The 69445-nt window shown below is 50.2% G+C and overlaps 1 protein-coding gene across 6 annotated transcripts; it reads left to right on the forward strand.

The window, feature by feature from the left end:
- Window positions 1-9132: 9132 nt before the first annotated feature.
- CNPY1 (canopy FGF signaling regulator 1) lies at window positions 9133-50760 on the forward strand. 6 transcript variants are annotated; one of them, XM_032244911.1, is made up of 4 exons: window positions 9133-9267; window positions 44461-44664; window positions 46429-46525; window positions 50398-50760. In XM_032244911.1, the coding sequence occupies exons 1-4, from the start codon at window positions 9169-9171 to the stop codon at window positions 50466-50468; spliced, it is 471 nt and encodes a 156-aa protein (XP_032100802.1). In that variant the 5' UTR covers window positions 9133-9168; the 3' UTR covers window positions 50469-50760. The 6 variants fall into 6 exon arrangements, with proteins under 6 accessions (XP_032100802.1, XP_032100804.1, XP_032100803.1 ...); XM_032244913.1 differs by lacking the exon at window positions 9133-9267 and adding an exon at window positions 20762-21113; XM_032244912.1 differs by lacking the exon at window positions 9133-9267 and adding an exon at window positions 43329-43521.
- The last annotated feature ends 18685 nt before the right edge of the window (window positions 50761-69445 follow it).

The following is a 69445-nucleotide window of genomic DNA, read 5'->3' on the forward strand; positions in this document are numbered from 1 at the left end:
CGTGTCCTGAGATCTCTGGGCCAGGAGCAGCTTTGCTGAGAGACCCCTGATTTTGTTTAGCTCTGCCAAGGGCTGCAGAGGACAGGCTGGCCCTTCCCAGCCCCTGAGGGTACGAGTCCATTGGCCTCAGCAAACATCATCATTGCATCTCCATTCCAGGCCCGGCACTGGGCCAGGCTGCGGGACAGCTCTGACCAATGGGAGAGGGAAGGGGCTTTCGGGGGCATCTGGCAATGTTTTCCTTACAAACGGAAGTTGACAGGTGAGGAGTGACCCTCCGCACCTCCGGATGTAGGGCTCTGAGTGTTTGAAGCTTATAACCGCAGACAACATCTTACATCTCTGAGGGGAGACCAAGAGCATTGCAGAGACGTGGAGCCAGAGTCAGGTGGTCACAGGGGCTGAGGCCACCAACCTCTGGACGTCTTGCTATGTGAACATGAGCTTTCCTTTTATTGCTGGCTATGGCTTAATTGTGTCCCCCAAATTCATGTGGACACCCTAACCCCTAGTGTGGCTGCATGTGGAGATGGGCTCAATGACCTTTAAAGAGGTCATTAAGGGAACATGAGACTTGGGGTGAGCCCTTTGGATGAGGCCCACATTAGACTGATGGCTGGTGTCCTTGTAAGAGAAGACCAGGACACAGACGCACGCGGAGGGACGGTCATGTGAGAACACGGGGGAAGACAGCCATCTGCAAGCCAAGGAAAGGCCTCAGAAGGAACCAACCCTGCCGACACCTTCGTCCTGGACTTCCAGCTGCAGAACGGTGAGTAATAAGTCTCTGTGGTTTAAGCTGCCCAGCTCTGGTACTTCGTTATGGTGACCTGAGCAGGCCAGTATCATGCTGAAGCCAACATAGGCTTAAGGAGTGAGTAACAGTCCCTAACTCAAAATGGCTTCGACAGCAAGGAGAAAACAGATGAAAGCAGACATATGAGGCCAGGAGGTAAAGCAGCTCGTGGAGGCTCAGCAGTGCCAGCAGAGCCAAGTGTCATCTGCATTTCCACCTGCCCCACTCAGCCCATTGCTGTGAACCTCCCTCCTGGTGCCGGAATGGCGGCCACATTTCTAGCGACCTCCTGCAGATGATGTCCAGAGGCAGGAACGAGGTCTCTGATTTGCAAAAGAGAAGAAAGATGCCCGTCGAGAAGCCTGCTAACCACCCCTTCTCACATCCCACATCCACGACCACGACACACGCCCATCCCAAACCAGCAGTTGGCAAGACGCATGGAATTGCTGTGGTTGGATTGAACTTGGAATGAACCTGTTTCTCTGACACGAATGGATGACAATGGCTGGGTGGGGGCGGGTACTTTATTAACTGAGAAGAGAGTGGGAAGGCGATGTTGTTTATAAAGCAACCAGCAGTGTCTGCCAAACCTGCACATCCAGACCATCACCAGTCTTACTGCGTTTACCTCCCCATGAGCTTTGATTCGTTGACTTCTCTGCATCTCCTCCACCAGTGCAGCCATCTCTTGCCTGGATTGGTGCCGTAGCTCATTGACTGGCTTACCAGCGCACGCCATGGGCCTGTCTCGTCTGTTGTCCCAGCTTGCAGCCTAAATGATCTTTGAAAAATGCACATCTTGGGGCTGGGTGAGGTGGCTTATGCTTATAATTCAAGCACTTTGGGAGGCTGAGGGGGGCAAATCGCTTGAACCTGGCAGTTGAGACCAGCCTGGGCAATATGGCAAAACCCTGTCTCTACAAAAAATACAAAAAGTAGCTAAGCTTTGTGGTGCATGCTAGGAGTCCCAGCTACTTGGGAGGCTGAGGTAGGAGGATTGCTTGAGCCCAGGAATTCGAGGCTGCAGTAAGCTGACATCACACCACTGTACTCCAGCCTGGGTAACAGAGCAAGACTGTGTCTCAAAAAAAGAAAGAAAAGAAAGAAAAGAAAAGAAAAAGAAAGAGAAAGAAAGAAAGAAAAGAGAAAAATGCAATCCCATCAAATATTACCTTACTGAGAATACTGCAGGAGCTCCATTTGGCTAAGAATAGATACGTAATTCCCCACCTGCACCTGCAGGGCTCTGCCTGGCCTGGCCCCAGCCTCTGTAGCCTCAGCACAGAATACACTTCTCCCTCTCCTTTCTCCTCAGGTATCTGGGCTACTGTTTTTTTTTTTTTTTGAGATGGAGTCACTCTGTTGCCCAGGCTGGAGCACAGTGACACGATCTGGACTCAGTGCAACCTCCACCTCTCAGGTTCAAGAGATTCTCCTGCCTTAGCCTGCCAAGTAGCTGGGATTACAGGCATGTGCCGCCATGCCCAGGCAATTTTTGTATTTTTAGTAGAAACAGGGTTTCACTATGTTGCCTAGGCTAGTCTCGAACTCCTGACCTCAGGTGATCCACCGGCTTCAGCCTCCCAAAGTGCTGGGATTATAGGCGTGAGTTGCTGGGGGATACTATTTTTTCTTGTGCATCAAACTCACTTTGCACTTTTCCACTAGGGTGTTTTTGCAAATACAGCCCCGCCTGCCCTTCACCTGCTAAGCGCATCATTGTCTCTCAGCTCTTACTTGTCTTGCTCTTAGGGAAGCCTCCCATGTTCTTTGACAAGGCCCAGCTCACCTGTGCTGGGTACCTCACCCCAGGCCAGAGGCTGAAGACAGCTGACTGTGTCTCCCAGGCTGAGAGGGGACTGGGAGGTTTGCGGGCTGGCGATGCCTCAGAAGGTTGGCACGTCACTTCTGCCACAGGTACTGGCCAAAGCAGGTCTCAGGCCCAGCCCAGACTTGGGTAGGGCAATAGACAGCAGCTCTTCATGGAAAATGGCAACATGCTGCAGTCTTCTTCCAGTCTTCTTTTCTAGCCTGCCACCCCATCCATGTAGCTTCTCTTAGCACCTTGCGTTTCTCCTTTCTGGAACTTGTAGATGCTACTCTTTCTTTCTCTCTCTCTTTTTTTTTTTTAATTCGAGACAGAGTCCCACTCTATCACCAGGCTGGAGTGCAATGGCGCAATCCTGGCTCACTGCAACTTCCATTTTCCAGTTTCAAGCAATTCTCCTGCCTCAGCGTCCCGAGTAGCTGGGACTACAGGCGCGCACCGCCATGCCTGGCTAATCTTTTGTAGATGCTACTCTTTCATCTGCAAACTCCGTGAGTGATGACGGCGCCTCCCACTCAGGGTTGCACCTCCAGCACCCTGGGACGGTACTTAGAAGATAAGTGCTTAAAGTGTGTTGAATGATCAGATGAAATGCAACCACACCCCGTGTTAACTTGAAAAGACAGCTATGTCTCAAATGAGGATAGCTTAGAAGCCAGTTTACAAGCCTAAATTATCCATCTTTTAAGCCCTTGAAACAACCTAACACGCATGGATAGAAAAGTTACGGCAATGATGGTGCATGGCTTGACGGGATATTATATAACCATTTAAAAAATGGCAACAACGACGCACAAGCTGGGAAAACCCTTATGATAGAAAAGTGAGTAAGAAGCAACGAGGAAGATGGAGCGCGGCGCCGTTCTTCCCATGGGTCAGACACTCTGCGTTCTGGCTGGGCCCTTCCAGGGGTGCACACTCCTTGCCCCGGGGCTGGGGGGCACTCTCTGGTTTTCTTCCTGGCAACTCCTGCTTGTCCTTGGAGGCCTTCCCCAGGACCCGAGCGACCGTACATTCCTGTAACTTTCTTTTCTCTGCAGCAGCACTCAGCTCTCCGAGCTCGTTCATGGGGTCTTTGTGGCTGGGTTGGGACCCTCGAGGGTGGGGCTGTGGCCTCCCTCACTGCTGCTCCTCCCACACCTGGTCTGGAGCAGCACAAGGTTCAGAGAGTGTGTGAGTGTCCTGAGCCTTCTGTGTGATCCCCACACACAACCCCCTTCAATTGGCTTCAACAGCGGAAGTGGAACCTCCCGTTCTATCATCAAGGCATGGGCAGGGCCGCACCGTCTGAAACCTGGGGGGTGGATCTGTACCCGACTCTTCCAGCTCTAGCGTTGCTGGTGGCCCTGCACCTTCCTTGGCTTGCAGACACCAATGCAGTTTCTGCCTCTGTCATCACCTGGCCTTCCCCCGTGTTGTGAGGTCACCTGGTCACCTCCCTGGGTCTCTCCTCTTCTAGAAGGCTCCATCCTTGGATTCAGGCCCTCCCCACTCCAGTATGACTTCATCTGAACTCAGTCCTAGCCGCAAAGACACTATTTCCAAGTAAGGCCACATTCCCAGGTGCTTGGGGTGGGATGTCTGAGTATCTTTTTGAGGGACAGAAGCAGCCAACAGGGAAAGGAAGGCGAGGAGGAAGGAAGGAAGGAAAGAAGCTACTTTTGGGTGTGGTGAAGCTCAGCCCCATCTCATGTGCCTCCTTATAGCCCAGAGTGGGGCCCGCCGCTCTTCTGGATGTCCAGAGACCAGGCTTGAAGGAAGACTGTGGCATCAGCCATTTCCACTTTGGGGAGCAGGAGTGTTGGTTGGGGGAGCCACCCCTCTGGTGTCGTGCAGTGCGCGTTTGCCTTGCTGGCCTCCTGCAGTGGTGGGGGGCAGGGCTTTGTCTCCCTCAAAGGGGCGTGGGTACGGCCTCACAGGAGACGCACTATGTCTGGGGGGAGTCGCATGGGCACTTTGAATCGCCACCAACATAATACCAGGGCTCCTGCCTTGCTCATAGAAACTGCTAGAAAATGGTTTGTTCTGGAAATGAGCCATGCTCTCTGAGGTAGTCCCTGCACCCTTCTTTGCGGGTCAGCAGCACCTGCTCTGGACGGGAGCGGGGTGCAGGAGAGCTGGCGCTGGCCAGTCACCTCGGGGCAAGGAGGGCCCCCGGTGCAGAGCACAGTGACCTCTTGTATGTCAAAGACGGGTGCAGATCCCAGGCCCAACCCAGACCCAACTCAGTTTCCAAGGCTGAGACCTAGGTCTGCACTTCCAGCAACTCCCCAGATGGTTTTGACATCACCTCTGCTTATGGCCTAAAGGCCACTGGAGGAAAATCCACATTGCCCACAGCCACTCCCGCTGGTGGGGAGAGTGGCCCAGACACTCCTGGAGGAATGGAGGCAGGGCATCCGCCACAGGCAAGCACCCTGGGGCACGGGCTGAGCCGCAGACCTCGGTGGCTTCCTTGCACTTTGCTTATAACCTTGAAAATGGCAAATGCTCAGACATTCATTGATTCCTTCACCTCTAGGGAGATGCAGCCCCCTGTGGGCATGGGCAGAGTGTGGGCAGGAGGGTCGTGGTGGTGGAGCCCTGATTCGTAGCATCTGCCTATTCCTGATGTGTAAATACTCCCTCCCCTGTTGATCTGGGCTGCCTGTGTGATGTCCCCATCTGTGGAGTTGAGGAGCGGCGGGCACACCATCTGCTCTTGCAAGTCCCTTAAGATGGCTCTGGCACCCGAGCCACTGGAGGCTCATCTGACTCTGCTGTGACATCTACCGCCATCTCTTCCCCATTTCCACATCTTCCACCAAGAGAGAAAGGGAGGGTGAAGGAAGGAGGCAGCCAGAATGGCAGGGGCTGGTGGGCCCAGCGGGAGGGAGCTTGCCCTCTGGCAGGCAACGTGACCCGCCAATCCCCCCATGAGGCCCCACTCCCGCCGCCTGCTCTAATAAACTCTAAACTCCTGTGATTTAAGTGAAGGTTTCAGATTAACATTTAAATTAATGCCGGACTAGAAATCTGGAGCCCAGGTCGCTGATGTGACTCTGTTAACTTGTTCTGTGACCTGGGGCGGAAATTTAAAATGATCTTTTCTTGTGGAGCAGCCCCTCTGAGGGGAGGTCAGGGATGGCAGGCCTGGGGGCCCTTGTGTCCTGTTGGAAGCCTGGTACCTTCCCCTGCTGACAGAGCCACCCTGACCCCAAGAAGCCCTGCGTGGCCTGGGCAGGGGTGGGGTGTGCTCTGGCCCTGCCACTGCCATCCCCATGCTCAGGGCACTTGGGGACACTCAATGACAGCCGTGCACTCCAAGGGGCTCTGTCTTTACACGGCCTGTCTTGGTGCTCGTGAACATGGGCCTGAAATGAAGGGAGCAGAACATTAACATATGGACCCGGAGAGCCCCTGAGCCAAGCCCACTCGCTGCCCCTTTCTGCTTTGGCTGGCAGGTCCAGCCTTGAGGGGCTCCAGGGAGCCAAGGACAGCCACAGCGACCACAGCACAGGGAGCAGCCGGGCTCAGGGTGGGGCAGCTGGGCAGGAGCCTGGGCACGGGTCTGCAGACACAGAAAGCAGAGAAACGCTGGGGAGATGGGTCCCAAGTTTGTCCCCGGGCCCAAGCTGGGGATTCCAAACAGTCCAGGGGGCTGGGAAGGGACAGCAGGCATAGAGTGGCCTCGCATGGCAGGCACGTACAGACGTGCACAACCTCCTCCTTATGATGGGAGAGCCTGGGGTAAAGCTGGGTGATGCTCACCCAGGGCCCAACAGGGTTTGAAGCCAGGCACTTGATGGCAAGGCCACATTCTTTCATCTGGCCAGCCCTGTCCTCTGTCAGCCAGGAGGTGAGGATGCAGCATCGCCTGCTCCTGGGTCCACCAGGAAGGGTTGGAGGAGGCTGTCAGGGCAGAGGCCAGGTGGGCTCCTGGAGATGCCAGGCTCTGCCCACCCTGGGTCTGGGGGAAGCTTCACACCCAGCTGGTGGCCACCCTCTCGGGCTGTGCGTGGCTACTTTGCAGTTGGCCTGGAGGCCAGAGGCCACCCCTCCTTTGTGCTGACCACTTTGGCCTCTGCTTCCAAGATGCCATTTCCCCCCGTCTTCCCTCTCCCCGGAGCCAGGGTAAAGGACGCTGGACAGCCCCATCCCTCCTCCTCTCACTCCCATCTGTGAGCTGGGCTCCAGTTGTCTTCCATCCCACGCGGCCTGGCTCTCAGCATTAACGTGGTCACCACTGGCTCTTCCTAGAGGACTCCTCGTCTGAGCCTGCTGGGCTGTCCACCACCTGCAGGCCCAGGACTCTGGGCCCAGGGTCCCCTGGTGGCCCTGGCCCTGTGCTGGCCAGGATTTCCCACTGGGGAGTGCTGGCCGTGGAGGGTCCTTTTCTGTTCCATCCCAGGGGCAGAAGGTGACGCTCTTCTGTGAGTGAGCATGGTAAACTCAAAATAGCAGTGGCTTAGATAACCTGAATGCTTGTCTCCCTCTCATAAGGGCAGAGGGTGCCATCCCGGTGGGCACAGAGGTCTTCCCTTGCAGGACCCAGGACCACCTTAGTGTTCCTCACCCTCACATCTCCCAGGGCACCCTTGTCCTGGGGCCTGAGCTCCAACCTATAGTGGGTCAGAGAGGGGATAGAGTGAGTGCTGGCTGTTCAGGAAGATTCTAGAACGCACGGTTGTGGAACCAAGTTACAGGCCCTGGCCTAGCTGCAAGGGAGCCGGAAAGGAAGTGTTTGTTCTTGGAGCTGTGAGTCCTGCTCCAGCGGGGCTTGACTGTGGCCAGCAGCTTTGAGTCCCCATACACTGTGTCAAGTACAAAGGGTACATGCTGATGGGGACACCTGGGACACAGGTTTTCATGCTTCTGCCATGAAAACTTCCTTCTCCTCCTGGAAGCCTTAGAGATACAGGCGCCTCTGCCGGAGACCTCAGGGCCCCAGAGGAGCCCAGTGGCACTCATTAGATGTACTGCTCAATAGCAAATAATTACAGTAATCAATGACTTCTCACACTGATTGAAGGTCAGTGACCCCTAAGAGCAGGGTCGGGAGGGAGCGTGGGCTGCCTGCCTCTGAGGGCTGAGTGCCATCTGTGTGCTCAAACAGTGGCTCTGCTGCTGATTTCTGTAGCGCATTGGGTTAGGGAGACACCCAGGACAGTCTCTCCGTCTCTCCAAGCCGAGTCCGTGAAATGGGGACAGCGCTGGGATCACCACTACAGGGTCCTGGAGTCTACAAGGTCACAGCACTTGGGAAGAAACATGTGGCGACACCGAAAGGCAGTGAGCACACCGGTGTTCCAGCTTCGCCCCACAACTGGCCCTTGTCCTGGTCCACGCAGCCTGTGCCCTCAGAGGTCACATTTGGACCCAAGATCAGAAGGGAGCACTAAACACAGTGTCACCTGTGTCAAAGTCACGTCCTGGGCAGAGAATGGCTATGCTGTTCTAACAGGGACCGAAATACAGACGGAGGGAGGGTGGCTGAGACGGAAGCTTTGGGTTTCATTTCACAGCCAGGGGCGCGGGTGGTCCACACTTGCAGGCAGCCTGTGCTCTGCAGCGGATCAGGACATTGACATGGTGGTCTCTCTTCTCCCACGTGCACTTGGGCTGCCCCTGACATGCTGACTTCCGTCCATAGACAGAAACTCAGAATCAGTTTTCAGCTCAGCAAATGAGGCTGATGTTGGAGGCATCACCTCATTTATCTTTTATTGTGAGAGTTCAGACCCCAGGGCACAGCTCAGCTGCCTCTACTTGGCAGCCATGTGCCTGGGGAGAAGGGATTTTAGGGGACAAAACCAGCTACATTTTCCATAAAAATAAATTTCTGAGAGTCCCTTTTGACTTTAAATCCAGCAAAAGTGTATCTTTGGGAGGAGGGGCCAGTTTTGATCCACTTTTCCCACAGTGAAGCTACTTGGGTGTAATTATTGCAACCCAGGGGGGCTTCCAGGGTCCAGTGGACTCAGAGGATGAGCATCTGCCATCTCTGAGGCTGGGCATGCTGGCTCATATCTATAATCTCAGCCTTTGGGAGGCCGAGGTCGGATGATGGCTTGAGTTCAAGACCCACCTGGGCAACATAGCGAGACCCCATCTCTAAAAAAAAAAAAATTAGCTAGGTGTGGTGATGTGTGCCTGTAGTCCAAGCTACTTGGAAGCGGAAATGGGAGTATGGCTTGAGTGTGTGAGGCTGAGCTGAGATAGTGCCATTGCACTCCAGCCTGGGCAACACAGTGAGACCCTGTCTCACGAAAAAGAAAAAAAGCACATTTTAAATGTAAAGGTAAATTGTATATGGTTTTGAAAACACAGAGTACAAGAGGGAACACAAAAAACTAGTCTCTGTGTCACTGTCTTTGAAAACTCTGCAGAGGACGAGAGTCCTTCCCAGGTCCTAGGCACATCAGCACGGTCCCTGTTCTAGCTGGAGGGCAGAGGAAGCCACTCTGCCCCTCCCAGAGAGGCCACCCGCAAAGGCCGGGCTCCGGCCCTCCTCCTCCCCTGACCATGGCTGTTTTGTGTCTTGCTAGCCTGCAGGGCCCTGATGGACGAGGTAGAACACGACATCGCCAAGGCTCGGCAGAAGAACACCAAGGTGGGCTCCTTCCGAATCGATCCTGATGGGACGCAGAAGAAGAGAAAGGTAGTGGAAAAGATATTATGTGCCAGTGTATAATTGCGGATATGGGCAATTACCAACCATTTATCCAAACAGCAGTTGGTCTTAATCTCCTAACCTTTCTCTTGTTCAGGGTATCAGCTCTAAATTGCTTCTGAGTCCTGGGGGACTCAAAGTAATCTTTAAGCTTGAAATTGAAGTATCTCTCTCAGCACCTAAATTTTGCGTCTCGTCAAGTCGGAAGACATTTTGGCACTGTTCTTCATCAGAATAAAAATAGCGCGTCCATGGTTCTTGGTGAGGCCAGCAGGGGGCCCCGAAGAGGCTAAAGGGGCAGCCAAGAGACACCCAAAGCAGAGCAGTCCCCTCCTGGTACCACGCCCCCTCCCCCCTCCAAGATCTGCAGATTTCTAGTGGGGGGTGCAGGTTGTCAGACCCACTCTCCGGAACAGAACAGACACTTGCCTATGGAGAAAGAAGAAATGTTCTTGCACAACCCAGAGAGGGGCTCCTGCGGACGATCAGATGTGGTGAGTGGGGCGCCGGAAGGGTGGAGTCTGAGACGCCAGGAGGGACCCAGGAGAGGACACTTCCCCCTCTGAGCACTCAGGTGCTAAGTGCCCGGAACGCATAAGCCAATTTCAGCATCATGCTAAGAGAACTACCGTTAGAAAGATGCTCCCCAGTATCATCCAGCTCACTGAAAGCTGAGCAGAAGTGGGTCTGGATTTCTCGCAGTTTCCTGTTGCCCTGGTGCACTGCACGCACCTTAGATCACGCAAGCTAGGCTCTGCGCGGTGTCCCTGTCTTCCGGGAGCTGTGTGCCCATCTAAGAGGACAGGGAGGGAAAGGAGAGTCACAGGCAGATGCCACGGTTGAACTGTGACAGGTAGCCCTTACAGAAAGCCTTTCAGGTTTCTAATGCTCTCCGTTATGAATGAGGGAGGAACTTCCATTCATAGGTCAGTACCTCCCACGGGAGAGTACTGGGCTCTCCGAGGACCCTCTTGGGTTCGTTGCCTTGCCAAAGGCACACGCAAAGACGGATCATTCAAGAGACATGTCTGGCAAGTCCACTGGAGGGACCCTGTGCAGGCCCACTGGCTGCTCTGCTGTAGGACTGATGCCCACACCAGGAACCTCAAGGTCCCATGTGGTCACCTCCCATGTGGAGGACACGTGCCTCCACAACCCCCAGAACAGTCCTGGTCCCTGACACCCGGCCGGGAGCAGACTCCCACCATCAATCAGGGTCAGGGAAGACGTGAGTCCGTGTCTGTCTGTGTGCTCATTGTGTCTGCATGTGTGCCTGTGGGGGCATGTGGCAGCCAGCACAGCTTTGAAGATGAGCTGAGTCTTAATATTTCAGTGACTTAAATCTGGGCTGTCAGAGCCATCATTAGTGCTCCTGGGCCAGCAGAAAGGAGCAAGTCTTTCTCTACAGACCGACACAGGAGCGCCAAGGAAATAACCACAGAGGCCTGAGGAAGGGGCAGGAAGGAGAGGAGCTGGGTGGCCCTTCTTTATTGGCAGCTGCTGGACGGCAGCCTTTAAGTGATATTCTAGTCCTGACAGTGACCCTGCAAAAAGAATAGCATCTCTGCATTATTGATGAGAGCAGCGGAGTTAGGCCGAGTGGCCGCAGCTCCCACCGCAGATAGAGGGCCGTGCGGGGATTGGGATGGTACCAACGGTGCCTGTGCCTTCCACCCTCCTTGAATTCACACTGCATCCTTGAGTGATACGACCCAGGAGTCCGTGTTTGGGAGTCCTGAACCTTTCCAGTGTGTCTAATCCCAGATGGATTTAATTGTGCCTGGAGGAAACGGGCCACACCCTCCCCTGCTTTCTGGCGTCTTGGAGGGCGTTCCACTTCAAAGTGATCGAGTCAAAATAACTTCCGATTTCGCCAGGAACACTCAGTCTGCAAAGCGATTTGAAAGCAGCTGGACTGCTACACTCACCAGGGTGCTGCCCAGGGCAATCTCGGAGTCGGAGCTACAGGAGCTGGTGCTGATCTCAGGCGATCGTTCTGCCCGAAGCAGCCCAGGCCAGCCTCACACGGAGACTTCTCTCTGCAAAGCTCGGTGCACTCTGCAGGCATGCGGGTGGGCCCCTCGTGTTGTCTGGAGAACTCGTCTTGAAAGCCTTTGTGCTGGGGAGTGGCATGGCCTGGTGGTGGGGGTGTTGCCCAGCAGTTCCTGCCTCTGGCTAACTCACAGCAGCGCGACCCCATCATGGGCCACCACTCCCTTGCTTTAAAGAGCTCCAACGTCTTCCCCAGAAGGCTTCTAGAAGGCCTCTCATCCTTCCCACTTAGAAAACTCTTCCTTGCCGTGATTCACGTTCCAGTGGCATTGTTTCCTTCCACCAGGCAGCTACTTGGCCAAACTCGAAAGCAGGGCAGTGTGAAGTCGGGGCTGTCCACTCTCCCCTCGCCCGGCTTGGACTTGGATGGGGGCCAGGCTGGCGTTACTGCGGGAGCCGAGCTCTTCCTTCCGCCCGGCAGCTCACAGGGTGTGTGCTCAGCTTGGCCTTCCGCAGAGAACAAAAGAAGGTACTCAGCTGCCAGATGAGAAGCGGGGTTCGGCTCCCGCAGTCCTGCCTGGAAAAGCTGGAAACCAGAGGTGTTCCCGCCTGGCCCGGTGGCCGCAGGGCGGCAGGACAGCCTGCCCGAGTTTTCCAGGTTTCTGGACCTCCGTCAGGATGGAATGAAACACAGGCCGTGTCCTCAGAGCTGAGGGCTCCGATGCCACAGGTCCCTGGAGAGGCTGTTCCTCTGTGGGAGGGGTGAGGCGGGTTCCCCCAAGGGGCGGCAGGGGAAGACGCAACGCGGGTGAGTGTCCCCTCGACACTGTGGACATGTGTGTGCAAAGCGACCTGCTCCCACACGGGGCTGTCCTCTCCGTCTAGACTCGGGCTGGGCTGGGTCTGCAGAGGCAGTGTGGACAGAGGAAATGTGTGAACCAGCTTCTCTTGGGCCAGGCCACCCTTGCTTAGAGGAAGAGTCCAAGGAGGCCCCCAGAGAGCGGTCAGTGAGAGAGCTGTGGCCACGGGCAGTCACCTGCCCTCACGGGCTCAGTCCCGGCGCAAATGTGGGGCCTGGACAGACACAGACCCAGCCAGGTGCCCGAGAGGGCCTGCCTGCCCTCCCAGCGGCGGGCGGGGCTCGGGGTCTGGCTGCATGGCAGGAACCGGGAATGCGTGGGGACCCCGCTTTTTTTCCTACTATGCATACTTTGCCATTAGCAGCACTGCGGCTCTTGCAGAAATCCCCCAGCCCCAGGGCCGTGCGGTGGTTCTTCCCACGCGAGGCCCAGCAGTGAGGCACTAGCATGGGTCAGGAAGCCCGGGTGAGCCCTGAGTGGCAAGCGGAGGTCCCCATGAAGAGCACCCCGTTCTGACCTTCCTCCCTTGCCTCCCTGCGCCCGTCCATGAGCAAGGGGTGCCCTGACCATGGTGTGGGGGTGACTCCAGACCCTAGGCCCGGGGAGCAGCTGGCAGGACCAAGCAGAACTTGCTGTCCCTCTAGCTCCCCTGACTGCCTTGCCCAGCTCCGCCTTCCCTGCCTGACAGCACTCAGCCTGGCTGGGAGGGAACCAGTTCTCAGGCTCCAGGGCAGGGGGCATGAGTACTCCTCAGTGAGCGTCCCACTGCACGTGTTCAGTACCAGCTTCTAGGATTTTTCCGGTGAATTCTGCTCCTCCCACCCTGCCTGCACCACGGCAGCTGGCTTGCAAACACCGCAGTCATTGGCTGCCTTCCTGTAGGACTTCTCCTCCACTCCAGCATTTCCAGAACCTTCCAGATAAACAGCCCTGGGAGAATCCCAACAAAGAGAGTACTAAAAGGCCCCTTTATGCAAAGCGTCACCTCTGCAGGGCTGCCGCGGTTTCGGAGGCTCTGCGTGATGGTTGTAGAGGCCCGTGTGAGGCTGGATTCCCTTCCTGGGAAGGACCCCAGAGTGTGTGGCACCATCCAGGCTCTACTTCTGGCCAGCCAGGCAGCAAGACCCTGGAAGGACACCCCAGCTTCCCTTGAGTCGGATAGGACAAGACCCACTGGACAGTCTCCCACACTCAGCAGACTGCCGGGGCTCTGGGGGGCTCAAGGCCAGGCTCATTGGCCTCCCTCCCCCGCTTCTGAGGCTGACCCACCAAGCAGGCTAGAAGGGAGGAAGGCGTGGGTCGTGGAGTGGGGGGAATTATTAGAAAATAAGGCTCATGATTCTAACGGACATCATTCTCAAGCTAGCTCAGAATGTTCAATGTTACCAACTTTACGGGACGGCCTGTAAAAGGGAGAGGACAGAAGGGGCAGCTATTTGGTAATACAGGATGGGCACAGGCCTCAATCCCGGGGACTGACCGCCTTGCTCTGCTGGAAACATTCTCCCTGGCCAAGGTTGTTAGTGCTGCTCTCCTTGAGAAATGAGATTCATGTGCCTCGTCTTGCTGGATGCTTGGGACATGCAGGGAGCTCGGCTCCCTCCAGAGGTCTGTGTCTTCGGAACAGCGGGAACTGGAGGCTCCATGGGGGAGCACTCACAAAAGTCAGAGCTCAGAGAGCTGCCTCCTCAGGCCCCGGGCTGTGGGTGACAGTGGGGAGGCCACCCCAGCTGCCACAGTAGAGGTTGCCACAGTAGGTGGGACGTCCTCACTTCATAGCTCCCCTGCACTGGCACAAAGCCTTGTCTGTTGAGCAAAATGCAGCCGGCATCTCAGCATTGAGGTGATTTCCCTATTATTTCTTTACTTTTCAAGTGAATTGGGTTAATGGCAGTTTTCCTAAAACAGAGCAACACAGCACAGCACAATTTGGAGTCAATTCCTTCATGTTTGCTTACCCCCCACCCCGTGCGGTCATGAAACGCCGACCTCCCCGATTGAGGCTATGCACGCACTGGTGCTCTCAGGGGGTTACCCAGGGCCAGCGAGCTGGAGTCCAAGTGTTCACATTTGCCTTTACATTTTGAACCTCTAAACTCCAGTCACTGGATACAGGATTGCCAGGGCCAGGTGTGTGTCACCCATAGGACTCAGGAAACGTGTGTCCACCTCGGGAACTATAAACCATGAAGCAGCGCTCAGGGGCGTCGCCTGCCTCCGCTGAGAGTGAGAACAGGCCATGCTCTCTGCAACACTCAGAAAGTTCAGAAGAAAGCACCATCAGCAATAGTGAGGACGAGGCCAATGTCGTGTTTGCACCAACACCTCATGCCTCTTCAGGTTTTAAAAAGCAACTCTGGAGGTAAATAGGGCTGCCGTAATTAGCTTCATTTCAGAAATCCAGATGAGCTCCAGAAAGCTTTAGTGACTCGCTTAATTTTGATAAGTTAGTATTAATTTAATTTGCTGATAAGCTAATTTAGACAAATTCCAATGCTATTTGCTAGCACTAGGGTGAGGAGAACGAGACTCCAAAGTGTGGTGCTTTGGCAAAGTGGAGCACTTGACTGAAAGGACGCTGGAAGCCCTCCGAAGCTTTCTCAGAATCCTGAACTTTCTAACCTGGTTCCTCCTCCAGCCCCAAGTGCAGAGAGACTCTCCCTAGAATTTCCTTATCCGACTTAAGAAACTTCTTTCCAAAAGAAATACAATTGTCTTAAGATCTCTTCCCGAGGAATCTGATCAAATAACCAGGAAGGATGTAGCCACCGGAGGAGAGAAAAGCCCAAAGTTCACTGCTCCTCCAGAAAGACCTTCCGTCTGTTCTTGCGAGAGCAGCGGGAAGTGATTACCTGGGAGGCTTCATCACATCAGAAGAACATCTCTGTTCACGGCGCGGTTCTGCCCCTCACCTCCCCGTGACTTGCTGGTCCTATTCAGTTTCCTAAGAGAATCATTGCCAGGGCAATGTCTGCCTCCTGGGTCCATTCGTTTCTCCTAAGAATCACTTACTATCCCTCTCAAATGGCCCATGGCCCCTCACTTCCCTCTCCTCTATGAAAAGGGTATTTAAGGCTCAACCATTTTGCCCTTGTTGGAGCCTCATATTTCATATGGCTCCCATGCTAACACGAATTAATGTTTGTCTGCCTTTTTTTTCCTATTAATCTGTCTGTTTTTCAGTCATTTCAGCAAACCTTCACAGGGAGCACAAGGGAAGCTTTTCCTCTGCCCCCGCACTATTGGCAGAGCTACCCCATCCTGTTACATACTGTGAAACAACAGGACACTATAACATCCTGGAACTGTGCAGTGCACAACCTGCACAACTGTACATGGACATAGTGAGAGGGGTGGGCCATTCTAACAGGCCAACCAGGAGGGCAGGGGGATTCAGTCCATCAGCAGTTTTCCTACTGACTAGTGGGCCGTGAAATCTGTGCAGTGGCATACAACCAGAATGTGGAAATCGATATTAAATATCAGAGTACATCTTATAGAGAAGGAAAGTATGTTTTGTGACACTTGATGTAATGGGTTTCGGTGGAAGAAGTGGGTCATGTCCAAAACATTGAAAGCCACTGTAGCAGATGGCTGTCCCCAGCATGAGACAGTAGCCTCAAGATATTTCATTTGGGAAGATTATTAATACCCAAACAATGCGGCAACAGTTCCCGACTCCTTCTGCAGAAAGGAAATCAGAGCATCTCCTCTGAATCTTGATATTATAGCAGTGATAGCTTTGGTTTCGCAGCCTACGCTTTCTCCCACCACAGCTGGGCTGGGTGGGGTGGGGAGAGGGACAAGGAAAGGGCCCAGCGCCTGGCTCCTGGCGCCTGGTGGCAGCAGCCTTGGGGCTCAGATTCCTGATGACGTGCCCTGGCGCTGCTCTCCTGTGGCTCAGCACTCAGGGTCTACCTGTGGTGTGGACGCAGGGAGGAGATTATGCTGTGACCCCGAGGCCTCAGCAGCAGCCAATGTGAACACCACGTCTCAGAGAGTGGAGGGCAAGTTGCGTGGGGTGAACAGGAAGTGAAAGTCATCCCACTTGCATGGGATCTCTTTTTGAACAAGGAGGAAATTTGTCCAGGGTCCCCCACCCCCAGTCCCCTCCCAAACTCCCCCTCATGTCTCATGGGTCCAGAGGGCCTCCAAGGCCTATGGCTAGACCAACTGCCAGGCAAGTGGGGGTGCTGTGGACGTCCCTCAGATCAATCCAGACCCAAGGTCAGGGTCTTACTGGGGCACAGCCTGTCCTGGGCACATGATGAGGGGCAGGGTCTGGGGCTAGCAGGAAGGGGGCGGGAGGGTTCTTTGATGGGCAGTCCTCAGATCTGCCACAGTTCAGGGTCACATGCAGGGGAATGTGGGGAGCCTGGGAGACAGTGAGATCAGCCTGCCGGGTCCCCAGTGTCTGAAAATAAGGTTGGTGGCAACAGTCCTTAGTGCTTACTTGCATTTTCCTGCAAGCACAAGATAAAGGGACGGTGTGCTGATGGGCTGTGGGGCTGAAGGCTACACTTAGCAACCAGGCGTTCCAGGGGCCACTCGAAATTGTTTTGCAGGGTTCTTGGCCCGTGGACGCCACCTTAATACATAAATTACTTCGACGACAATTGAGAAAGATGATGGCATAAGAAAATGATGTTCACAGGAACCTGTAAATTGCCATGTGAAAAATCAGAGAAGTATTTTCCGGTTAGTAAGTGCAAAAAAGAGGTTATCGACCTGCACATACAGATGCCCTCTATGTGTCTGTATCTGTTCACTGCAGGAGGGACCCTAGGGACATATACGGCAGTAGCCGCAGTTCTTGTCCCTGGGTATTACTGCTGAGTTTCCTTCTTTCTTTTTTTGTTTATCTTTTAAAGTTTTTTTTCTATAGTAAGCATGTTACTTGCAAAATTTTAAAACATAAAGTTTTAAAGTTGTTTTTTTTTTTTTTTAGAAATCCAAAGAATTCCATGATATTACAGAAATTCCAATTCCAAAAAGTAGCACTGTTCTTAATAAGATGGAAAGCTACACACAGACGTGTGATTTTGCTTCCACACAGGCCGGGCACGGTGGCTCATGCCTATAGTCCCAGCACTTTGGGAGGCCTAGGGGGGTGGATCACCTGAGGTCAGGAGTTTGAGACCATCCTGGTCAACATGGTGAAACCTCAGCTCTACTAAAAATATTAAAAATTAGCCTGGCATGATGGCACATGACTGTAGCCCCAGCTACTCAGGAGGAGGCTGAGGCAGGAGAATCACTGGAACCCAGGAGGCGGGAGTTGCAGTGATCCAAGATGGCACCATTGCATTCCAGCCTGGGCAACAAGAACAAAACTCCGTCCAAAAAAAACCTACAGAAAGCTGTGATGTGGCTGGCCCTTGCTTGATCTGTCCAGCTTCATCCCTGGTGGTGTCACTGGCCCTGCAGCCACCCCAGGAACCAATGCAATCCTCTATTTTTGCTCCATACATGCGTCCTTTGGTGCTTTGTGAGTCCTCAGAAGGAGAGGCTGGAGGGGAGGTAGCTTTCCCCTTTCTCTGTGGTACTACTCTCTCTTCTTTCCATAAATCTTGTTGACCAAGGACCTGCTCTTCTGAGACACGTGGGTCTCATCTCGCAGCCATCTGGAGGACAGGAGAAGATGTTAGCACACTGAGTAATAAACGGCCCTGGCTCCTTCACTTACACTCCTCACGTTCCGTTCCTCTCAAGAGCAAGAAGCACGAACGGATGGATGCTCTGGTCCTTGCATCTATAGGACTCAGGGTTGTAGACATTTTTAATTTGTTTGGTGGCTTTTATTGTGTACCATCTTCTATTTTATTTTATTTTTAAATTTTATTTTAAAAGAGAAACGCCCTTACTCATTATTATTTAAATTGCTGGCATGATTCTTTACTGACTGTGTTTGCCGGGGTAGTTTAAGTACCATCACGCCGCATGGTGTCAGTGTGGATACACCACCAAAGTTGAGAGTTGACGTCTTGCTCATGTCATAGTCTAGTGTGGGTTGGTAGGGAGGGGGCTCTGCTCCACTTGGTCATTCAGGGACCCAGGCTCTTCTGTCTTGCGGCTCCTCCTTCTCCGAGCCCCAGAGTCCCCTTCGTCCTGCAGGTGGATGGGGAGAGAGAGCAGGAAGGATTCTGTGGGAAATGTTTACAGGCAGACCTCACAGTGAGGGGCCTTGCTTCTACATGTGTTCCATGGCTGGGACTCCCTCACATGACCTCACCTAGTTGGAAGAGGGGCTGGAGACAGTCGAGCTGTGTGTCCAGGGGGAGGACAAAGTGGAATGTGGTGACCATATAGCAGGTCACTGGTCACTGGAGAGAAGCCTGGTAGCATGGGACAAAGAAAGGCACCTCATCATGGCTCTGGATGCATTTGGTGACCTGAGAAGTTTTGTCAAACCTGTGACTGTAGGTCTCAAGCACAGAGCAGCCCACAGGCTTGCTAACCTCCCAGCACTGCAGAAATAACCAGCCCCACCCCAGACCTATCTGCTGCCGTGGGTGGTCAGTCATCCACAGCCTCCCCTTCCATGGGGACTTCACTCCAGGTAACCACAGGCCATGCTGCAGATACCTGTTTTACCATTGCATGCCATGTATTTACAGCATCCCAATTCAAATGGCACATGGATCTCCACTGCCTCTGACCCTGCAGGGTGAGGACAGCCCAGCCCAGATCCTCATCCGGGAGGGTTTACTGCCTACAGCCAAACCTTGCAACTGCCAGCCTCCACCTGCAAATCTCAGAAACACCTGAGCTCTTTTAAATAGAAAGGAATTTACCTGCCTCTTCACACCACAATTACCCTCCCCATACCTGATTCCTACAAGAAGGTGTTGTAGACTGCTCCAGAAAACCCTGATGACTGCAGACCGTGCTTACCAGGGAACAGCAGCATCAGAGAGAAGTCAGGCTCTTCTTCCCGCTGCCTTCCAAGTCACAGATGAATGCATCCAACCACACCACGCCAACCCCATAGAGCCCTCCAGTGGCAACTGAGTCTTGGGAGTGTAGGGCTTTGCTTTCCAGCCTCTGCAGCTGGTGGAAGGTAGGAAGGGCACTGAGTGTCGCCTCCCTATTTGAAGGCTTCTAGGATGAAATCAGTCTCTGTCTCTAGGCAGGGAAGGGCGCAGGGATGCTGGGGAGGCAGCTGTTGGACCTGCCTCGCGGTGTGTCCTCTGCTCAGTCCCGGCTTCCTTCATGCCCTTCGGTAAAGCTTTCTTGTCTTACTCCTGTGAATTCTGTACATTTCTTGAGTTTATCCTTTTGCCTTGTGTCTGTTTGGTTGCCATGTGCCTGAGTGTGTGGACCTGTAGGCTCTTGGCTTCTCCCATCTCTGGATCATGATTCATCTGCAATTGAAATGCTCCCTTCCTCCTCTCCCAGGTGTTCAGACCTTAGCAGAAAGAAGGTTTTCCCCTGAAGCTTCTGCTGTTGGTCTAGCACAGTTCAGCTGCCCGGAGCAGGGCACACGGGAACAGCTGGCATTAATAGTCCATGATAATGGGAGTCTGGCACTAATGCTGGGTCCATCCCCACAAGTGCTTGCATGCTGGCTGGGCACAAAGGCAGGAGCCCCACAAATGCTGGATTCGGCGTTAGGGATCGGGGATGCGGGGCTGTTTTGCCACCTGTTTGTTTTTAAGAGCAGCATTCTCAAAAAAGGCGGCTGGATGTGCCCTTTGCAGGGTGCTGCACATCCAGCTGCCTCTTCTGCTTCAGACAGCCCCGCTCTCACATCAGCCAGTCACCCACGGCTGGGCTGTCTCAACCTCCCTTTCCCAGGCTGAGGTCCTGTGCCCACAGAGCCAGAGGACCCCCGACCTCCTCAGGCACATCCTCCCAGGAAGATAGGTGATGGCCCTCAGCGTCCCTTGCCCCCAGACACTGGGCTGAGGCCGGGCTCTGACTCCCCAGCTGGGTCTTTCCTGACTGGGAGCCGCCCAGCACCCACTCCCTCAGTGCCAGAAAGACCTGTTAGTCGTGGCCTGACTGTGGCCTTCACCAGAGGCTGGAGTCCCGTCATGTTCCAGTCTCCACTCCACGCCAGCCCCTTGCTGCTTTGGTGGCGGGGTTGTGGTGCAGGACCCAACTCTATGAATTGCCCGGACCTGCCACTAGGGCTGCCTCGATCAGTGCATTTGGCTACCGCTCTCATGTTGTGAGTGGAGCAGGCTGAGGCTGCGGCCCCTGCAGCCCATCCACCATCCTGATCAGCCCCACATGCTAAGGCCTGACGTCATCAGAAAGGCCACAGTGGAAACCCAACCCTGGCGGAACAGGAGCAAGTGTTTGCATCGAGTGTGTGTGTGTCTGTGTGCACACATGCAAGTGCACATGTGTGTCTGTGTCTGTGTATGCGTGCATGTGTGTGTGCATGTGTGTATGTGTGTGCACATATGTGTGCATGGATGTCTCTGTGCATGTGTTTGTGTCTTTGAGCTCAACGCCACCTATCTCAGAGTGAAGACAGGGAAGGCGCAGAGCCGCTGTGTGGGTTGGGAGCCTATCTGGGCGCCAGAGGAGGCCCCTGAGGCCATCAGGAGACTGTGCCTGGGTCTGGGGAAAGGGAAGGCGCGTTGCTCCTGCTTACCTGTTTTGAAGCCCTTAACCCGCTGGCCTGGGCAGTGCACATACAGGGTGGGCATCTTCAGTGTCCTGGGGGACGCAGTGCTCTTCCCAGTGGGGCCAGCAGGGGGACCTTTCCTCCTGGGCTTCCAGTCCTCTGCTGCCACCTCAACAAGGGGTTAACACCCCCTCCCCCTTCCCAAACCTCAGGGATTAAAAATTCATGCAGTCCCCAGGGGATGTGCGGAGGAGGCGGGGATGTGGGGGACATGAAATTAAAAGGGAAAGAGATTACTTTTAATCCTCTTGGTGGGTGCTGAAACAATGCTGAGGGAGCAAAGCTGCTGAAAGTTTGTCCCATTAGATCCGGGCATGAAGGACCGACTCTGCCACCAGGAGCAGGTAATTACAAACGGCACATTTTCCTCCTCTCAACAAGAAATTCGCCTTAATCCCATAGATATTGCTTCTCCGGTCAAAGGTGCTCAGATTTTCATAATGCCCGGCACTGTGGACGAGTGGAATTCACATTTGATATCCACTTTTCCCCTTGGGGGTTTCACACCCGCCCAGGAGAGAGCAAAGCGGTTGACCCCTCGGGGGCTGCGGGACTTCCCACGCACTGGGCGGCGGAGCTGGCCCCACTCTGTGCGGGCCGGAGCGTCCACGTGGCTGCACACACACCTGGCTTGGGAGTATACTCAGAGAAAAACATTCACTTTGCTCGGAGGGCCTTCGTCAATGAGGCACAAGCTGTTTTGTTTCCCTCGTTGACAAATAGGCATGTTCTGAACCAGAATATCTGAGCAGTCTCCCTTGTTTGCCAGGTGAAAATGCCAGACTCTGAATGAGGGGTGCCTGGCTCTTTCCTCCCTCCAGCCGCCCCTGCCCGGTTTTGAGGGTGACACCGCGGGGCCGCGCCATTTGGGAAACGCTGTTTCTGCGACTCCCTGGGTGGTGTGAGCCACACAGAGGTCGTCTGTCAGTCTATGGCTTATGCTTAGTTACTTAACTGCAATAGGAGATTCTCTAGTGATCTGCAGAGCTTGTATCTGTTAGAAGAACATTAATGGATATCAGTTTGGGATTCTTTGGGTTAATAGCGGTAAAGGAGAAATAGGCACATTTTGTTTTCTGGCTGTAGACTCAGACAGGTGGTATTTGAGGGCATGAATTTTCCTGATTGATGAGATGAACTTCACCTGTGATGCTTCCCAGCCACTCCGAACAAGCGTAGCCAGGAGAAGGTGGCACACAGGTGTGTGTTGCCAGAGTGAACTCCGTGAGCGAGGCAGGTTTTGCATTTTAATCATATGGGATAATGTTGTAGAGGTTTCATGGGATTTTAAAATTCAAATTCTTTTTAGTTGCATGTGATTGAAAAAATAATTGTCAGCAGCATGTATTCAGAGGAGGTGGTAGGAACCTTAAAATAAAGCAGTGGATCAGCCGGGGTCCTCGTTCTGAAGAGCTGGAGAGCACTGTCCAAAAAGAGCTGAGAAAGACAGGGACCTGCAGGGAGACAGAGCCTGCAGGAGCACACAGACCCGGCTCCCTGCTGTGAGCAGCACCCAGACGCTGGCTTTGTCATCAGTCTGCTAGGAATCCAATCAAGCTGAATTTTCAGAACCAATTTTTTCCACTCTAAATTTTAGTATCATTTTAACTTGTGTAGACATTGATATCCACAATATCTTATGTCTTAGTATGAGCAGACATTGATGCGTATCTTGCTTTATTTGCTCAAGCTGTCAGTCTGGAACCCGGGTTGGTCTGGTTCTCACACTTTAACGCGATCCACGCAGGGAGTGACGACAGTGTGCACAGCAAGGGCCAGCTCCTCTCTCTTGGGGCTTCCTGCTGTTGCTTCCAGGCTGACAGTGGCCAGAGGCTGGCCCCGGGCTTAGGTGCCTCTCGGGAACTGGTGAAGCAAAGCAAGCCGTTTCCTCACTTCTGAGGCACTGCCCTGGACCTCTGCCCAGGCTCTCTCTCAGGCTGGCACCCACGGGGCCTGACATTCTTGCTGGGATTCCCTGTGTGCTGCCTGGTGTGACTGTGTGAAGCTGAATGCAGAGAAGGCTCCCAGAGGGTCAACAGGGCGGCTCTGAGGAAACAGAAATACAAATAAGGAATTATCCCCTTGCTGAATGCTGGCCGGGTCTCCGTGGGTACGACCCCGTCTGACAGGGAAGTGCCGATATCCTAAGCCGTGGAGAGAGGAAGAGAAGGACACGCTTGGAGCAGCCTGTAAGTCAGGGCCGGCCGGTGGAAGGCTGGCGGTGTCCAGCACCAGACTGCTGTCCAGGCACCATTGTAAAACTTCTAAATTGGTCATCGAAGTCTCTCGAACTTAAATCTCATGGCTAGTCCGATTACCCACATGTTATTTAGATTCTATTTCTTGAATTCCTGTTTTTAAAAACATCAGCATTTAGCACAGAAGGCAATTACTTGTCAAGAATGTTGGCAAAGTATGAGCCCCACTTTTCCTTTGCCTGGGCCCAGAGTTTAAGGCTGCAGTGAGCTATGATTGCACCACTGTACTCCAGCCTGGGTAACAGACTCTGACGCAAAAAAAATAAAAGACCCTGCTGGTGTTGTGTTTTAATTACCATTTAAAACCTTTGCTGCCAGTTGTGGACCTGACTACGGTTACAGCCAATGCGGAAAGAGACACAGCAGGACAGGAAGGGGTTAAGGTGCTTGTGGGATCATGCCCCGAATCCGGTGAAGCCATGCACTGGACTGAACGGGGGCCCCTAAATTTGCATCCGCTCAGAAACTCGAAGTGTGGGCCAGGTAAGGTGGCTCACGCCTGTAATCCCAGCACTTTCGGAGGCCGACGCGGGTGGATCACTTGAAGTTACGGGTTTGAGACCAGCCTGGCCAACATGGTAAAACCCATCTCTACTGAAAATATAATAAAGTATCTGGGCGTGGTGGCAGGTGCCTGTAATCCCAACTACTCAGGAGGCTGAGTCAGGAGAATCGCTTGAACCAGGGAGGCCGAGGTTGCAGTCAGCTGAGATTTCACCACCACACTCCAGTCTGAGCGACAGAGTGAGACTTCATCTCAAAAAAAGAAAAAAAGAAAAAAACCTGAAGGGTGACCTTATTTGGAAATAGAACCTTTGTAGATGTTATCAGTTAAGAAACGGTCATACTGGAGCAGGGTCAGGGGAGCAGGGCCTAATCCAGTGACCAGCATCCTCCAGAGAAGGTAAGACGGAGACATAAAGACACACCTGGGGGAGAATGCAAGGGCCCTGGGAGGCAGAGGTGCAGCGATGCACCCACAAGCCAAGGAATGCCAGGCGTTGCCAGCAGCCACTGGAACCACAAAGAGGGAACGAAGGACCGTCCCTTGAGTCTGCAGAGGCAGCACGGCTCTGCTGGTGCCTCGGTCTGGGCCACGGGGCCTCCAGAGCTGTGAGAGGGTGAATGTTTTGTTGTTTTTAGGCTCCAGCTTGGGACACTTTGTTATAGCAGGTTAGGAAACAAACAGAGGCCAGAGGCGTCTGAAGCTGTGAGGCTCCGGAGACGGCGATGGCTGAAGGACCCAGCCACGTGCAAGGTTGCAGGCCCAGGGCCAAATCCAGCCCACATAATGTGGATCAAGATTTCATGTAGAACGTTGTACTTCTTTCTGGTTTCTCATGAAAGGCTGGGAAACAGCACTCTCAGCTTCTGGCTACACTCGCTGAGAGCTGACTGTCCAGTTCCGGGTCCTGGGGTCTTTGGAAGCTCCAGGTTCTGAAGCCCGAAATACTCATTGCTGGCACAAAGTTGTTTTCTCTTAGGTGGAGAAGCCTCCTCTATAGCCAGTTCTCTAATGAACAGGGAAGTGCAGGAAGGCCGGGACGGCCCGTGCTTCAGAGAAGATGGGAGTCTCTGACGCTTTGTGGCAGTAGGGACAGTGTCCTGTTCCTCAGCTGGCGCTGGAGAGCCACAGCCTTGCTGTCCTGCCTGTGCGGGGCCGGGGTCAGGCTGACGTTTCTGAGTGCCACCCTCTCCCCACCCACCCTCTGCTGGACTTGAACTTCCTTCTCTCCGGTTGTAATGAAGAAGTGACCCCAGCTTGGCTTCCACATCAGCAGCAGCTAATCCCCCCACCGCATGGTTTAACCTGGGGCAGAGAAGGAAGAGTGACAATGACCAAGAGCTATGTGGCCCCAACCGCCCAAAACAGACAAGTGTGGGCTCCTGGGCCCGCCCGCCACAGTCCTACGTGGCCAAGAAGACCAATTTAAAGCAATGAAAGAAAGCGCTGGCGAGGATAAGGCGCCAGTGGAGAGATTTTAATTTTATATTAAAAGGGGTCTTATTCTCCTGCCCATTGTTGAAGTCAAGTCAAAGTTAATTAGGCTCTTTGGGCCCTTCTCATGTCCTTTTTCCTGAACTTTCTGAAAACATCAGAGGGAAGGAGCCCTCTCCCACCACATGGAAACTGAGAGAAAGGGTGTTCTGGAGAGCTCTGCTGTCCCTTCTCTAAGAAAATGCAGGATTAATGGCCACTTCTTCTAATATTTTAGGGGGTTCCTGGGGCCCCCTGATAAGCTCATCTATTTAGCAAGGGAGCTCTCAAGCTGCCTGAAGCTGTGGGGAAGGAGCCTGAACTCCCCCCCGGCCGCCAGGGCCACACCTCAGGAGCAGCTCCTAGAGACCCCTGCCCTGGCCCCACAGTGGCTGTGACCCCTGCACGGCTGGGCCAGCTTTCCAGGCCCTGTGCAAATCACATATCACATAATTGTATGGGGGTTTTCAAATATTTCTTTGTTAAAAATTTTAAGGCCGGCTGCCATGGCTGCCCCCTGTAATCCTAACACTTTGGGAGGCCAAGGTGGGAGGATCACTTGAACTCAGGATTTTGAGACCAGCCTGGGTAACACAGGGAGACCCTGTCTCTACAAAAAAAAAAAAAAAAAAATAGCAGGGTGTGGTGGCGTGTACCTGTGGTCCCAGTTACTCAGGAGGCTGAGGAGGGAGGATCACCTACACCTGGGAGGACGAGGCTGCAGTGAACTGAGTGATTGCACCACCGCACCACAGCCTGGGTGACAGAGCGAGACCTTGTCTCTCAAAAAAAAAAATTAATTACCAAAGTAACACATGAAGATTTTAGCTAGAGATAAGAGAAAAGATACGTATCTACCTCCCCACCCCGCTCCACTCCCATCAAGGTCAGGAGCACCTCCCTCGCCAGCACTGTGCTTGCTCAGACACCAGGCAGCAGCGATGCATGTTTTTGGCTTCGACATCTTAGAATAATAGTGAAATCATGCTATGTATATCCCACTGAAGAACATGGAAATGTTAAATAGGTTTAAATGTTTTCCACATGCGATGGCCAGGCTCGTGTCCCCCAAAGTCATGATAAAGCCCTGCCTCCTCTGTGACTATACTGGAGACAGGGCCTTTATGGAGCTGACTAAGGTCCCCTGAGATCACCAGGCTGCAGCCCGGATCCAGTGGGACTGATGTTCTTACAAGACAGGAGGAGACGCCGGAGCACGCTCTGGCTCTGCAGATGCTTCCCGGGAGGCCACAGTGAGCTGAGAACAGAGCCCTCGCCAGCAACAGAATTGTCCAGCACCTTGATCTTGGACTTCCAGCCTCCAGAACTGTGAGAAAATGCATATGTGCTTTATTAAAAAAATGTTGGGGCCAGGCATGGTGGCTGATGCCTGTAATCCCAGCACTTTGGAAGGCCAAGGTAGGTGGATTCCTTGAGCTCAGAAGTTCGAGACCTGACTGGGCAACATGGCAAAACCCCATGTCTACATAAAGTACAGAAATGAGGTGGGCATGGTGGCTGCTGCCGCCTGTAGTCCCAGCCACTCGGGAGGCCGAGGTAGGGTGGCGTGAGCCCCAGGGTGGAGGTTGCAGTGAGCTGGATGGCACCATTGCACTCCCGCCTGGGCGACAGAGTGAGATCATGTCACTTTTTTTTTTTCTTTTTTTTAGAGATGGGGCTGGTTCTGTTGCCCAGGCTGGAGGGCAATGGTGCTATCACAGCTCACTGTAACCTCGAACTTCTGGGCTCAAGTGATCCTCCCACCCTCAGCCTCACAAAGCACTGGGACTATAGGCATGAGCCACCAAGCCCAGCCAAGTTTCTGCTGTTTAAGCCACCTCGTCTATGGTGTTTTGTGATGGCAGTCCCCACAGACCGAGGCACCAGGACTCCCACACACTGTCCAGGTCAACAGACGGAGATCTAACTCCTTTAACAGCATAGCTGCCTACGACATGGACGTTCTCAGGTTAAGACCGGGCTGCACATGGACACACACGTTGTTTCTGGTGATTTGCCACCACGAGCAACTCTGCAGCAAGCCTGCATGGTGATGGGTCCTTAGGTATTGAAGATTCGATTTCTCCAGACAGATTCCTGACAGGCCGGGGTGAAAAGATATGAACATTTTAACCAGAATCCAAGTCGTTGGACTTCTCCAAAGCCTGCAGCGTGTGTATTCCCCCCAGCAGCGGATGGCAGAGGCTGCTTCTTTCATGTTGCCAGCACTGGGTAATAGCATTCCTTTAGGTTTGGTAATCTAACAGAAAGATGGTATTTCACTGTTGTCTACATTCCCATTTCATTGACTGCTAATGCAGTTAAGCATCTTTTCACCAGCGTGCTATTTGGATTTCTTATTTCGAGGTGCGTATTTGTAGCCTTTGCCCAGTATTCTACTGGGCGGTTTGTCTTTGACACCATTGTGAATATGGGGACAGTAGCTCGCGGGCCTCCTCCTGGCCGTGATCCATCTCGGTTGGCTCTCCCCACAGACGCCTCCCCGACCACGAAGGCATCGGTCACCCCGTCTTGTCTGAGAATGTCCCCTGCCAGCTCTTTGTTATACAAATCGCTTTCTGAGTTTTCTTCCACTGGTGCATGTTCCTTTCCCATCTACATTCAGATCAATATGGAGGGTGTTTTCTGGGTGAACATCACAGCGTGTACCAGAGCCATTTATCAAATAAGCCTCGCGACCCCCACACTGAGTTGGAATGACACTTTGTCACCTTTTTACCAAGATGAATTTGTGGAAAATTAAGATATCCGATATTCCCTCACACCTTCTGAACATCAAAATTATCTTATAGCATTTTTAGAACAATTGGTAACTTCTGCATGTTGTTCTAGTTATGTAGACTCTGTAACACGTTTCTACCCTTAATTGCATTTTTAATCTTGAACCCCCACTCCCTAGCACAACATTCTCAGTGTCCAGAAAATGAGAGAATAAATGGTTGATTATAGCTGTGTCATATTAATTCTACGAGGTGTTTGGGGGATTATTTCTGATATTTTGTGAAGAGCCTGGGAAAGTGATACAACGTCAAGAATGAAAGAGGCGTTAGGTGCCTGTGCACCTACTGGGTATTTAATTTGATGACGTTGTGTCTGGGATGCCAGGTTTTAGCTGATCAAGACTAGCATGATATATAAAAAGAGTCCACGAGATCAGAATTGGTGTTTCACAGGTAAGATACAATAGTGTGGCTTTGGGGTCTAGGAAGCCCTGTTTCTCCAGAGAGTAGCTTTACAATACAACCCTGTCGGGTGTGGGACTGAGATGGAGCTGTGGTCTGACTGGTACTGGCTGGGACAAAATCTGCAGGACAATATATGACATGAACAGAAGCACGATGTTCTGATTAAGCAAATATTCTGTTGAAGAGAGGGGAAACACTGCATTTAGAATTTAGGGATAAAGAAGATGAAATGGTATACTATCTTCAGGGAGAAGAAATAAACAGGTGATTCAATATGCCTGAACAGACAAAAATCTTCACCATCCAAGATTGCTAGGAGATAGAAAGAATATAGGAGCACAGCGCAGAGTTTGGGGTAATTCACCAGGTGCCGATGGCGGGTGTGTTCCATTTCATAAATACAAACATGGCGCCGCTGCGCTGTGGGTGCTGAGGGCTGTGCCAGCCACCACCTGACAGACCTCAGTCTTCCCTCAGGCCCCTGACAGCAGCAGTCCCCAACCTTTTTTGGCGCCAGGGATTGGTTTTGCGGATGACAATTTTTCCAGTGACTGGCGGGGGAAGGGGATGTTTGGGGGTGATTCAAGTGTATTATAGTTATTGTGCATTTTATTTCTCTGACTACATTGTAACATATAAAGAAATAATTATAATACTCCCCATCATGCAGAATCCGTGGGAGCCCTGAGCTTGTTTTTCTGCAACTGGATGGTCCCATCTGGGGGTGACGGGAGACAGTGACAGATCATCAGGCATTAGATTCTCACAAGGAGCACACGACCCAGATCCCTCGCACGCTCCTGTGAGAATTGCACTGCTGAGCTGACAGGAGGTGGCGCTCAGGCGGTGACGTGAGCAGTGGGGAGAGCTGGGAATACAGATGAAGCTTCGCTCCTGGCCTGGTGTTCACCTCCTGCTGTACAGCCTGGCTCCTAACAGGCCATGGACCGATATTGGTCCAAGGCCCAGGGGTTGGGGACCCCTACCTTAGAGGAAAGTTCTCCCTTTGTTATTTGTATTTTGGAGGGAAAATGAATCTACCCTCTTGCAGGTGTGGCTTTTGAAGTGCCTCAGTCTCCCCCCCCCACCTCTAGCCTTGAGGTGGAAGCGAGAGCCATTGGACTCTATTATTCATTCTTCACTTCCGAAATCAGACTTCGATTAGCGTCTCAGGCGTCCATGACTGAGCACCATAAACCAGGTGGCTTACGCAGAAACGATTCCCTCCCAGGTCAAAGGCCAGCAGTCCTAGGCCACGGTGTTGGCAGGCCCGTTTGTTTCTTGGGGGCTCAGAGGGAAAATCTAATCCATGACTCTTTCTAGCGTCTGGTGGCAGCAGCCCTTGGTGTTCCTGGGACTGGAGACGTGTCACCCCCGCCTCTGCCTCTGCAGTCCCACGGCCTTCCTCCCCCATATGGTCTGGAGGTCTTCTTGTAAGGAACCAGTCATCTGGGATTAGAAGCCATCCTATCCTAATATGACCTCAACTAACTGAGTGTATCTGCAAAGACGCCGTTTCCGAAGGTCACATTCACAGGTACTGGGGTTAGGACTTGAGAATCTCCTTGGGGGACAGAGCCCAATCCACTGAGGCTTTATGACTGGGGGACCCCATGGACCTCCCCACTCTCCAAGTCCATGAGGCTGAGGGGTCTTCGTCCCCGCCCACCTTCGTGGGGTGTTCTTGGGTGGCGGGGGTGTTGGGGGCACTGACCCAGACCCCGTGTTGCTCCGGTCCCTCTGTGGTCTCTTCGTTTTCGGTCATTGCTGAGCAGCTGTAGGGGGAGCATCAGCTCTCAGGGGCTGGAGCTTCCCACCCTCCCGCACAGCCCTGGTGGCCAGCAGTGTGCCCTTCCCTCCAGATGATAATGAAGATGTTACGGGAGACAAACCCTAACATCGACCTTTGCAGCCCCCCGTGAAACACCACCACTCCCTGCCCCTGCCACGCCGACCCCCATCTGGGTGCATGGCTGACTGTCATTTATCCTTTGTCTCTGATCTTTGAGTCGGTTTCCGGTACATGAGGCTGTTCTCATCCAGGCGGGTTCAGACCATTTGGCAAGAATAATTTCACAAGCCTGGTATTAGATGCTGCACAAAAGTCTAAATACATAATGCATCTAGCCTCGGATTTTGTAATTCTGTCACACTCAAAACAAGCTGTCAAAACTGTCTGGCATGACTTATCCTTAATAAATCCCTAGTCCTGTTAATTGCTCCTTATTCCACTGAATAAGAATTGTTTGAATCCACAAATCGGGTAAAGAATGGAGGATAATGGGATGTGTTTAGAGGATTGCAGTGTTTTTCCCCCAGGACAAAAGGAGCCAGAAGACACGGTGGGCACCGTGCGGCTCCCATAGAAGGAGGCTGGATTTAACGCGCTTCAGCTTTGGGTCTGGCTGCTTTCAAATGGTTCTTTCCACAGAACGTTTGGCAGGAAAGTGATGCACTGGTTGTCTTGGAAAAACAGAGGGGAGGCTGAGTTCCGTGACACTGATTGTTCTAGAACCCATGTGGGGGCACCTGCCTGGTGCTGTACGTGACCGGTGTGCTGTAAGGAGCAACCCAGGGAGTGTGTATGGTGGTGTAGACGGGCACAGTGGCTCTTGTGAGGACTGCGGAGGTATCCCACCACCTCCATGAAGATGAGGTGCTCACCCCCTCTGGCCCTAACACTCAGAGTAAGGCTTTGGCTTCGGATAGATTGGGTTTATCTTCTGGCTTCAGCGTCTACACTGGTTTTGTGACCTTGAGCAAGAGACTTACCCTTTTGAAGACTGTGTTTCCTTCTCTGTGAAGTGGGGTGGGCCGCCAACCTCAGGGTAGGAACTGGAGCAGGGATGGAAGGCCCCAGCAGGGACACCTGACATGGCTACCACCCTCCACCTCAGGCCCAGAGGAAACCAGGTCAGCAGGCGTGTACAGCGTGTGCACCACGTGGTGCTGTGGGCAGAGGCATGGCCTGGCATATCAGTCACACCCTGGGCCCCTCTCCCCCGCTTTGAAGTGTGTCTCGGGGCCACGGTTTCCTGGCCTACAACATGCAGTGGTGATACCCACTCTGCCAGGCTGTCACAGAGGACTGCACCTCTCTATGTGCAAAGCCCCATCCATGGCTCCTGGCCCAGAAGGTGTCCTCACTCAATGCGAGCAGGTAGAATATGCAGCGCCCAGGTGAGCGCAGCCCAACTCTCTACTTGCTGCCGCAGCTGTGTGTGTGGACGCATGTGGGCACGTGTGTGGACGTGTGTGTTCAACACATCTAGAGGAACCTCGGCTGTGCCCAGGAGGAGGAAAGTGCTGTTGGCCTCCAGAGAAAGGAAGCCGATTTGGCAGGGGCACGAGCAGTTGGAGACCTGCCCCTGTGGAGGTGCAATGACGTCAGCCGCAGGCAGGGCGCAGGTTGCCAACTGCATGTGCAAGGCCCCCGACACGAGGCTGGCACGCTGGAACCTGGCAGGCATTTTCCGTAAAGACTGTCCATAGCTCAGGTGCTCGGTGCCTGCCACTACGCTGCTCAGCTGGGGACAGTATGCAAATGTGGCCGTGGCTGTGTCCCATGAAACTTTTAGGTATGGACACTGAAATTTGAATTTCATATTATTTTCATGTGTCATTAAATATTTTTCTTTTGACCTTTTTTCAATCCATTATAAATGTAAAAACCAATCTCAGATCACGGGTTGTGCATAAACAAGGCAGTGCCCGGGGACCCTGGACAAGAGGGAGGCTGCCGCCCAGCGATTTCAGGCCCCAACCACAAGTGCTGGGAAGACAGGCACCCCTTCACTCTGTCCACTGCTGTATCCTCACGTCCGTCAGGACCCTTGCGCAGAGGGGGTGCTCAGGGACGGTGAGCAAAGGTGATCTCAGCGTCTGGCTTCATGGCATGCACTAGACTTTCTACTCTGGGCGTTCTTAGTCATCTTGGGTCCCCTGCATGTGAAGAAAGCTGGTCCTGCCCATGAGAAACACTACTTGTTTTTGTTCACGTCAGTCCCTTGCACGGAGCTGTTGGGTGGAGTTTATGGAAGGCACATGGTCTCTATGATCACAGGGCCACACCTGTGACTTTCCTGGAAGGCTGGCTCCGCCCACAGCCAAGGATTCTTGGGCCTCGAAGAATATAGAACTAAGATTTCTTCTCTTCAGGAGCTTCTGAGGGGGAGTTTTTCCTTCCTTCCTTCCTTCCTTCCTTCCTTCCTTCTTTCTCTTTCTTTTCTTTCTTTCTTTTTTTTCTTTCCTTTTTTTGTGAGATGGAGTCTTATTGCCCACGCTGGAGTTCCGTGGCATAATCTCAGCTCACTGCAACCTCCGCTTCCTGGGTTCAAGCCATTCTCATGCCTCAGCCTCCTGAGTAGCTGGGATTACAGGCACGTGCCACCATGCCCAGCTAACTTTTATATTTTTAGTAGAGATGGGGTTTTGCCATGTTGGCCAGGCTTGTCTTGAATTCCTGACCTCAAGTGATCCACTTTTCTCAGCTTCCCAAAGTGCTGGGATTACAGGTGTGAGCCACTGCACCCAGCTGAGGGGGACTATTTCAGACCCCAAATTTAGAAACATAACCCTCTTCCAAGATCTGGGTATTAATGAACAAAAGATAATATTTAGCCAAATGCACACAGTGTCAAGAGAGAAGAGATTTCATGTAATCTTGAGATTATTAATTTTTAAATAGTGAAAAATTTTGTTCAAATGGAACAAAATTACCTCACATCTATACACTTTTTAAAAAAATTAGTAGGGGCCAAAATGGAAACAAATGACATGAAAGACCTAAAAGAGACAACTGCTGTAATCCCAGCTACTGCGGAGGCTGAGGCATGAGGATCCCTTGTACCGGGGGGGACGGAGGTTGCAGTGAGCCAAGATCACGCCATTGCACTCCAGCCTCGGGGACAGGAGCAAATCACTGTCTCAAAAAAAGAAAGAGAAAGGAAGGAAGGAAGGAAGGAAGGGAGGGAGGGAGGGAAGCAGGACCAATTGGTGGCCGCTACCAGCAGGTGCTAAGAAATGCCATGGGCTGCATGTGTGTCCTCTCGGCAGGGACAATCAAGTCCACACTATATGTCCTTCTACGGTGGGTTCTCGCCTTGAAGGGAAGGGGATAAACAAGAGCCAGGGGTTTCAGGGGAATCCCAAGCAATGAGCTGCCTAATCCTCTTTAGAGAGGGGAGCCCATCACAGAACTTCACAGCGTGATTTGGTTTGCAGCTTAGTTTACAGCTGTCTCTGTGTTAACTGATCCCTCTTCCATCCCTCAACCGGAAATATGAGCACATGGGAACATACACCTACAGTGACCTAGTTCCCCCGAATTTAGGAATATGTCCCACAAAAATAACTCTACAGGAAAAAGTGCTACAGATACAGAAATCCTCGCAGCAGAGTTATTGATCATCTTTAAAATGTCAATACCCCAAATGTCCCCAAGTCAAGGAGCTGTGAGAAGAGCTGTGAATTCTTATCGAGCCCTCTGTCACCACTAACTAGGGATATGGAGGCTACGCAATACCATGGAAATGTCTGAATTCAGTGTGATATGTGGGGTGGAGGGTGGAGAACTGGAGTTACATGTGGGTGAAGCTGGAAAGAGACACTTTGATTTGTTAGGATGCTAAGACTGAGTTCACTGTTTCCCTTCAAGTTTGAATTTCATTGCTTAAGCAACCAGGTAAACAAGACAAAAGATTTTATTTAACCAGAACAATATTAACTTATGAATAGTCTTTCTTTGCCACTGATAACAGGTCAGGTTTCGATTCAATTTGTTCTTTACTCTTTGCACCCATTTTCCTTCTTATTTATTTATTTTGAAAGAAGGTCTTGCTCCATCACCCAGGCTGGAGTGCAGTAGTGTGATGTCAGCCTTAACCCCCTGGGCTCAGGTGATTCTCCCAACTCAGCCTCCCAAGTAGCTGGGACCTCAGGTGCTCGCCACCATACCCAGCTAATTTTTTTTATTTTCTGTAGAGATGGGGTCTCACTATGTTGCTCAGGCTGGTCTCAAACAAGATCTCCTCTCTTGGCCTCTGAAAGTGCTAGGATTACAAGCATGAGCCACCACACCCAGCCTGCATCCATTCTTTCAAGTCTGGCAAAAATGGTATGGACCTGGGATCCAGGAACCACCAGGCAAACAGAGAGACACAGGTCACCCCTTCCCCAGCTCCTCGGGTGTGGTAGGCTCTTCAAACACTCCCGGTCCTCACTGATGACCTGCCGTCTCTCCACCTGACCTGATGACATGTCTGGTCACGGACTATTGAAAACTGGGCATTTCTTAGGCAAAAAGTTTTGGAGCCAAGAGAAGATGCAGTGTCTGAATCAGCATTAAAACCCATTTCTAAACTGGAATTGGATTTGGCTCTAGAATGACCTGAATTTGGTGAATCAGAGAAAACATGACCCCTTTCCCTTCCCAGTACTTCCTGGATAGTCCAGCAGGCATGTGCCTGCACAGAGGCAGCATTCCACCACACAGCCTGCCTGTTCCTGAGCAGGGGAACCCAGTCCTGCAGGTGAGACCTCAGACACCACTCACCCACCTGGGGAGTGCTCTGCAGAAGACCAGAAATGCAGGAAAGAAAACAGCAGCATGAAGGATCTAAACCATTTTGAGAAAATGTTCAGCCCTCTAATATAATAAAAGATCTTACTCTTAAGACAGGTGCCAGGAACTGCTGAGATGCCATTTATTACCCTTCTCTGCTTCCTTAGTTCTCTCTGAGTACCAGTGAAAGGTCCACTCTACAGCTCGAATTGCTTCCTAATGCACAATACGGTGTCACTAAATTCAGCACTCAAGACACTGGGAGTGCCTGGCTCTCCCAAAGGTGCCATCTTTGTGCCTTTTGGATCTAAGAACGGAGGCGTCTTCTTCAGCTCATCCCAACATTGTGTGGAACAGGACAAGCCTATCAATCAGGGTCTCTCTGGACCAAATGGCCCTTCCTCCGATCTCTGCTGCATGCTTTCTAGATAAAGCACAAAAGCAGAATATAAAGCAGTCAACACAGGTAGCTGTCATCTTCCTCTTCCTCCTCATCTTTCCAAGGCAGCACTGCCCAAACTTGGCTGTGCACACAAATCACCTGGGACTCTGCATGACTGATGAGCTCCCAGGAAGCCATGCTGCTGGTCCATGGACCACAGTTTGAGAACTGTGGATCTGGCCACCCCTCCTGGCAGCTCCCAGATTCCAAGAGGAAGGGAGGAGAAGGGTTTCTGCAGAAGGAGCTTCATGGGAAGGCTCTTCAATGCACACTGGAGTGGGGAGACCCATTGGCATTGCCTCTGGGCCATATGTAGAATGATGTCCCTCCTCCTGCTCCCCACATGTAGGGAGAGGACAGAAGTCACCGTGCTGCTGAAATGCATGCCACTTTAATGGTGTTTACATCTAGGATGGTGATGGCCGTCAGGGAGAAAGTAGTAACACTGCACTTTTCTGTATCACACCAAACGCTTTGGAGGATTTTCCAAACAGTTACTTGATTACAGAGGATATCATCACCCCAGTTCTACAGAAGGCAGGAAGATCTGTGGCTGTCCCTGCCCACAGCCGGTGGATAAAATGAAGCCAGGCTAGCATTCAGGTGTTCAGGCGGACCCCGAGCCCGGCACCCCAGCTCTACCGCAGTGCAGGAGACTTTCAGATGATCAACCGGGTTGGCACGTGCCGGTGCAGCCCTGCGGTCACCTCTGTGTTGCTTGGCGTGTGGGGTGGACCCGCTGGCCACCTCTGCATGGTTTCCGGGCTTCCTGGTGGTGGAGTCACCTGTTCTTGGTGAATGCTCAAATCCATGGGCTTGGGCTGTGGCTAGCAGGGCTCGAGGCAGGAGGATGTCACGCTCTGTGACTGTGGGCACAGCTGTGGCTGCGTAACAAGTCTTACAGACGAGAGCCACTAAAGATGGAAGTTCATTCTCACACGGCCCTGGAGGCTGGAAACCTAGGATCAAGGTGTCACAGGGCTGGTTTCTCCTGAGGCCTCTCCTTGGCTTGTAGACGGCTCTTCTCTCTGCGTCCTCACATGGCCGTCCCTCTGTGTACGTCTGTTTCCTAATGTCCTCTGCCTATGGGGACACTGATCAAATTTGAAAAGGGACCACCCCAATGACTTCATATGATCTTAATCTGCAGATACAGTCATGTTCTGAGGTCCTGGGGTTTAGGGCTTCAACATACGGACTTTGGGGACATGATTCAGCCCACAGCCAGTGCCCTACTTGGTGGTCTGTGAAGGGCATGACATGTGCAGCAGCTGCTGCAAAAGCTGATTAGGAAATGGAACGCCCAAGGACCAGTGGCCATGTCTCAGCTAAAGGCCAGGGTGGCAGGCCACCACTGAGAGGCAGAGACCCCAATCACAGCAGTTTCAGCCCATCTGCTAGACCAGCAAAGGCGACGCCTGTGACAGCTCAGCCCAACCCAAGGGCTTCCAGGGTGCTGCTGAGGTTCTAGGAGGGCAAGGAGGCACCAGGAGGAACAGAAGGTGGCCAGGGACCAAGGGAACAGCCCGAGTGTCACCCTGGACTGAACATATTCCTGGAGATGGCACACTAGGTCCGAGGCATTGTGACCTGGAGAAGTGGACCTCAACCGGGCCATCGCCAGCTTCCCAGTCGGCTGAGGTAACCATTGCTCTGACTGGGTGACCGAGCATTCCAGAGGCAGGTATGGACCTGGGATCCAGGAACCACGAGGCAAGCAGAGTGACACAGGTCACCCCTTCCCTGGCTTCTGGGGGTGTGGTGGCCTCTTAAAACACTCCTGGTGTGCCCCAGGCTGGGGTCGGAGTCTTCTGTGTGGGTTTCCGTCCAACTTAGCCTGTGACTCCTCGGGGACATGGCGTCTCCTCGTCAGAACTCAGCCTCCTCATCTGAGAGCTCCTACTGAGGTCCCTGCGGTTCCGTGCTGGCTGTTGTCCTGTGCCACCGCAGTCCTCGCTGGCCAGCCCTGAAGCCCTGGGCTCCTTGCTTGGAAGTGGGGTTAAAACTCCTGTCCTGCCTCACTGAGACTGTTGTTTCCGCATAGACGAAGGTGAATTTTCTCCAAAATGGAGTACTGTTACTGAAACAACATAATGATTTTTAACAAATGTTCGAGCCATGTTCTGCCTCCGTTCAGAACTCGTGGGAGCACCCCTCCTGAAACTGCCCTCTGGGTGGACTGGACAGCGTTTTCGACTCTGTCTCCCCCGGGGTGGATTTGACTTCTGCATCGCTTGTTTCAGGGAAGGGTCAGTGGACCGTTCCCTTAGAATCCTGGACACAGAATGAGTCCTCTTAGCCCCGAGGTTTACCAAGGGACAAAGACAGAGCAATAGCTGAACAGGGATGGCGTCATGCTTTAATCTATGTAAAAGAGGAGAAGGGACACACACACACACACGAGTGTGCACACACGCGTGCACGTTCATTTGCTCACACATGTAGACACGTACCTGGAATGTTTCTCGAGGGAGGAGACTTGGGGGCCTGAGGGGTCTGGGGAAGGGATGAGTCTTAGTTTTTACTCTACCCTTTTGTTCTTTTTTTTTTTTTTTTTTAAAGAAATCAAGTTGATGTGTTACTTTCTTAACAAATGTTTTTAAAGAAAGCTGTCCCCCAAAACCTAAAATGCAATTAAAAAAAAAGAAAAAAGAAAGCTGTCTTTCTAGCCCCTGGGAGCCAGAGAGTGAATGCTCATTGAAAGGAAGCTCTGCCCTCCCTGGTGCAGAAGGGCCTCGCTTTGCCTCAGTTGCAGAGGGCTTCCTTTTCCCCAGCCTTCCCAGTCGGCAGTACAAGCCTGCGAGAGCCGGGGCATCCCGGAAGACCCTTCTTTCCCCCAATCGCTCCCCAGGCAGCCTGGGCTCTCCCTCCACCCTCCACGCCTCGCAGCGTGTGATTGGACATCCGGGGCTCACTTCGGGCATCTGGGGTGCACAGACACCCTGCTGTCCCCAGCTCCCTCGGGTGGGGCAGGTGAACGGTGTCTGTTTCAGTGGGTGGGCACGTCTCATGGGGGAAGTTCAGTGCCCTGCAGTAGCTTTCCAGGTGTGGCTTTAGACTCAGCCTGGTGGTCTGGGAGGTGGGACAGCCTGTCACTCGAATCACCAAGGGCTGTTCTTAGGATGTGAAAGAGGCCTTGGAGGGGTGGGGCTTGAGACCAGGACCAGGGTGTGGAGGCCAGATGAGCAGGGACTCTCCTGAGGTGTGGTCCTGGCACGGCCCTGTGCATGATCGCAGCTCGGGCAGAGCAGAGGGTCAGGAAACCTTGAAGTCCCTCTGTCTGCAGCAGTGTCTGTCTCCCCAGAAGCCATGCAGTGTTTTCTGGTTTGCTTGCCAGAAGCCAGCTGGCCCTTTCTGCATAATCCGTGTGTGTGCACGCATCTGTGTGCCTGTATGCATGCGGTGGTGTATGCATGCGTGTGCAATACGTGTGTGCTTCCACATCTGTGAGATGAAACAGGAAGAATTTCCTGACTCATTGTCCAGTTCATTTGTCTCTTTTCCTTTTAGACGTCTAATATTTTATTTATTTATAATTTATTAAAAAATTTTTTTTTGAGATGGAGTTTTGCTCTTGTTGCCCAGGCTGGAGTGCAATGGCATGATCTTGGCTCACTGCAACCTCTGCCTCCTGGGTTCAAGTGATTCTCCTGCCTCAGCCTCCCGAGTAGCTGGGATTATAGGCATGTGCCTCCACACCCAGCTAATTCTGTATTTTTAGTAGAGACGGGGTTTCTCCATGTTGGTCAGGCTGGTCTCGAACTCCTGACCTCAGGCCCGCCTTGGCCTCCCAAAGTGCTGTGATTACAGGCGTGAGCCACCATGCCGGGCCAGACAGCTAACATTTTATAACAAAGTCTTGGCATATGCCTGCAAGTATTCAGAAGACCAAGTTGGGAAATGCCCCAACAGATTCCAAAAACAGTACTTTTCCCTTTTTCTAGCTTGGGGAAATGTTTTGCAGAGGTGATTCCAAATAGATAACCACTCATCAACCATTATGTTCTCAAGACGGGGAAACATGCAGAGCTTTTTGGGCAGAACACTGTGAAATAAAAATTAAAACAGATCTTGCATTGAAGTGTTTAGCTCAATCGATGACAAAGGGTTATATTATCATTAATTCATGTTTATTGGACTTCCACTGGGCACACGTTCTTTTTCAAAAATTTTATTTTCATTTTTATGCAGAATCACGGAAGGTCCTCTTTTTAAACGTCTGAATTAGAGAAGTGTATTTGTCTGACATTAGACGGAGTTCAGTAAATATTTGTTGAACGAATGCACAAATTTGCATCATGCTGCATTTATGCTGCAATATTGTTGCCTCTGCCCTTTTAGGTATTCTCACTTTCTCCTCTTAGGTGTTTTTCAAAACCAGTAGGAGCCCTCTGAGCTGCGCCCACTGGAGCTGAGAGGTGCAGTGTGAATTGGGCTCCCAAAGTCCTTGCTTAGAAGGTTTTTAACAGAGGTTAAGCTTATGGCATTTTTCATGTGACAGATTGTATTTCTTTTCATTCTACTTAAAATGTTTGAAAATTAAAGCATTTATTTTTTTAAACTAGCAGAATACTTTTTAAAATAGGAAAGAAAATGCTAGTACCCATTTTGCATTTAATAATAAAAGGAAAATGTTTTTTAACTTCATAAAAAAATCAAATTGTTAGATGACCCCCATTTAGAGAGATTATTAATGTTAATTCATAATATTTTTTTTTTTCTGTTTTGTCACTGTTAAGTTGAAAATCAACTCCAGAATTTTTAAAAAAATGAATTCTGGAAAAATATCCCCCTCAAATCACGTTGTTCTTATTGTATTGCTTTTTTTGAACAGCCTAAGCATATATGTTACTGCTAAGTGTCTGTGAGGAACAAGAAGAGGGAACGCTTACTTGCAAACTATTTTGTTTTAAATAAGAATGACATTTCACTCATATCATAGCAGGCAAAATTTAGGTATTATTTTCATTAAGTACACTATTATTTGTAGCAAATTGTACTGAAGCCTCTCTGTTTTCCCCCCAAGGTCTTATGGACACTACAAATTCCGCTGTTTGAATATGGAATTTATGGTGGCTGGAAGCACTCCTATTAATTCTGTTATATGTGGTTTTGGCTCCCTAAATAATGTCTAGCTAAAACATCTCTTATTAAGTCCAGATGCAATTCATTTTTTTCTGATCTACAGAACACTGGAAATTTATCAGCCTTTATTATTCCTCATCGAAATGAGCGCCTTTAGATTTCTAATTATATTGTCTAATAAAACTAAACAGTCAATGCTATTTGCATATTATATGAAGAAGTGTCATACAACAAACTCATAGCAGTCAATTAACATAAAAGCTAATTATATATCTCATCAGCTTACAAGAGTTTCTGAATTCATGCTTCCCCTGTTGTAGCCTAGAGCAAAGGAGCTTTGAATTTTCACTTCTAAATATTGACTTTTAACTAATATCAGCAGTGATTTCAATTTTTATGGATGAAAAGTTAGTGATTAAACCAGATGCAATATTGCTACAATGCAATTAAAATTTTACATTAACTAAACCTCTAGAAAGAAAATCTTTGCTACAATGTGAAATTAATTATCAGTCACTAAACAGGTTACGTGCTGGTTTCATATCTGAAGGACACTCCAAAATAACGATAAAGATGAGTGAAATTTATTGGAGGTTGTCAGACTGTAATGGCAGAGACAGATATACCACAACGACAGTTTCCACTGTAACATAATTGTATTCCTGCTGATTGTGACAGCTATCAAGCAAGAAATTTACTACAAGATTAACAGAGACACAGTAATGAACAAACATGGAGGCATGCTGTAATTGGCCGTTATTAAAGCGTTATCACAGTGGTCTGTAATAAACTCCCTAGCTCCGGTTTTCTAGAGAAGCCAAAGCCAGAACTTTCAACTACTTTTTTCCATTCTAAAGTAGGGATATGGGAATCCCACCACCCCCATTCCATTACTCACATAACAAGCACAAGGTCCCAAGAAACCTAAAGGCAGAGAAACGGGCACCACATTTAGGAAGTATAATTACAGATGGGTTTAAAAATTGGGAAAAGTTAGGATTTACTTGGAGTGCTTGGGGTACTCTAAGATAGCAGTGAAACGATCATGGATCATTCTTCTACTTAGAACGTGTACCAGACAAGTCCATGTGTAAAAGCAACGGCAGATAAGAAAACTGTGCCAGTACGGGGGTTTTCTCTGGATACACAGGCCTTCTCATTCATATTTTAATGAGGCTAGTATCTCTGAGACAGTCCTTGCAGGGCAGAGGGAAGGCTCCCTAAGATTACAATAGGAGATGCTTCATTGACAAGTACTATTCAAAATCTTCACGGTATAGAAAGACTTCGTTTCATTCCACTTGTCCGGATACTTATTGCCCTCTTATAATCAAAACACTTGGAGGGAAAAAAAGCCCCAGTTACTCTGTGAACAGTCTTTAAATGTACTGAACGTAGTTCAGCTACTTAGAATCATTTCAAACTCTAATCGTGTACATTTGAATAAATGTATAAAGAGCTGTAATGCATAAGCATCTTTTTCTTAAATATTTTCTCAAAAAATTGATGCTTTGCGATTTTAGGATCAAAATTTTTCTTAATCCTCTGCAAAAATGAACTCCACTCATCTCACACTGGCTGTTTTCCCTTTCCTGTGTTTAATGAATATCGTAGTGTAGTGTCTCTGAGCTAGCTGCCAGCAAACATTTTCTACTTTTAAATAATGTTTGCTCTAAAGGGCTAGTTATCATCAAAAAGCCAGTCAGCCTTCATCGACTGACAAAATTATAGAAATTCACAGGTGTGTACCTTGCCACAACATATTTGTGTTAAAAGAGGTAAAACAGCGGTACACTCAAAACGTCAAACCACACTTTCAAAAGAAAAACCACCCACTGGTAGGTGGGAAGTTTTAACACAGAGCGCTGTTTCCAAAAAGTGCAACCGAGGAAATCAATCACATGGCCCCCAGAGTAAGTTGGGGAAGGCCTTCCACACACAAACATCATAATTTTGCTCAACACTTAGGTGCTCAGCAGTTTTTGCCAACAGCTCACAATGTTCTATGAATTGAAAGTTTTCAGCGTGGCCTGTACTCAATATGAATTAGCTGGTGTATTAGGATGGAGTTTGGTGTTCTAGTGGAAAGCCTACGGTTCTGAAAGCCCCAGCGATCAGATCTTGCCTGGTTCCTCCCGGCTCTGTCCCCATCCCCCCAAGTATCAAGTATGTTTACTTTTCGGAAGAGAAAGGGGGAGGGGGGAGGAAGGGAAGGAGAGAATGAATTTCTTGATTACAGTTAGGTATTTTTAAATGAAAGAGCTTACTCTTTACTTTCAAGTAAAATGCTGCTCTGTTGACATCCAGAAACGACTATGAATATATTGTATATGTATCAGCTAAGGAAATAATACTTAAAATACACGCATCACAGAAAAAAGAAAACCTCCACCATCTGTCTGCTAATGATCTGTCTTGATCAAGTTACATTTTAAAATGCTCCTCTGCATTTTATAGTTTTTCCAGTGTTTACGTCTTCGTTTCTGTAAATTAATAAAGCAGATTTTCAGTTTTGTTTGTTAATCTACGTATTGTGTGCCTGTTTTACAACTTCATTAATGAACGTTAATGAACGGCTTAATTAAAGCGTAAGTAGAAGGCAACTTGTGTTTGAAATATGTACTTGGAGCCGTCGAGGCTGCGGTGTTCGACTGTAGACGTTTTTAGAGATTAAAACGCTCACGAGTTTTAAAACGTGGTATTTGAGTGACTGGATACATGTGGCGGTGTATTGTGTGAAACAGTCCACAAGCGATTGACCTCCCCCTCGAGGGCCTGGGCCTGGCGAGCCGCTCCGAATCCAGCGCCGGCGGCGTGCGGGGGAGCCGCAGGGAGGTTACCTGTGCCCGGGGGAGGCGCGGCTGGGCGTTAATCGGCGGCGGCGTCTCCCGGACGCGTCCTCTTGCCGAGTTTCTTTGAGATGTTTTCACGGAGTGTCTTCCTCACGCACGCGGGGGGCGGCGGTGGCGACGCGGGGTGGTTGGTAACGGAACCTGGGCCCAGAGGACACAGGCGCACCCTCCGCCCGCGCCGCGGAGAGATTTGTGGCCAGATGGCGGTGAAGCGCGGAGACCCTTTGTGCGCCCCGAGCGCGCCTGTGAATGCCGCGCGGTCGCTGGCACCGGAAGGGTTCATACTGCGCCTGAAAGGGGACAATGGAGGCTGGAGATATCGACACCGCAGAAACCGAGTTCATTTGTGATGCAGGCCCTTTCACTGCGGTTGTCATGCAAACTTCCTGCTTTGATCAGCGGAGGGTGGAGAGGGAGAAAGCCCGCAAAGGCCGCGGGCTCGGCGCGGTCCGGCGCCCTTGGCGGCTCCACGCCCCCTTCCGGAAGGAGCCGCGGGGACGCCGCGTCCTGCACCTTGACCCGTCTAGACGGCCCCGGAGGTTTTGTCTCCGTTACCAAGGGCGAGGGGTGCTCTTTGACCCGCGCCCGGGGCGGAGGTGGTGGCCGCGGGGTCCCACTGAATCCTCGCCGGATGCCGGAGGGAGAGGGGCGCGCGGGGACGTGCACCAGCTGTTCCCAAAGAAGGCAGCCGAGGAGCCCGCCCGCGAGAAGGGGAGCCCGTCCGTGAGCCCCTTCCTCTCCAGCCCCGCGTCCGCCCCAGCCCGGGGCAGCGCGCGGAGGCAGCGCGGGGGACGCGCCGCCGAGGGCGCGCCGCCGAGGGCCGGACTTTGGGCCTCCCCAACTTCTCCCCGCTGAGGGGGTCTGAAGCCAGCTGAGCGCGCGCGCTCTCTCTCCCTCTCCCTCCCTCTCCCTGTCTCTCCCCCTCCTGTCTCTTGCTCTCTCTCCTGACGGGTACTTGGATAATAACAGCCATTTTCCGTGCGTCATGCTTTTCGCTACATGCTCAGTGACTCTAAACATGATTCTATGCAGAGGTATAGTTTCTAGTTTGAATGTACGTTTTTTTCTTTCTGTCCACTTTGAAAGACACGCACTTTGTAAAAACTAGAATCGACGCTGACCCCGGACATGATGCCAACCAGGTCGTGGCTACACTGTGATCACAACCTGCGGTGCCGTGCGCCGCGCCTCCTGCCTGTGCTGGGGAAGCGGCCCACGCTGGCATTCCCCGCCGGTGCGGCGTCTCCCTGTGGACTCGCAGTAACACTAACACTAAGACGAGTTTCCTCGCCTTGCCTTTCTTCTTAGATCCCCCTAGCCCAGTCGGAGGCGTTCCTAACGGACCTTTTGGAGAAAGTGTGTGAGCGAATGCGCGACTACAAGCTCGAAGAAGACCCTGTGACGAAGGAGAGAACTTTCAAGAGATTTGCTCCTAGGAAAGGAGACAAAATATACCAAGAATTTAAAAAATTCCATTTTTATTCTGATGCTTACAGACCTTTGAAATTTGCGGTAAGCTGCCTTCCTTGCAGATGAATCATGTGATCCGGAAACGTGTTTTTGGAACTCTTTTTGCTTGTTCACTACTCTTGTTGTGGTTGAGTTTAAGGCGTGGCACCTCAAAATGCACATTAAAATGTCATCTGCTGACTTTGTTGTCTTGCTGCGTAAGTGCTCACCATGCATTTAGTAACTTACCTTTTGAGACACCTAAGGGGTTGTAGCATTTTGTGGTGATCAGTGGACACGTTTAAAAGTGATATTTTATGGGAGATGCTGTTCACAAATCCCGGGGACCTGTAGACACAGCTTTGCACAATGTTTTGCTTAAACCGTTTTGCTCATGTAGGGACTGGGGAGTGGTCTCAGTCGGTGCTGGTGCTGAGGAAGGGCTCTCCCAGGCTTCCACGTAAGGAATCAGGGGCTGTGCTTTGTAGGTTAAAATCCAGATTAAAACGAATGGCGCTTTCAAATATTTACAGCCGTATGGTAGAAAGAGAATGATGCAGCCATCTCTTTTTTTCCTGAGGCTTCACAGAGGAGAGAGAATTGCATACTGAGTGAATTCAAGTATTCTAGCCCAAACTAAGTTAAACAAAGGCTTAGGTATGATAGTTGGCTTGATGCCAAATTTCTTTCCAGTGTCATATTTATTTTTCATGAAAGCTAGTCTCTGGCTTGCTAGAATGTGTTGGCAAAATACATTGCAATATATTTCACTTTAACCAATGCTGTTGAATCAGACAGAGTGATGGGCAATCCTGTTTTAAAATGTATTAAGTTCACACACTGTCCAAAATATCAGGCATGCTGAAACCTTGAAATGAGGGCTTTAGCTGACTTTCAAAGATTTTATTTTAATTAGAAAGTAAAGGCAATAATCAAGGTTAAAAGTGCCACAGAATAAGAATGACAGTGAATAAGTATGTTTGTATTTCACAGGTTTTAAATAGGCACATTGAGTCGAATTTAAATCTTTTTAAATGCCATTAAAAATTTTTAGAGTCTTGCTTAATGAACTCAGAAAATGATTTACAAGTCTCTAGTGAATACTACTGGGTAACTTCACAGCTCCTAAAAGTATAACGTGGTAGTTCTTTACCAAAGAAACATACTCCAGTTAGAATTTAAGATTTTCAAATGCAGGGGCATATTGGAGCGCCCTCTTCTCTGAAATGTCAGGGTTTTTTCCAGTGAAGTGAAATTTTGGATGGATCTCTAAATAGTATGAAAAGACACTTCCCGAAGTAACTGTCAAGTGTGTTCTCCACAGTGAAATTGAAGATGCGTTTGTTTTGATTGCTGAGAAGGCTTAATTGTTTTCACACTTTCAAGCTACAAAATGGATTATTATGTTAAATCTGAAGGAAACTGGTTTAACCATTTCGATGAGCTATGGTCTTTTACTTTTTTTTTTTTTTTTTAAATTTAAAAACCGTAAGACCTTTCATTTAAATAGGAGGCCCATTTCTTCCTATGACTTCCATTCCAATTTAAGGAAGCGAAACATGCAGAGCGATGTTGCTTCCTTAGCCTCCCACATCTTCCAGCACAACTCATCATTGACTTAAGTCCCAGGAAAATGATGCAATTAACATTCTGGGAAGATGGTTAATCCAATGCAATGATGTATTAAACCAAAAGGGCTCATAAAAACGGACCACCTTGGTTCCATGATTTCCTGTGTTTAGCTAATAAATGGTTGCAAAGTCCTTCCTAACAAGGATCCCCACCAGTGTGCGTCTATCCACATGTGCCATTATTATGTTTCTACAGTGTGAAACTATAATAGAAGCGTATGAAGATGAAATATCCTCACTTATCGCCCACGAGGCACACTATCTCGCTGACAAGCTGTGCAGTGAAAAATCAGGTACTGTGTCTGATGTAACATGTGCTCACTGCTCGCACACCCTCTCTCTCTCACTCAGCCTTGCAGCGTCTTGTTTGCAGACCGAGCCTCGCTGCCTTGCTGCGACCCACGGCTCTGACACAGGATCCCCCATCTCCGCTGAATCAGAAACGACAGCATGTGAGAGAAAACAGATACACAGAAACCACAGGGCTGTGAGATCTTCCTCTTTGTACTTTCCTTCCTCTACTCCTTAAGGGAATTCAAACACTCTTGATTTCCAGTTGTTAAGGAGAAAATTCTTATTCAGAATTAGAAGACTCCAAAACACTTTCTTTTTAAAAACTTTGAGAGATAGGATTTTTCCATCCTGGACCAGAGAAAGAGACTCTGACTTCATGACTAGAGTATCTGCTACACCAGCAGAAGGTGGGATTTTTGTTTTGTAAGAACTTTCTGAAGTTTTTGTTGTTGTTTCTTTGTTTTGGGGTAGGGCGGGGCGGGGGGGTGGGGATGCTGGAATTTTTTTTTTTTTCAGGTTCTATTCCTGTATCTACTTCTTAAATTTTTTTTTTCTGGCCCAGAGAGTGGAAAATAATACTTAATTCTTAAGCGTATACACACACACAGAAGCTGGAAAAAATGAGCAGAATTTTATTTATAATATACAAAGTTGAAAGCTGTGGTCACTTCCTCTCCACTCTGTTTGGCTGTGCGTAGATCTCCTAGTTCCCTAACTTGGATACAATGGAGTACACAGTTGTGCATTCTTTTTGGATACCTTTGGGAAAATGAATGAGTAGATGTGAAGACAGTGATTTAAAGCCAGAGGGGTACTTTTAAACAATGTGGAAGTTTGAGACAATTAGCATTCAGCAGTTGTTTACAATGAAGTATAATACACCTACATCCATTATATCAAATGTAGCATCAAAGTCCTTAAAATAACAGCTACTGCACATTTGTAGATCAATATTCATGTCATCAAAAGTTATTAAACAAGAAGCACACAAATCCCCCATTAACAGGACAAGTAAAGTTTGTTTTGTTTTGTTTTGTTTTTTGTTGTTTTTTTTTTAACTCTGAGTAGATAATCGGGTTGTTTTCTGTTTAAAATCCAGTTTTAGTGAAGCTTGCAGAAGAATACAGAGTGACCACATAGTCAGGCTTATTCAGGCATTTGGGATATTTTTCTTTGATGTTACATATATGCTACAGAAATGTGTGATGTCCATAGCCACAACTTCCCACAGAAATGTTTTTAAGGTGTTTTAAACAATTCAGAGATGTATGTATGCATTCAGATATAAGCAAAAACCTGATGAACAATACTTGGAATATTGATTTTCCTATTTTTTCCTCATAAAGGATGTGGTCTTGTCATTATTGTCTATGACAAACGCAGATCCACTGCTACGGGGGCCCTCTCTCGTGTGTCCCAGGAGGACCAGGGAAGGCCGCAGCAACTAGTCATAAGATCCTGGGGAAAGACTGTTCCCAAGTTTGTCAATCTGACTTAATTTCAATAATCTTAACTACTCCTCTTAATTCCTTTTGCATATTTATAATTGGAATAAAAGCTAACACCTTGAGAAAATGCACGCTGAAAGAATAAACGTAAGACAGGTGCGATTTTGAAAGTATAAAATGAAACCTGACCAGGTAATTCTTAATTGGCATTTGATTTTTAAAACACTGATTAAGTGCTTACACTGTTAACAGCAGTATTGGAAGTAAAAGTTAGGAAAAATAATCAAAGGTGCAAGCCACCATTCAGCCACTACATAGTGAAGCGGGGTGAGTCCTTTCAGGTAATGTTTCTTCATGAAACATATTTATGGATGTTCTAAACCACTCATAAGTGAAAAACCGAGAAAAAATTAATCCTAGAAAGAGACTAGACTTCTCCCACCCACTCAAAAAGCCCTACTGTTGAACTGAGTTAATGACACAATAACAAGGAAGAGAGTTTCTTCAAACTTATCAATTTCTGCCAGAAAAAGCTCAAGCAGCACATCAATGATAAAAACTCCGATAAGTGACTGAAAGCACCAGAGAATTCATGTGTCTTAACGCGTTGGAATGGTTTCAGACAACTGAAGGGTGAGACGTTCGTATTGTAGAAAACTCCAGATGCATTGGTACCTAATCTAAAATACAAGTACAGCCAGTTTACAACCAGAGTATGACATTCACACTCTGCTTTGTGAAGGTGATGCTTTACCTTGTGATCTTGCACAGCAGCTTCGCTGTGATAGACTCTCCAGAGTTTAAACGGTGTCTTAAAGATGTGACTCTGTGTGTGTGTGTTTGTGTGCGTGTGCATGTGTGTTACCGTATAAAACTGCACGGTAAGCAGTCATTATTTACTGAGTGTCTACTATGTGCAAGACACTACGCTGTTAAAATATTCACACGTTGCTTTTAGGAAGATAAACATTTAGAAAATAGACATTGGTAGAATTAGAGGTTTTATTGAAAGTTTAGTTCCTTTCTACACTTTATATACACCTTGTTTACATAGGAGTTTCACTTTTTTTCTTCTTAGTGTAGATTATTTCACTTTATTTATAATAATGATATGTTGGCAAGTAAGGACACATTCACAGACTCTTCAGAGTATTAAAGTTCTAACATTCACCCATGCAAAAATAAATGGGGAAGGAGGGAGAAAATGTATATGTCAGATTTAAGATGACTGTGTTCGGATGAAAATGTATCACTGAGATTTTCATTATGTGTCATTTTTTTGATGAGTGAAAAAAATCTCAATGAAAGGTTGTAGGATTACAAAGGAATCTGTGGCTGCCAATGCAGTTTATTTACTGGATAGAATAAAAGTCATCAAATGTACTTTGTTTTTGGAGTGTGAGACAGAGTAATAAGGAGTTATTCCTCAAATAATCTCTTTTTGTCCTAGGCAAAAAAATAAAGGCAAATTCATTAGATGTTCCTGGTGGAATATCTTGGGGCATATAGCCCAGACTTCTCCAGAATGTCATTTTAATGTCTTGGAGTCAAAATGATTAAAATCTTAATATGATATAGGGTCGTGATGAAAAGTGCAGCTATATGCCACTTGAGATATGAAACATAGCACTGTAGCTAATAGTGAATGGATCTTCTAATACTCACGGAAGTATTTGTTAAGTAGACTATGTGAAGGCACAAATAAATACATAAATATATTCTGTATGTATCATTTCTGTGTCAATATGAAACCTTAACATTTAAAAGCGTCATCACTGATTACTTTGCTATATAACAATTTAGGATGCAGTGTATGAATATGAGATCAAGTGTCTAGAAATGCTCAGCCTACATTTAAAGTGAAAGATTTTTACCTTTTTATACAGATTCTCAACACTAATGGGAATCTTAAATTTCTAATGTGTAAAATAATTATTTCAAAGGCTAGCATATTTTTTAAAAATTTTGTAGCTAAAGTAATCCATAGCCTTTTTCAATAGCGTCGGTATTAATTGCTTCCAACTGGAAAAGTGGTATTATCAAAGTATCTAGTTGCTTCTGTGGTCCTTGGATTAAACGCCAGATGTACTGTGCCCCTTACAAGCTGCAAAATACCTGAGTGGAGCCATGGGTGAAGTGACACGATACCTTGGCCTTGCTTTAAAATACTCCAGCCAAAAAGATGGGACTGTGGGACAAGAACAGCAGAGTTGATCTTTGTTGAAGTTGGGTTTGGGGTGCAGGGTAATAGATTACAGCTTCTTTCTGCTCTTGGGTAACTTCTATAATGAAATTTTGGCAACATTTCCATAATAAAAGTTTTAAAAATATGCTTCCACCAGAATGTAGGTTTCGCATAATGTAAATGACTTACTAGGCTGATGCCTAAAGGGGTCATGATGCTATGTAATTCTTTTTTCCAGATCTGTGTGAGGCTTCTACTAATCACCCTGAGCTCCAGGAACGCCGCGCTGCTGGCTGTAAAGAGGAGTAGTCATCACACCCCAAAGGTCAATGTCTGCATTTTGTGTTTGCATGTTGTCTCTCATGACAAGAAACTTTGTCTCTTGTTTATGCTGTGTTTGTCTCCATTTATGGTTTATTTTGAAAATCTGTTGTTTGACATCAAGACAAACCGTGAGGTTTTTTTTTGTAGGTAAAGCTGAGGAGTACATAAACTTAAATTAACCTTTGCAGATTTTGATAAATCAAGCTTGACAATAAAGCATTTAATTCTGCATTGGGGAAAATAGTGAAGACATTTCATAAACAAAATAGAGATTTCATAATGTATGCTGTTTATTTCATAACAGTGCATGTGCGCATACACAGGTGCAGTGCTCTCTCTGATAAGAACCAGATTTGAATTCTCAAATACTTGATTGGCTATAAGTTTAAGGAAATACATGGCAACAAATTCAAAATATGGTCTTGTGGGTGAGATACGGCTACTGGTGACAGAAACAAATCTACTATTTATCAGGCATGAAATTTAAATTTCTTTAAACGCCAGATGTACTGTGCCCCTTACAAGCTGTGAAATATCAGTAGAAACCACAAGTTTAAAACTTCTCATCTCTAAAGTTTAGTGAAATGTGTAAAAACTAACAAATGCTTTAATTTATAGTGAACAATAAGTATGTTGGCCTCTCTTAAACACCATTCTGAGTTTAAATGATTTAGAAGGTTGATTTATTATTGCATCATGTGTTAAAAGATATTGTGTTTTGTTTGCTCCAAACTCTCCTGGTTTGTTTGTTTTTCTTATAAAGTTTTTTTTGGCTTACAGTTAGTGTGTTGAGTTTACTACTAAATAATCTACCATTCTTATACAGGAATGGAAAGGGAGGAGGGACCTGGTGGGAAATTATCTTTTGGCCACACTTAGTATACAAAGTATAGTAACAGTCACTCCTGGAAATTTCATGATCTCTTTTAAATTTGCATTCAATGGCATCTGACTTTAATGATTAAAAATGTCAGGATATAGTCTACACCAGTTTCCAAAAAGAGATTCTCATTGTCTTTGGTGAGAATCAAGTGGGTAAGATGCTACAAAGTCTTCGCCATATTGTTACTTAATTGCCTAAAAAGCACAGTATGTATTTAAACCATTCTGCTGACTCCAGCAGGAAACAATTCTTAAATTTAGGAAAATTTACCAAAACTAAGGGGAAGGGCTTTCATGCCCCCTCCCTACCTCCACTCTTATTAAAAGTAAGTTAATGTCACTTAATTATTTGGGTGCTTTTTTTTTTTAATGTCTGTAGCTGCTTAGGTATGATGGCTCCTACATAAAAAACCTGCACTCTAGCTGGCACACGATGGAAACTGAACTGAATAATAATTACTATTTTCCAATAGGGTAGGGCAATTGTTATTTAAAACATAGTCCCCATAGCTTTATTGAAATGTATCTAGTTAAGATTAATTTGGCATTTAAAGTAGTAAATCATGAACATTCTCCTAACGTGGGTTTTCTTGGGAAATGCACTAAATAGGAAAATTATTCCTTAAAACCTAAGTGACCTTCAGGAGCATGGGGAAACTATGGCAATAAGTCAGCTTCTGTGAAAAATGTTAACAGTTGTAATTGTAGAAGTGCTGCCAAATTTGTTTTCATACCCTTTTTGATCATTATTAAAAATTCTCAAATGTAGACAATACTAACACTGATTATAGAAATTAAGAAAATGTGGGCTCCTGTTTGTAAGCTTAACGGACTTAGGGAGGTACACCTTCTCTCACTGAGGGGTGCCTTTCATTGACGGTGATGCTTTACTTTGACTGGAGAGGACCAGGCACCTTGGCTTACAGCGAATATCTAAGGTTTTGCTAAATTGGGCTTTTCAGTATTTTTCTTGGATTTCCCTTTAAAAATAGTCTTCTATCTTGACAGTTTTTTAATATCTCATGACTTGAGATATTAAGTCAAACTTGATAAACTTATGTAAATATTTGTAGCTTACTAAGTTACAGATTAAACCTGTATTTGGGTGATAACGCACAAACCACTGGGTTTCTTGTGGCTGCAGGAAGTCAGGTTTCCCTGTGGGTCACTGTTGTCTTGCCCTGCTTTTGCTAATGAACAGTGAGACAGGGCAGCTACTCACTTAGCATCCTCCTAGCCGCCTGCTGCCTTGTACGTCACATGTATTGACCAAAACCAAAATAAAAACAAGTCAGGGGAGAAGAATCAAAAACAAAAAAACAAAAAGAAGCAAAGCAACATTACAACGTGAGAAAAAAGTTGCTCAGAGTTGACGAAAAGCTACCTAATTCTATGTCTAAAAAATCGCCCTGGGAAAACACTGGGCAGTGTAGTGCTTATTAAAATAATGATGAGAGAAGACTCATTTGAGGCTGGATGATTTCAAGTTGTTCTTTTATGAGATGGTTGGTTTGGGTCTTCATGAAGACATATGAACCTATTCTCATAGCAAAAAAAAAAAAAAAAGACCAAACTGGCTGAGATGCCGTTTTATGTTTTGTGATGTGGACTCCTATTTGCTAAGAACAAGCCCGGTGAATCCATTTTACTGAGAAGTGGGGAGTGGGATTGTCCTGAAGTCCCAAATAAGAAAGATCAATACTTTATTTACTAAGACAACCCTAAAAAAATCAAGTCAATAGCTGGCTGTGCTTTTGTATCTGTTTGTTGGCTTAGGTTGATATTTATTCACATACATAATCGCTTTATCTAAATAAAAAATGATAAACTGTATATCAAGTTTAAAATTCAGATTGTCATGGAATATGAGAAGAGTCATTCTTTGACGTGATTTTGTGGTCTGTTTTAAAACTTGATACAAATTTGTGAGCTAATTTAAATGTGCTGAAGCCACGCAATAGGATATTGATAGTTTGATACCAAGATGCAATTAACAATGATACTAAACCATCACAATACGAATGCACCTGTGAGATACGTGTGTTTTCATTATGATTCCCTACCTGTAATTTAATTCCCCTTTATATGTTTCTTAAATTCCTCAGATTAGTTGCTTTTAGAGCAAGAAACCAAGTGGATAAAAAGGTCAAATGCAATAAATGAAATAGAATGATGGAAGTCGTAAAAAAGTATTGTCCTTAAATGACCTGGAGAAAGATATAGTAAGTGATGTTGCTGTCATCCGCAGTTTAACTTGTTGCCCCTTTCCCTGAACATGTGTTTGCTGAGGAGAGAGGCTGTGCTCTTTGTAGTCCACTTTCACCATCCGCCCCGAGGGCGGGAGGTGGTGATGATATTTAATATAATATTTGCTCATCCACTTGTGAGGTCATCACCAGAAACATGTGGCTTTGCTTCAGAAGGGCACTTTGTGGAAGAGGAGTCTTAGATGTCACATACAGCTCTCTACCCTTCTGGGTTCTTCCGGAAAGTCCAAAAATGGAAGGATGGATAGATAAATAAACAGATAGCTAGAGGCATGGAAATGTAGATACATGCATGTGAATACACAGACATGGACGTAAATAGGGGATACAGGGAGATCAGCTAGAGCTTCGGATGTTCCAGTGTGGAGACCTCAGGGAAAAACTAGGGGATTTATTTTTTTAAATTCCTTAGTTAAAGAAACATTCCTGTGCTCCGCTCCTTGTCTTAGAGAATTATCTCAAGATTTTCATGAAAGAAAAAAATTACCCTAAATTACAGTGGACATAAAAAAAGGTTCTACCCTGCAACAGTAAGATATTCATAAAACATATTTAATCTCTTATGAAGTTTCTAGAAAACAAAAATGCCACGAGGATGCACTGGAACTAGATTAGAATCTTATGTGTCACCATTATGGAGCATGGATTTCAGTAAACCATGGATTAAATAATTTCCCTCTAAAGCGTAACAGCACAAAAGAAAAGCCCAGTACAGTAAAGTGAGCGGTGTGATAGATAGTCCTGTTCCCTCCCAGCCACAGGGCAGGGAGAAGTTCACAAACCACGAGCTTAGTGAAGCCGTGACCCAGAGGTGGACATGGCCTTCCCATGGAGCAGGTAAGGGTTCCAGTAACTGTCTCCTCCTTTCGGGATTGTTAACACACCAGCAGCTAGGGAAAGCAAGTTAGGTAATGAAGCATCAGATGCTCAATGCCAGCTGATTAACATGGCCAGGGCTCAGAAAGATCCTGTATACTGTAAGTAAAAGTATGAATAGCTGTCTCACTTTGTGAATAGCAAGGTCGGCACCTGAAGAGTTAGACTGTACTCCTAAGGGTTTGCCTCATAGCAGCTTTCTGAACAAGTGGGAATTTCTCTACAGTGTATTCTCTGATATTGGCCGATAAAAGGTGACTGTAATCCACGAGGTGACACCATTGTCAACAGAGAGAGAGAAGATTTCAATCAAGCGATTTTCATTGTCTGATAGAAGTAATCTTCATGGCTCTGTTGTTCTTCATCAAAGGGTGCTGATGAAGCTCCTTCATGCCCTGTGGTTTAGAAAAGAAAGCGGAGAACCAAAAAATAGACTATTTGGTCCCTATTAAAAATGGACCCTATGTAAAGCAACGTGTTATTAAAACAGAGTGAAATCTAATACCAATGTGGCTTTGACAAGTGTTATTAAATTATTAGACCTTTAGGTAAAAATACACCCTTGAACTGCTTTTATATGCAATCAAAGCCATGATGAAATATTCATGCCCTAAGATTAAAGGGTCGTGGGCGCGTGTGTGTTTTGAAGCAGGACCCCTAAATGATAAACAGGAGACGTTACATAGCTCAGTTTTGCATATTCTGTGGATGCTGACACCTTGGACCAATTCTGAGAGTGGAAACTCTGCTGGGAAGCCTCACTGGATTCCAGGGATCTGGGCCAGCTGTGCCTGGCAGAGCTCAAGTGTGCCTGTGGCTGTGATGAGGCTCTCTGTTTCCAAAGCAAAAATCCCCACAGTTTTTCTGAGCATGCACTGGCCCTATGGCAAGACCCCCCTATAGAAAGATTGGAAGAGAGGGTGGTTACAAAGAACACCCTTCTGAAACAAAGCCCAGTAAGAGATGCTGCTCTGCCTCATGCACGGAAGTGACCCACTGGGGCTTCAGAAAGAAACGCATTTGGGTTTTTTGTCTTCATTTTTAAGATATGCTTTCCCTTCTACCTGATAACTGAGTGTCAAGTCCAGGAAAACCATAGCGTCTCTAGGTCTTGCGCTTCCCTTCTAGTAACTAGTGATTTATTAACAGGCCAGGGACATTTTCTCCTGTGCATTGACAGTGTTAAGTAAGGTACCATTGGTCTCATGCCTCAGCCCAGGCGGCAACAGGCGCAGAGGCCCCAGCCTGGGCCCTGCACAGGCAGGCTGGGTGACCTAGCCCAGAGCTGGCTGGCCCAGCTGGAGCACCTGGGCTCAGGAAGTGAGGGCAGAGAGCCCAGGCTGGCTGCTGCGGCATCAGTGCCTCAGGGTCCCCGGGCCGTCCTGCATCCCTATTCTGGGCAGCCCACGCTCTTGAGCACAGGTGGTCCCTACCCCGCCAATGTAGATCCCAAAGGCACAGACATCACGGCATAGACTCAAACAAAGCTTTATCTAAGGGAGGAGGCTAAGCCCACTGCTTCCTTCTGGTTCATTCCCACATGGATTTGTACCTGGGAAAGGCCCTAGCACAGCTCAGGGCCCTTCTTGGCGGCTGGCAGGGTGAATCCACGCTTCCTAGTAGTTATGAGTTGCTACTGTCCCCACAGGAGACTTGCTTCCCTCTGGACGTGATCTGAATGGAACCTGTGGTGTAGAACCCTGAGAAAGGGCTGGGGGAGCCTCCCGGTGATCCAGTCCGGCACGCCTGGCTTGGGGGCAGTGCATCTCAGCCCCTCCAGGACTCTGGAACAGCTAGGGGCTTGCAGCTGAGCTTGGGAGCCGATGAGGGTTTCCAAGTAACCAGAGCTCTTGGTTTGATCCCCGCAGAGCTCAGATGCCCAGCGGACCCTTCTGAGCGCCCGGCCCTCTAAGACCTGCCGTGCTCGCGCTTCTAAACAGACGCTTGCCCTTGGCCTTTTTTGGGTTTGTGCTCAAATAGGCAAATACCCAGGAAGCCCTAGTGTACCTCATGCCCTGTGCTGGGCACCCAGAAAGATGCTTGAGTGGTGGAGGGGGTGCAGAGGTCCTTGTGGGGAGGAGCCCCTGAGGTCAGACCAGCATGGCAGGAGGGTGGCCTGTGGTGTGGCCTGGTGAGGACGTTTAGTGTGGAGGCTGGGTCTCTGGGGCTCTGCTGAGTTGGACAGGGCCTCCACCCTAAGCTGCGAGGAGAGCGGGGACCACAGAAGACCAGGCCATTGGCCGTCAGGAAGCACTGGCACAAAACATCGCAGTGGGAGAACTTTAAAGCAAAAAACATGCTCTTTGATCGGGTGGCCTGTGGTGGCCAGGAGGGAGGGAAGCCAGGCCAGGAGCTCCAGTGATGTCAGGGGACAAGGGAGCCCCTTAGAATCTCTCACCTGAGAGCTAAGGAGTAAGATGGGAGGACCCAGAAGGGGACTTCCCCCGATACCCTCGATGGTGGCCCTGAATGCCTCATTGAGCCAGGAGGACTTAGGAGAGGACTTCCCCCATCCCACCCCTGGTGGCTGCCTAGAACACCTCACCCAGCTGGGAGGACTCAGAGGGGGACTTCCGCCCCACCTCCCACCCCACAGTGGCCCAGAATGCCTCACTCAGCAGGGCTTTGTCCTGGGCAAAAACCAAGGCAAGTGTTCTGGGCTGTGTGACACAGAACCCGTCCTGATCTCAGGTGGGGTCTTGATTTTGCAGGAGGACTAAGAGTGTTGGGAATGCCCTGGCACCCCACTCTTCCCACACCACTGCGTAGACCCCAGGGGCCATGCCTGGGGCAGGATGTCCACAGAAAGTGCCCTTGGACGACCCGGAGGCCTTGGAGGACAGGTGCTGTGAAATTCCAAGCTAAACACAGACCGACTGTGAGGTCACTGCGCTTGTCTCCGTGCCCACAGACTCGGTGGTGGGCCTGGAGCCAGTTTGCATCCTGCTGGCTCCCTCTGAAAGCCGCGTCTCCAGCACAGGCTGCTACCTGAGGGTCCCGGGTCGGGGGATTCTCTCCTGTCCAGATGTCATTGCCACTGCATGGGTGGACCTCCTCACTGAGGCCTGGCTCATCAGCGGGCTCAGCCTCCTGCCTCGTGCCCACCGAGGGGACACCTCTGATTCTTTCTGCTGCCTCACTTCAGAGACCAGCTCACGGGCATCTGAGCCTCCTCCCCTGCTGCAGATACACCTGGACCATTCCATCGGCCCTCCCCACCTCTTCCGAGGAGCAGGGCAGCCTGTGTGGGCCTTGCTGTGGGAGCCTTGGCATTCTGCTCCTCTGGAGGGGCCTTCAGACCAGGGCAGGCCCAGCCTGGATGGGGCGGGCAGCCTCCACGACTTCAGGCTGCGCAGGCAGGAAGACTGCAGAGGAAAAGGGCCGCTAGCCTCTTTAGCTTGGGTTTCTTATTTAAAACCAGACAAAACAAAAATCGAAAAAATATATTTTTCTCATAAGAGAAATACAAACATTAGAAAACACAGATTTTAAAAATATAAAAATAAAAATTCTCCCAATTTCATCACCCAGATAATTGTTTACATCATGCAGTCTATTAATATGCACATGTGTATGTACACACACATCTGCAAATTAGATTATAGCTTATCTTCCGCATTATGACCTGGGCTTTTCACTCGATGTATTGTGACTCTGTCTTCATGTCACTCAAATTCTTCTACAACATAAAATTTAATGGCTGCAAAGTGTTTATTTCACATATTGTAAGCCACATTCATTTAACAAATCTCCTGTATTAGGTGGTTTAGATTATTTTGAAGTGTTTATTATTCAGAGCAATGCAGAGATTAAGTTTTGTAAGTGAATATTTAGCAAATTCAAGAACATTTCCATCAGATAAAATTGCAGAGGTGGAAGCTCCCAGGGAGTCTGTACTGGGAAGCTGGTGATGGTGGGATTGGCGGCTCAGGGAAGGCCAGCCAGGATTCCACCCGTGGTGCCAGGTTTCCTGCTCCTCTAGGAAGGTCCAGGGAGACTTGAACCCACATTTCCAGGGACGCTGAGTCCTCCAGGGAGACCTGGCACAGGGCAGGTGAGGAGGCAGACGTGTCTAGCACATGGGAAATTCCCATCTTCAGTTCCAGGACAGGGAACCTGGACGGACAGGAACCCTGCCCGCCACGGCTCCGCAGCAGGCCTGTTTCCTGAGCCTTGCTCGGCTGGGTGAGCCCAGGCCTCCACAGCTCCTGCTATCACGGCAATGGTGGCGAGCTCAGCTTTACCCTGTACAGTTGATGGGTCCCTCCCGAGGGCACTGTTTTATTTCATCCTCGCAACAATTTTGTACAGAAATGCTATTTTCATCTCTGCCCTGGGAAGAAAAATCTAGGGTCTGGGGACCTATAAGTGGCCAAGGTCAAAGGCCAGCTTCCCAATGCTGCAGCACGTGCATGCCTCCCTCAAGGGGCTGCTCAGGCAGAGAAGGCCCCCAGACCTGGGCTTCCTGACCTCCTTGCTCTCACGGGCCAGGCCATGTGAATGCAGTGGTTGGACCTGACTGTGCTTGCGGCCCTCGGCTCTAACGCTGGAGTGGGGTGTTGGGAGATCTGGGCTGCAGGGCGCCACACAGATGTGGCAGGGTCAGCATTTCCTCCGAGAAGACCATGGCTTTCCCGGCAGCCCAGTGGCTGCTCTTGAGGACGGGCTGGACATGGGCTTGTCCGTGGTGACATCTCTCTTAAAGACCGTGGTGTGAACGTGTATGCCAACAAGGGACAGGAGGGCACCCCGAGGAACACACACGGCACAGGTGTGCTGGGGGCCCAGCGTCGTGGCTGCAGCAGGGCACACCACAGAACCAGCACTCACTTTGCGGCCTGCATGGCAGCACAAAGCATTTGGGCTCCCTGAAGCTCCACATGGCCTGGGGGTGGGGAACAGAAATGGTGCCCACGTGTTATTGCTGACCCAGAGAGGAACGCAGGAGCAAGTGCATCAGAAATCCTCCTTGCAGGGACTGACTCCTCTGAATACAAATAATTTTGGGATGTGGCCACAGGGTCAAGCCCTTCACCTGGCTCAGCTATTGATGGCATGGATTCCTCACATGGTAGCAGTGATTTGTTGACCTTGCCTTTCTCTGCTTTTTTTGCTCTAGAGAACTGATGTCATTTTAGCAAATATTCATTTTGCCTTTCCATATTCCTGTAAAGCGGAGCTTCCTCACCTTTCCTCATGCCGTGGATCCTTCTGGCAGCATGGAACTCCTCCTGACACGCCCTGCTGAGATGAATATATTTAAATGCAAACAGTAGGACACACAGGATTGATTTCAAGGGTCAGATTTAAATAGTTACAAAATGTGTTTTCATTGTGATGCATCTTTCTTTACTAATATCTTTGTAACAAGATCTAGCAGCAGGTCTGTGGGCAAATTTTGAAGTAGTGTCAGCAGAAATGATATTTTGAGATATTTGTAGGTATCGTGATATAAAAATATCCATGGTTTCAACCAGCTGCAGCATCACAGGTGCTGCTAACCCCTCCAAGGGTTCGATGTCTATTTCATAAGGAAAAGAACCAGTGGATTCCAGTTAGAGGTGGACTAGCAAAACCAAGGATGAGCTTTTCCCATCCAAGTTCACGGGATCCACATTTAAAACTCCTGCTTTAAAGTTAACAGAAATAACTGACCTTGTTTAGAGGAGCCCAAAGCACAGAGAGGCTGAGTGTCTGGTCCAAGTCAACACAGCAAATTAGAACTTCTGTTGAATACATTGCCTGGTCGGTGCTGTCTCCAGCTTTTTCCTCATTAGTTCTCGGTCTTAAAGTGAATATTAATCCAGTAGTTTCATCCTAAAATGCTTCCAAAAATATTAATTGACTACATTTGCTACTCAAATGATGAAGACTACTGGTAAATTTACGAGACTTTTAAAAGAGCATTTTAGAAAATAGGAAGAGTTATAATTTACAACTCAAACCAAATCACACATAGAATTATTCAGTTAGGGGAGAATTAGAAGGTGAATTTTTTTATCAGGGAAAATCTGGAACATCCAATGTGCAGTGCTCATTTTTGGTAGCATGGTAAAATCAGTGACAGGCTGTTGGAAGACATCTTTCAGACCAACATCCACACTTAAAAGAAATGGACATTTACACATAAGTCAGCTGTAAGCTCCACTGACTGTATTTTGATGGCAAGGGGGACATGACTATTGGGTCCTCTGGTGCCAAAATTGTTCACAAAATAAAGTGCTCTGGAGGAAGTGGTCTCCCCAAATTCAGACTGATTTCCTAGACATCTAGAAATGTATACCAAATACAATGGAACAGTCTGTGGTGATTTCCTCATTTAACTAATAATCTAAATGAAAGGACGGGTAATGTGACTTTCACTGTATCATAAATCAAAAGTATAATTTCCCCTAGAGATTTCTTTTCCACGACTGCCAGGGTTATTGCATGATACCACGGAGTCATCTTCCCATAATGAAGACGTCCTAACCCATTCACAGTGAACTTTCCCAGGAGGAAGCCAGCTCTCCCTCTCTGCCATTTCCAGGCCGGCTTCCTCTCTCCGTCCCCTTTCATCTCGGCTCCATTTCTTTTTGCCTCCCCACTGTCCCCCGAGCCTCAACCATAGATAACCCTACAGCCCCTGCCCCCGCTGCACAGAGACGCCTGAGAGACTGGTGTGAGCTTGAGTCTGAAAATTTGTCACGTACTGAGATGGCACCTAGAATGCCTAGGGTGGTCCCCCCGCTTCCCAAGCCCCTCTCCTCTCCACCCCACCGCCTCCTTCCTGCTTCCTGTCCTGTTGTTTCTTGCTGTTCCCTCTCCCAGCATTTTTCTTTCTTCTTCCAGGTGTTTTATCCCAGTATTCAAGTATATCTGGGTATTTTCAAAGAAGCCGGGTGGGGCAAGGGAAGGAGCTGGCCATGGAGACCTGGTGTGGAGGGATGGAGTGATGGCCCTGGGCCGGGTGCGGGACCCCTTGGCTTCAGTTTCTGTAAAAACCTGGTAAAATCCAGGGTCGACAGGACGGTTTCTAAGTTTCTTTCATTATCCCACGGTCCTGGGAACTCCCACGCACTGTGCCAGTGGCCGGGTCTCGCCCTCCCCTCTCCAGCCTGGGTCTTGTTTCTCGGCCTCAGCCTGGCGTCTGTCTGTCCACCTGTTTCTGACCCCACGTCTCCCTCTCTGTTCCTGCACCCTCGTCCCAGGAGTCCCTCTGCAGCAGCCCCTGCCCACCGTGGCCCTCGTGCGGCCTCGACACCCGCTGCCAGCGCACCCTTCCTCCAGCTGGTCGCCCTGGTATCTGCGTCTCGTCACTGATGCTCTTCGCTCTAATGGCCTTTGTTGGATCGTCTCCTTCTTTTTCCCTTTTGTTTCTGTGGGGTTCGCTAAACTGTTTGCTCATTAAAAAAAAAATCTCCATCTTCTGCGTTACCCCATTCTCTCCTGCTCTAGCAAGTCCTGCAAGCCTGTTTCCTGTAGGCCCAGCCGGATGCCTGAGGCCAGCCATGGCAACAGCCGGGGCGCGGGGGTGGAGCTTGGAGCCGGCCAGGGCAGCTCATCCACGCCTCGGCTTCCCCTTCTCACGGAGGGAGGGCCGGACAGAGCAGCCCAGGACTCCCAGGGGATGAAAGAACATTCCAGAAACCCAGCCCCTTGTGCCAGGCCCTTCGGCAGCTCCGGCCTGCCAGGTGCTGCGGGGGAGTAGAGGGGAGCGTCCGATTCCTGGAGAAATCGCTCCATGCTCCTGGGTGACACTTGCGGCCAACAGTATTAACTGTGGGTGTGGGGAGACGGCACCACCCAACAGCCTCCTGCAGCGGTCCTGGTGCAGAGGACGAATTCCAGCCTCGCCCCAGGCCGTCTGCCCTGTCTGAGGACTTCTTCCCTGCTCCTTTTCCTTCTGCAGCGCAGCCTTCTTGGATTTGCCTGTAAGGGCTACCCTGGATCAGTCGAGGAGCCTCATTGTCCCCCATCCCTGGGGTGTGGGGCCAGGACACTCCCCAGCCCAGGCTCCTGATTAGAAATGTAAAAGAGTTTCTCCTGTGGGAGCAGATGCCCCGCCACTTCCTGAGAGGTCTCTCCTTTTCTCTTCCCACTCTTAAAGACGCAGGGCACACAGAAGACGCAGCCATGCGTGCAGCCGGGCGGGCCATTCAGCGCCCTGCCCTTCCCGGGCTCTGCAGTGGCTGGGGCGGCCGTGTTCAGCCGCTGCTTCTGGTGGCTTCTGAACCATGAAGGCCTGGGCAGCGGTGCTCAGGACAGTCCTCCGTGGGCGGGGTGGGGCCAGGAGCTGGGCCCCTGTCCACACAGTCCTGCGTCCTGGGCTGCGTCCTGTGACAGGAGACTGTGACTGAGGGAGCCTCCCCCAGCTGGTGTGGAAGTGAACATGCTCTGCTGTCCTGCCAGGGAAGCCTGGGGGTCCCAGCCAGTGCCGCTACCCTAGTGAGTGGCAAGAAGGGGTGCCTGGGTGCAGCCTTTCTCCCACTGCCTGGTAAGCCAGCCTGGGCCCAAAGAGAACATAGGGCCCCGGGAGGAGACAGCCTGCCCCGCCAGCCCTGGGCACAGCTCTGCTCCACAGCTGCCCCCCGGCCCTGGGCACAGCTCTGCCCCGCAGCTCTGGCCGCCATGGCTCTGCATTTGGCTGCCGTGGCCTTCATGCCCAGTACAGGTCCTCACACTTCTGGCCTCAAAGTGGCAGCCTCCCTCCCACCCGCCCTTCCACCTGCTGCCGGAGAAGTCTCCAGAAGCAGGCCTGCGATCATGTCACCCTGCTCGCCTGCACTGGCTCTTGATGCACCCGAATGGGTCCCGGCCTCCATGCTGTCCCTGCAGCTTTGCCTTTGTGTACCTGGCATCACCAGGCAACGGCATGATTCTGCCCCTCCCCAGGCAGTGCCTACAGTCATCCCTTCCTGGCCTTACCAGCCCCTGCCCTAGTCCACACAAGCCTTGTCTACCCACGGAGTCCAGGCCCCTGCTCATGGGGGCTTGGCCTGGAGGAGCAGGACGGGGTGGCACCTCGAGGGTCGGCCTCAACAGCATCCCCGGGAGGCTGAGACTTGGCTCAAGCAGGGAGGCAGGCACCCACGTTCCCTGAGAGTGTCCCTGCAGGGGTGTGGGTGCTCTCGCTCCCAGACCCCTATGCCCCTGCGCCCTGGGAGGTCGGTCCTGCCTGCCCTGCCTGGCACAGTGCCTTGCCTGTCAGGATGGAAATTCAGCCCTGAAGTCCCCGTGGAGGCTGGAGCCTCAGCATCTCCACTCGTAAGAAGGATGGAAGTTGCAGTTACCTCGCAGAACTGTGGTCAGCGGTTGACGTAACTTCAAGCATACAGCACAACACCTGTCACATGGGACCCAGGTGTGTCAGTTCTGAGACGCACACTGAGCTTATCATCCAAAGTGAGCCACTTGAGAAGTTGCAGGGGGGTGGGTGGAGCAACAGACCTGAGACAGGCTGGCCGGATTTGGGGGTCTCCAGCTGCTCTTGTTGTAGAAAATGCTCAGCAAATATTATTTATAGACTGAGTAAAAATTTAAACAGCCAGGTTTCTTACCAGACTAAACGAGAAATGGCAGGGAGGGGCTGGGAGACAAAAGTGACATGCAAGGATCTGTGGGTGGTGAGGGTCCCGGGCGGGGCTGGGGCTGCAAGGTGGCTGTGGAGGCAGACCCCTTGCTGAGAGAAGAGCACCCAGGGCAGGGCTTTTCCAAAGGGCGTGGCTGGGCGTGGCTTGGGCAGTCCCCTCACCCCGCCACTGTCCCCCACAGGGAGGTGGTGACAGCCCTTTTGTCCCTCTCAGGGTTGCAGGAGGAATGAGACGAAGGGCTCATCGTCAGAGTGCTTGCAGAATAAAATGGGAGGGCGCAGCGTTGCCCAGCTGAGTCCAGGCCTGGGGCAGGGTGTCCCTCCGGCCGCAGGAATGGGTGTCAACAGCAGCTGGACACCAAGGGTGGGACGGCCTGGGCCAAGGGGGTGGGGAACTGACCCACAATGGGCTGAAGGATAGGGCCAGGGTGCTAGGTGGAAGGACGGTGGTGGAGGGTGTACCAGGGGGTCTCTGCCACCTTCCTGCACACCCGGAGGGGCGACTCCTGGGCCAGGGCCACCAGGATGTCTGTCTTGGGGTAAAAGTCAATTTTCAGGGAAAAGGAGACCATTTTAGCTTGGTGAACAGTTTGCCCTGCCCAAGACCAACCGCTACCCAAGCGCACACCCACTTACCCACCCAGCACTGAGCACAACTGGACTGTCAGTCCCCTCGTGAGTACAGAGCCTCGGCCAAGGTCACCGCACCCTGGTGATCGAGTTAGGAGGAAAGCCAAGGTCACCCCATTCAGGTGATAGAGTTAGGAGGCAGTGTGAGTGCAGATGGCAATGTGGTGGGCTGCAGAGAGGGCTGGGCTGAAGACGGGGTGAGGGTCCTCCTGTAGCCCCCAGGCCAGATCAGGGAGCAGAAGGAGGAGACGCTGCTGATGAGCAGCCCCCAGGACACCCTTGGGCTTCCCATGCGGGCTGGGGGACTGGGAGAGGTTTCGGGACAAGAGCAGACAATAGCTTTGTAAGCGGAGACGCACACCTGCACAGTAACAACCGCGGCTCATATTCCCCAGCCCTTCATGCTGCCAGGGCTGGGGACGTTTCGTGAACATGGTCCCCTTTCATCGTCACAATAGCCAGGCAAAGTAGGCACAATCACCTTTGCTTTGGGGGGGAAACTGAGGCTGGGGGCTGACAGCTGGACTCAGCAGGGATGGGCTCTCAGCCTGTGTCCCTCCACTGCCTATGGTGGGCAGAGGACCCCACGCCGGCCTCCTCTTCAGAGAAGCAGGTGTACCTGCATGATGGAAGGAAGGGGCAGGGCACTCGCAGCTCCTCGACGTCCATGGTCACTGGGCACTGACGGGCACGTGCCAGGACAGCACGCCGGGTGCTGAGGGAGGGAGGGAATGACGTGGGGTCTCCTGCTGTGGGGAGGACGCCATGCCCCGTCTGGAGGCCCAGACCAAGACTACCAAAACCAGCAAATCAAAGGCACTGCCGAAGAAGAGAAGAAACTGGGCCCTTGTACAATGGGTGGGAGTGAAAAATGGCGCAGCCACCGTGGAATGCCAGATGACGGCCCCCAAAAAACGAAACCAGAATTACCATATGGTCCACGAGTCCATGGCTGGGTGTATATACCCCAAGTAACGGAAATGTGATCTTTAAAAAGAGAGCCACACCACAACGATGTCTTAGTGCCAGAGGCTGAAGAGGGTCAGAGGAGGCCCAGCAACCAGAGCCACACCATCTCCCGCGGCTCCCCAGGGCTCCGTGTACCCAACGTACAGCTCAGGCTCGCCTGTGGCACTGAATGAATGAGGGCTTGAGTGGGGAGCTGAGCTAGGTAAGTGGTCCCCACCCTCTTACCACAGACCCCTGGGGCCGTGGAGTCCTGGCCAAGGTCCTTTGACGGCTGGGGTCAGATCACGGTGCCAGGATCCCTTCCCTCCCATCTGAGTCCGCACTTGGAGCCGGCACCTGCTGCCTGCTGAGAGCACATTCCCAGCTCCTCGTGCGTGGGCGTGGCCTTGTGGTGACATTTTCTCAAGGAAGGCCAGGCCTGGCCTCCAGACACCAGCCTTGCTGCCTCTCCACGCCTCCAGCCGTGGAGTCTGGGCAGGGAGGCTGCTCACTCTGCTGGGCAGATGGCAGCGAGGTCCTGGGGACAAGGAGGGCTGTGCTCTCCGGCACAGTGGCCATGAGCACATGCGCCACTCTATTAAAACTAATTCCTATTAAATAAAATTTAAAATTCATTTTCTCAGTTGTACTAGCTCAATCCAAGCACTCAGTAGCCACAGGGACTAGTGGCCGTGGTATGGGACAGCGCCTGCTCAGGTCACTTCCGTGATTACCGAGAGTCTGTCAGGCAGCACCCAGGAGGAGGCTGGTTTCTGAATGACCCCTAGGAACACAGCTGTCCCGCAGTCTGGGGCCCCTTACCAGCAGGAGGATGTCGTGAGGGAATTAAACTCCTGTGTTCCCCGGGTTACTGTATTTTGGGGACACTGTGTTCCAGCACCCAAGCTTTACATACATGTATTTGTGGATGTATGTGTTTATGCATGTGTATTGTGGATGTATGTATTTCTGAATGCACATGTGTTTGTGTGTAGGCCTATTCTTGTGTATATAAATCAGGCCTCAAATATATAATGTGGGTGCTCTCGGGACCGACAAAATGCAGAGCCTTTGAAAAGCCGCTTGGAGTCCAGAGTTGTTTTTTTGACTTTGTATGTTTTCTCAGAAAGTACTAAAAATATAACTACCATCTGGTTATAGACCTCAAAGTCTGTGGACATTAAAAAATCGATTTCTTTTTTTGAGATGGCGTCTCACTCTGTCACCCAGGCTGGAGTGCAGCGGTGCAATCTCAGCTCACTGCAACCTGCGCCTCCTGGGTTAAAGTGATTCTCCAAGTGATTCTCCTGTGTCAGCCTCCTGAATGGCTTGGATTACAGGTGCACACCACCATGCCCAGCTAATTTCTGTGTTTTTAGTAGAGACCAAGTTTCACCATGTTGGCCAGGCTGGACTTGAACTCCTGACCTCAAGTAATCTGCCCACCTCCGCCTCCAAAAGTGCTGGAATGCCAGTCGTGAGCCACTGCACCTGGCCAAAAAGAGATCTTTTTGCCTGAAAATGTTGGGTATCATGGAACCAGACGAAAGCCACGAGGAAGGTCTGTGGAGGAGGAGATGGAGGCCTCCCGGGTTGGCTTCCTGCATTCTGGTGTGCCTGGAGTTGCCATGGGCACTGCTGGATTTTGCCACTGGCCTGGTACAAAGCAATAGGTGAAGCAGATGATTTGAAGCGGGCAGGGCACACAAGAGTGCCCAGGTAAAGAAGGCACTCAGTTTCCCATCCCTGTTTTACAGATGCCAAACCCGAGGCACAGAGAGGTTGAGTGCTATTCCCAGGGCACAGAGCTAGGAGAGGCACAGTCCAGCTTCAGAACCAGGTGCCCTGGGCCCAGCCCGCTCCGGACACCTTGCGGTGGCTGGAGTGGCACATGGAGCTGCAGCAATGGGGGCGTGTCTTCGTGTCTTGCTTCTTTGAGGCCTCACCAGTGAACTAGGAAAAATCTCCCTTGAGCCCAGGTCTCCCCAGCCTGGCAGGCACCGCTGGCCTTTGTTCAGGCTGTCAGATAACAGGCAATCGTGCGTTAGTTCCCTCTGATGTGAACGCCTCCCCTGGGAATTTTTTGAGACAGTCGAGAAATTAATTTTGTATAGGTCAACAAGCACCTTGTGCTAAGCAGGGATGATCCTCGGTCCTTTCCCAGCCTCCGAGACGGGGCCACGGTGAACAGAGCCTGTCTATCCAGAGGGAGCTCAACGCTGCTCTATCCCATATTGCCTCTGGAGCCCTGGATCCCGTAGCCAGTGAGGGCCCCAGAACCCTCCCCCATGAAGAACACCCTCTTCTGAGCCCCTGTCTGGAATTCCATCTGGCCTGACTGCAGACACAGCAGGGGGACCCATGGAGGGGCTGGGGTTCCTCAGACACGCCAACCTTCCTGAGTAACTGTGACCCTAGGGAAGACAGAGACCCCAGCAGGGGTGGGGGAAGGGTGAGTGAGGTGGGGAGGGGCTTTGTGGGGGGAGGTACAGCCTACAGAGAAGCTGCAGAGCCAGGGCAGGAGTTTGGAAGAAACCCGGACGTGCTGTTGTCAAGGGAAAGCTGGCCTCGGGGACAGCTGGGGACCTGCTGGCTTCCTGAAGCCCAGTGAAAGCCCAGGTGCAGCTGCTGAGGGTGGCAGCCACTGGGGATGGAGTGCTGACCGATGGATGTCAGCAGGTGGATAATTTTTATTAAATCTGAGCCCAAAGGCAGGAGTTGGGCAGGTGGTAAAATCATCCCTCCTGGGATGAAAACAGGGCCCCACGGAACTAGCAAAGGGACAGTGTTCTTTGGGTTAGGCCAGAGGAGGGGACAGTGGCTGAACACAAGGACAGAGGAGACCCTGACAGTCATGGGGCTGCCCAGCTGTGTGTCAGGCCAACCCAGTCCCTCCACCCTCCTTCTCCACAGGGCCCTGGCCTCCAGCGCTGAGGTCTACAAGGGCGGCCCCGCCCCCAGCTCAGGGAGGGCCTGATCGGGTTGGTCAGTCCATGTATCATTCAAGTCATTGACTTGGAAAAAGTGGAAGATCCCATGTGAGCCAATGAGGCATCCAAAAATGTTCACTGGGAGCTGATGGAACCTGGTGGGGGTCCCTCTCCTCCAGATACAAGCCAGGAAGGTCACAGGCCTGATTTTGCTGGAGGCCAAGTTGTATCCATGCACGGAGGAAGCCTCAGGATGAAGACTATACCGTGGAAGGCACAGGGAAGAGACCAGAAGAAACCAGCCTCTGGGGACATTGTTGAGCCTTGGTCAAACCCTTCCTGAAGCCCATGTGGCTGCTGGACTTTGGGGTGTGTGGATCAATAAATCTCCTTTGTTGTCTAAACCCATTTGGGTTGGTCTTTTCTGTGACTGTGACAAAGCTGTCCTGACAGCTGTCAGTCCATTTTATATGAAGCAATGCCTTCGGGCTGGGCACAGTGCTCTTCCTCAAAGGCCTTAGGAGCCAGTGTGATCGCTGTATTCAAAAACATCGTTGAATTCATCATTCTGTGCGCTTGTCGCAGAATTCCTCAGTGTGCAGGTAGCCAAACACAGCTTCCATCAGGCTGTGGCCCTCACTCGTGGGCATTTAAGAAGTCCTCGTACGCAATGCAGGGAACCACCCACACCATGAAAGGCAACTATAATGTATGTAGAGAAAGAACGTGGGGGGAACATTCCTGTTTGTTCACAATTGTTCCCAAATTTGGTTTCTTCTCCCCAGCCTGAAAGCTGGAGGCTGGCCGGGCGCAGAGGGCGGGACTGAGGACCGTGCTGTGGCATCAGCCTGGCGAGGG

Source organism: Sapajus apella, unplaced genomic scaffold (genome assembly GCF_009761245.1).
Source record: "Sapajus apella isolate SASKATOON/1434 unplaced genomic scaffold, GSC_monkey_1.0 scaffold56, whole genome shotgun sequence".
NCBI classification, from domain to species: Eukaryota; Metazoa; Chordata; class Mammalia; order Primates; family Cebidae; genus Sapajus; species Sapajus apella.

Excerpts from the sequence above, each read along its gene's own strand:
- CNPY1 (XM_032244916.1), top strand. The coding sequence starts at position 43,528 with ATGCAAACTTCCTGCTTTGATCAGCGGAGGGTGGAGAGGGAGAAAGCC. Across the intron at positions 44,665-46,428 it reads ACAGACCTTTGAAATTTGCG|TGTGAAACTATAATAGAAGC; the intron begins GTAAGCTGCCTT and ends ATGTTTCTACAG. Across the intron at positions 46,526-50,397 it reads GCTGTGCAGTGAAAAATCAG|ATCTGTGTGAGGCTTCTACT; the intron begins GTACTGTGTCTG and ends TCTTTTTTCCAG.